Source organism: Hibiscus syriacus, unplaced genomic scaffold (genome assembly GCF_006381635.1).
Source record: "Hibiscus syriacus cultivar Baekdansim isolate YM2019G1 unplaced genomic scaffold, ASM638163v2 tig00111344_pilon, whole genome shotgun sequence".
Lineage (NCBI taxonomy): Eukaryota > Viridiplantae > Streptophyta > Magnoliopsida > Malvales > Malvaceae > Hibiscus > Hibiscus syriacus.
The window spans coordinates 1,073-73,161 of NW_024063067.1; the positions used below are offsets into that span (position 1 = coordinate 1,073).

At 35.2% G+C, this 72,089-nt stretch overlaps 2 protein-coding genes and 2 pseudogenes across 2 annotated transcripts; 3 read left to right on the forward strand and 1 right to left on the reverse strand.

Moving 5' to 3' along the window:
* The first annotated feature begins 18,229 nt into the window (after positions 1–18,229).
* Positions 18,230–20,818, forward strand: LOC120159255 (annotated as a pseudogene).
* A 67-nt stretch (positions 20,819–20,885) lies between these two features.
* Positions 20,886–22,927, reverse strand: LOC120159251 (annotated as a pseudogene).
* Positions 22,928–41,282: 18,355 nt separating this feature from the next.
* Positions 41,283–42,327, forward strand: LOC120159250 (glutathione S-transferase U7-like). The gene is made up of 2 exons (XM_039169887.1): positions 41,283–41,759; positions 41,886–42,327. Exons 1-2 carry the CDS (start codon positions 41,445–41,447, stop codon positions 42,243–42,245), a joined length of 675 nt encoding a protein of 224 aa, XP_039025818.1. The 5' UTR covers positions 41,283–41,444; the 3' UTR covers positions 42,246–42,327.
* Positions 42,328–45,737: 3,410 nt separating this feature from the next.
* On the forward strand, positions 45,738–47,057 carry LOC120159256 (glutathione S-transferase U7-like). Its single transcript, XM_039169891.1, has 2 exons — positions 45,738–46,057; positions 46,664–47,057. The coding sequence occupies exons 1-2, from the start codon at positions 45,747–45,749 to the stop codon at positions 47,052–47,054; spliced, it is 702 nt and encodes a 233-aa protein (XP_039025822.1). The 5' UTR covers positions 45,738–45,746; the 3' UTR covers positions 47,055–47,057.
* Positions 47,058–72,089: the final 25,032 nt, after the last annotated feature.

Consider the following 72,089-nt stretch of genomic DNA (forward strand, 5'->3'; position numbering starts at 1 on the left):
TTGCAAAATTGACAAATTTTATGTGCTGCTCAAATGGCTAAGGTTACTGACATTTCTTCCGGTAAAAGTGGAAGCCATTATGCAATGATCCCAATTACAAGAAAAGACGAAACTTGGGCTATGATTTTTGGGAAAGGAATAAGCAAAAGAAGCTTTAAAAGAAACTTCTTAATGAAGACGATCATGCAATTCATCTTTTAATTCCAATGATTGTTTTTGGGTTTTATATCAAACCAAATCAGAGAACTCAAAGAACACTTCCAGAAGATGCTATTGCACATTCCTCTTCCAAATCAATAACTGGTTCTGTGGTCATACCAAAACGATCAGAACTCAAAGAACACTTCCAAAGATGCTATGAGCACATTCCTCTTCCAAATTCATGATTGATTTACCAAATCAGATCAGATAACTCAAAGAACACTTCCAGAAGATGCTATGAGCACTTATTCTTCCAATTCAATGATTGATTTTACCAAACCAGATCAGATAACTCAAAGAACACTTCCAGAAGATGCTATGAGCACTTACTCTTCCAAATTCAATGATTGATTTACCAAACCAGATCAGATAACTCAAGAACACTTCCAGAAGATACTATGAGCACATGACATTTGTTCCAGTTAATGTTTGGATTGGGATATCACAGTACTTATTCGATGGTAAAGCCAGAATTTGTAGATTCGAAGCATTTTCATGCTACTACACTGAAAAGGCTATATTCATAATTCTGCCAATTAAGAACAGATTTTCTCTTTATTCTGCTTCCTCATGTGTGATGCTTTTCCATTGACAAAGAAATGATGGCCTTCTTGGAATCCAAGAACAAAGTTGAACTGTTTATAAACATGTACAGGAAGTGCCAAATTGATAGAAAGGATCTGTAAGGCTCTTGAAGCTTATGACAAAGAGCCACATTCGAGTGTCCAGAGTATGTTCTTGATGAGTGCTGAAAATGGAATCTAGTATGGGTTGGAAGGAATAAAGTTGCTTCACTTGAACCTGATGAGGTGGAAATGCTTCTAGGTTTCCTTAAAAAACCATACACAAGGATCTGTATAGAGACATGTTTCCAGTGATATCAATGTCTTTTTCTTTTTGCTGGAATCAGTGCTGCAGAGGTCGCCTTCTACTGTCTTAGTATATCTTTGAAAACAGATGTGCAAGAACTGAATGATGATCGGTTGGAGCATTGAGTAGATTGGCGATTCGACTTGTTGTCGGTAGCATCCCGTGTAACAATCTTGTGGAAGCAATAAACATCATCATGATGAACTAAGATTTTTTTTGGTGCATTTTCTTGCAATGACTGCTACGACACTGTCTCTTCTGCTGTTCCAATATATCCCATTCTTTTCAAATCATGGAACGATTTAGTTAACAGTAAAACTGGTCATCCTCAACTTTTAGAATCTGTAACAAATGTTACCCTATATATCCAGAGTGCAAATAATGACTTGTTCATGGATTTATGATGATGATGATTGGTTACTTTGTATTCCATGCATTTAAAAGTATTAACATAAAGTGATATTCAGAAATCTTTAACTTATTTCAAAATTATGTTAATTCATAGAAGAATAAATTGAATTTTCAAAATAAATTGAATCTCAAATAAATTGAACTTGAAATAGATAGAATTGTATTCAAAGTTATGACAAGCATAAGATTGATAAAAATTCAAATGTCTCAACAATTATTAGCATAAGTATTCTAAATTAATCAAATTGACACAATTAGAGTAATGATAAGCTTTTGTCTGGATCTCAAACATTGTCAAAATGCTTGTAGATGTGAAGTTTCTCCCAACTGTCAAAATCTTAAGAGGGTTCAATTGCCAGATGCCTAATATCAACATGCATTTGAGCTGCCCTTTCAGGTTTTCAACTCAAATCCTTCCTTTGGTTACAAGATGCCCTTTGTGGGTTTCACCTTGACCCCCTTTTTTTCCTTTTTCTTTCTTTTTTTTTTCTTTTCTTTTTTCTTTTTTTTCTTTTTTTTTTTCTTTTTCTCTTCAAGCATAATATTTCTTGACAGAATCGAGTTTATTGGATTTCTCAGAAATTTTTCCATCCATTTCTGCCAAGATCACGCTCCTCCGGAAAAAGCCTTTTTTACAACGTATGGCCCTTCCCAATTAGGCATCCATTTCCCACGGAAATCTTTATGTATAGGCAAGATCTTTTTAGTACTAGATCACCCTCTTGGAATTCTCTTGGATGTACTTTTTTGTCATGAGACTTCATCATCCGTTTCTGATACATCTGTCCATGGCAAATAGCTTTCAATCTTTTCTCCTCAAGATTCAATTGATCACTCTAGCTTGGATCCATTCAGATTCATCCAATTTTATTTCTCTCAATATTCGAAGCGATGGAATCTCAACTTCAATTGGTAAGACTGCTTCTATCCAGACTAAAGAAAAAGGTGTTGCCCCAGTATGTTCGAACAGTAGTTCGGTATGCATATAAGCAAAGGTAACTTCTCGTTCCAATCTTTGTAAGTTTCAGTGGTCTTTGTAATGATTCTCTTGATGTTCTTATTTGCTGCTTCAACTGCCCCATTTATCTTTGGACGATATGCCACTGAGTTTGCATGTTTGATCTTAAACTGTGCACAAAGTTCGGTCATCATTTTGTTGTTCAGGTTCAGAGCATTATCTGTAATGATCCTTTCTGGTAGGCCATACCGGCAAACTATCTCTTCTTTATGAATTTGCAGACTGTGGACCTCTTAATATTGGCATATGAAGCAGCTTCAACCCATTTGGTAAAATAATCAATTGCCACAAGGATGAAGCAATGTCCATTCGATGCTTTTGGTGTGATTGATCCAATGACATCTATTCCCCACATAGAAAATGGCCAGGGTGCTGTCATTACATGTAAAGGAGATGGGGGTACATGAATCTTGTCTGCATATATCTGGCATTTATGACATTTCCTTGCATAATCAATGCAATCTGTGTGCATGGTAGCCCAATAGTATCCATATCATCATTATTTTTCTGGCCATGGAAAGACCATTTGCATGTGTTCCACATATTCCACTGTGTACTTCTTCAATGATGCTTCTAGCTTCGCTGGTATTTAAACATCTCAATAGCATTTGATCATTGCTTCTTCTATACATAATCTCTCCATCAAGAAAATATCCAGCAACCATTCTTCTCAAGGTTCTTTATCAATTTCAGATGCATTTTGTGATAACTTTGATTTTTGATATATTGCAGGATATCATGATACCATGGTTTACCATCTACTCTTCTTCCACACTATAACAATGTGCAGGAATTTCATATACTTGCATTTTGATTGGCATCATATCAACTTTCTTAGTTGCTGAAACATAGCAGCTAATGTAGCCAAAGCATCTGCCATTTGATTTTCTTCTCGAGGGAGATAATTGAAGGTGACTCTTTCAAATTCTTTCACTAATTCGAGGGTAAAATTTCGGTATTCCAACAATTTGGGATCTTTTGTTTCCCATTCTCCTCGCAATTGATACACCACTAAAGATGAATCTCCATATATCTTGAGACGTTTGATTTTTCTTTCTATAGCTGCTTTAATCCCATGACACAAGCTTCGTATTCCGCCATGTTATTGCAAAAGAACTCCAGTCTACTTGTAAAGGGATAATAATATTTTCTGGAGAAATTAACTGCCCCCGATTCCTCGTCCCAAAGCATGGATGCTCCGTCAAAGTAAAGCTTCCAAGATGCAGATGCATCATTTGTTCTGACTTCTTTATTCATGGATATGCACAACAAATCTTCATCAGAAAATTGAAACTCAAGGTTGATAATCATTTGATACACGACTGGCCAGAAAATCAGCTATGACACTTCCTTTTATGCTTTTTGGTTGACATATACAATATCAAACTCAGATAATAACATTTGCCATCTAGCCATTCTGCCTGTCAAAGCTGGTGATTCCATTAAGAATTTCAAGGATCAAGTTTGGATATCAACCAAGTAGTATGGTATAAATATATTGTCTGAGTCTTCGAGTAGCCCACACCAAGGCACAAAATTTTTTGTATGGTGGATATCGAATTTCACAATCAGTAAATTCTTGCTCAGATAATAAATAGCTTTTTCTTTCTTCCAGATTCATCATGCTGTCCTAGTACACATCCCATCGAATTTTCGAAGACCGTCAAGTAGAGAATTAACGGTCTATCAGGCATTGGTGATACTAAAATGGGGGCATTGGATAAATATTTCTTAATAATATCCAAAGTTTCTTGACATTCTTCATTCCAGACTTCAGGATTGTTCTTTCGAAGTAATTTGAACACTGGATCACATTTGTCAGTTAATTGAGAATGAACCGAGATATATAATTTCTTCCCAAAAAGCCTCGAACTTCTTTTTTTGTATTGGGTGGTGGAAGATCTTGAATCGCTTTTACTTTATCTGGATCAATCTTGATTCCTTTTTTGCTGACCACAAATCCCAAAAGTTTCCCGGAAGTTACCCCAAAAGTGCATTTAGCGGGGTTGAGCTTTAATTGATACTTCCTCAATCTCTGGAAAAGCTTTCTCAGGTTTTGAATATGTTCTTCTTCAGTTCGGGATTTGGCAATCATGTCATCCATACTTCAATCTCTTTGTGCATCATGTCATGAAACAAAGTTACCATGGCTCTTTGATACGTTGCCCCTGCATTTTTCAATCCAAATGGCATCACTTTATAACAGAATGTGCCCCACATGGTTACAAATGTTGTTTTTTTCCATGTTTTCAGGATTCATTTTTATCTGATTATATCCTGAAAAGCCATCCATAAATGAAAACCATGCGTGCCCTGCAGTATTGTCCACCAAGGTGTCTATGTGGGGTAATGGAAAGCTATCTTTTGGACTAGCTTTGTTGAGATCTCTGTAATCCACACACATTCGAACTTTCCCATTTTTCTTGGTACGGGAACAATGTTGGCTACCCATTCTGGGTATTTATCTGCCTGTAGGAAACCTGCATTGATCTGTTTCATCACTTCCTCTTTGATCTGTAACAACATTTCTGGCCTCATTCGCCTGAGCTTTGTTGGACTGGTTTATATTCTGGATTGATTGGAAGCTTATGCATCACTATCTGTATTCAAACCAGGCATATCTTGATAAACCAGGCGAAGATATCTTTGAACTCTTGAAGAATTTATCAATTCTTGTTTTATCTGGATTGTCAGAGTATACCAATTTTCACCTCTTTATTTCTTCATCTGTTCCCAGATTCACAGTCTCAATCTCTTCTTTGTGGGTAGAATTTGTTTGTCTTCTTTTCTACCAATCTTAATAGTTCAGTAGGAACATCACATTCCAGTTCATCCTCACACCCATTGATTTCTTCCAGACATATAGGTTGCTGCTCTAAATTTATCTCTTGATTAAATTTAGAAACATGCTATTAACATGGTGACACCTGCAAATTTAAGTCGGACATATTTCTGAAAGAATATAGTAAATTTATGAAATAAATAAATGTAAAAATGTAAGAAATGTAAAGAATGATTGCCATCTGAAAATTTAAAGAAAATTTCTTATATTTAACCTAATTTCCTTTACAAGATAACAAAAAGTTTTCTACTTTTGAGCTAAACATAAGATTAGTTCTGAATATTACTCTGCGTTAATATTAAAACTATAGGAAGATCTTCAGTGGTCCAATTGTTGAGTGTTTCTCCAGGAAAACATGGGCGAATCCTATCCAAGTATTTGCCAGTCTTGTTGTCATTCATGATCATGTTGATAAATAATCCATTCATAGCTTCTTCAACTATGTTTTGATCTTTAGTCAACTTTTCTTCTTTAAAGGCTTCAACAAGCTGTTGTTCTACATTAATTGTTCCCCCTGATCTGAATGTGGTCTTCAACTGTGGGAAAAATATGTGTTCCCAAAGGATTTCTTTCCCTTTCAACCTTGCCTTTTTGTCTTCACATCTTCTTTTCATCTCTTTGTTCTTTGCTGAAAATTGGGCTTAAATCCAAGCCCAAAACGATCTTTCTTTCTTATATATTTACAGGAACCGAAATCCCCTTGAAGATTCTTTCCTAAACCTTTCCCAGCTTTAGCTCCGATGCCTAAAGTTTGTCGTACCGTCATCTTGGTACAATCAGATAATCTGGGATATGGAATTTTGCTTCCTTCTACGATAAAACAAATTCAAGAGCTCGGAAAGAGCATTCAAGAGCATCATCATTGGTTTCGATATATGGAACATCACTTGTTACAGACGAAATGATTTCTTCTTCAGCTCCGACGCATATTAGTTGTCCATCAACAACAAATTTCAATTTCTGATATGAAGAAGGAACGGCTCCTGCTGAATGAATCCATGGCCTCCCAATAAACAATTATATGTAGGGTGGATGTCCATCACCACAAAGTCAATATTGTACACGACTGGACCAATTAACAACGGTATTTCCATTTTCCCAAGAACCTCTTTTTGAGTACCATCAAAGGATCGTACTACATTCTGATAGCTCTTCATGTGTGATTTATCCACAGGCATTCTTTGAAGTGTGACTAGAGGCATCAAGTTTGAGAGTGGATCCATTGTCAATCAATACTCCTGGCAACACATGACCATGACAATGTGTCGTGATATTCAAAGCTTTTACTGACCCCATTCCGCCTTCAGGTATTTCATCATCCGTGAACGTTTGTAATTGTCAGCGGCTATATGTCCCAATTCTGTCAAGTTTATTGAGGGATATATCTTCAGGGATAAATGTTTGATTTGAGAATTTTCATCAAAGCATTTCATGTGCTTCTGAATTCATCAATAGATCAAGAAGATAATTCTCGCTTGTTGTTTGTGTAGTTGTTCAACCACACTATACTCACTATGTTTCAGGAATTTCAAAAATTCTTGAGCTTGTTTTCTGTCACAGGCTCATTGAATGCTGAGGGAATTCATCATCAAATACCTTCTGAGGTATTACCCATGGCTTTTCCTTTTGCTTTCACTTGTTCTGAGGCATTGGATGTTTCGGGAGAGTAACATCCCCACTTCTTGTAAAGAAACCGACTTCACTCACTGCTTCAGATGTCGATGTTGTACCCAAACTCTGTATTTTCTCTTCCGTTTTTTCTAGAGAAAAGATCCTCCTACCATTGAAACATTGGTAGTATAATTCCAAGGTACCCTACGGGTATCTTGTATGGAAATGGTAAAGGAGTTGTGATAACTACTTTCGACTTTGTTGGTGCAGGAATCACCGTAGATGATTTCACATTAATGATCACAGATCATTTGTTCTTTGACTAGGTTTAGAATCCTCTGATGAGCAAACATCATCTTCTTTTTTCCCTGGTTTTTTCAAAGAATTCTATCTCTCTGCTATTCATTAATTTTGCCCAAATCCCTAAACTCAAGACATAGTTGAATTTCATGCCCCTTCTCTTGATGATATTCACAATAATTCTTGCCTTCATTATGCTTTGGCCTGAATTGTTGTGGAATTATACCGGCTAAAGAGAGTTGTTGGAATACCCAAACAAAGGAGATTTAATTTCAGAAATGTCAGTTTTTTGCTTTCTTTCTGTTCTCTTCCTGAATTATTCACGTTTTTCTCATGATTTGGCAATGGATGATTTGATGTAGATGGAATTGAATTCCAACTTTCAGTGTTGATCAAATTTTGAACCACCCTTTTGAATGCCAAACAGTTTTCAATAGAATGACCCGTAATTCCTTCATGGTAAACACAGTGTGCCTTTGTATCATACCAAGGAGGAATGGTGGTTGCATGGGAACCAAAGATAGGGCCGTATGACATCTGCTTTTAATAGCAATCATAATCTCAGCATATGGTACTGGTAAAGGTGTAAAAGACAACCTTTCATTTTCCTTTCGAGATCCTCTGGACTCTGCTCGATTAGTGTTTGTTTCCTCTTTCTTAACCCTTGGCTGGGTTATTGTAACACTTTTCGATGAATCCTTGTTGTAAGAGTTTGCATTGTTAACTTCATTCTCTTTTTTCCGGTACATAGGTCTTTTGGAACTAGACCCCTCATTTGATTCAATTTTACCACTTTTCAAGACATTTTCAATGAGTTCTCCAGAAATGACCAAATCTGCAAAATTTCTGGTTGCATTCCCCATTAGATGATTTAAATAAGGAGATTTCAATGTATGGACAAATATTAATGTGGCCTCTTTTTCTGACAAAGGTGGTTGAACTTGGGCTGCTGTGTCACGCCATCTCTGGGCATACTGTCTGAATGTTTCATTATTCTTTTTCTCCAAATTTTGGAGAGTCCATCTATCAGGGACCATGTCTGTTACGTGGCGGTACTACTCTAATAATGCTTTAGCCAGATCTTTCCAGGATCTAATGTTGGCTTTGGTCAATTGAGTATACCATTTTAAAGCTGGTCCTGTCAAACTATCTTGAAAGCAGTGAATTAACAATTTCTAGTCTTTCACATATCCTGTCATTCTGCGACAAAACATAGTAATGTGGGATGAAGGGCATGTGGTACCGTCATATTTATCAAATTCGGGAGCTTTGAACTTGATGGGGAGGATTAAGTCTGGAACCAAACTCAACTCACTAGCGTCAAACCCATAGAATGATTCAGTTATTTCCACGGATTTCATTCGTTCTTCTAAGCTCTTGATCTGTCTGGTCAATTCTTCATTTACTTTTTCTTTCTCATTCAGCTCATTCAAATCTGGGATTAAATGCTCAGTATTAAAATCCCCTATTTTCACATCTGATATAAGTGGATTTTTGCTTGAAGATGCAGGATCCACTTGTTGATTTTCATGTGGTTTGGCTTCTTGAAATGCTGATGTGCGAGCATTGATTTGTATAGGTGTAGTACCAGTGATAATTGGTTCTGGTGGAAAACCTAGAGGATACATAGGTTCTTGGTCGAAAGATACAGGATTTTCATGCATTTTTCCAATGATAGCTTGCCTTTTAAACATGTCTTCTATTTTCTGCATCATGCTGTCTTGTGAATTTGCAATACTGGCTTCAATTTTCTCCAGCTTCATTCTCATTTCTGCTTGTTCTTTATTATGATGTTCCTCAATACGTTGTATTTTATCCTCCATAATTCTCTTAGTAGCTTGTCTAGTACCGTAGTGATGTTGTATTTCTCTTTTGGCCAGAATAACTGCGATTGAAAAATCTTTTGATATTATTTTTTTCCAAATTTTAATTAATGAATTTTATCTTAATAAATATCCATAAAGAAAATCATGAAATGAATAATGAATGTATGCAAAATGCATGTATGCAAAAAGGTATTGATCCCAAAAAATTAACTGTCATAGAACAACTTTCATCGGCATACAAAAGTTTCTTTATAATATTTCATAACTACAGATAAGGCGTAGCTTTCCTATTAAGCTCTATAATTTCTTTCATTAACTATGACACCTTCTTTCCAAACTTAGAAACTGGATCAACGTGATGCTCAATTATTTTAGCTTCAACAGCTAGTTCCCCAACATATCTAGCAACTTCGCTCATTTGTACCATGGCCTAGAACACCATATTACTTCTTTCTTCACTTCTTTCAACATAAAAATCATTTGAATTTTGCCATTGTTCATTAGTTCCTTCCAGAGTTTGCTCTAATTTAGTGATTCTGACTTGACAATTGTGCAGAATTTTTTCAAGATCTCTAATGCGTCTTCGCAGTGAAGCACTTTCCTCATTAATTTCTTTGAGATCATTAGGTCCTAGACGAACCTTTTCTTGAAATAATGACTCTTCAAGTTGCAAAATGTAAGCATTAAACTCTGAGTTTTTGTTTCTAGACTGATCCAGATCTTCTTCAAGTTTTGTTCGTGCTTCTTGCGTTCTTTGATTAATCTTCTGGATTTGAACATTCTTGTTTCTGTATCTTTGCATCCAATTGCTAGCCACTTCTTGCTCTACCTCAATTTTGGTGTTGAAATTCTTTCTTTCCAACTCCCATTTTTCTTTTTCAATATTGAACTCTTCAATCTTTTGGCCCCTGACTTCAAGTTCAGCAATCAGCTGGTTCATTTCAGATTCAAAACCCTTGAACATGATATTTTTCTCACCTTCAAATTTATCAAAGATGTCATTCTTCATCTCTTCTAAATCTTTGGCTCGATCCCTTTCTCTTTGCATTTCATTCATGATCTCACGGTGTTCAGCCTTGTGTTTTATAATTCGCTCTCTTCTGTCGACCTCAAAATCTTCCATTTTTTGCTTTCCTTTCTCAAGGCTTTTGAGTAGACGGCTATTCTTTCCTTTCAGATCTTCAACTCGACTTTTCTCGATGTTCAATTCTCTGGTCATCTGTACCGTTGATTGGCTTGGTCCTGATGCTTTCCGAGATTTATATAACTCTTGGTAATTTTTCTTTAATGCTCTAAATTCACCCTCAACTTTTTCTTTGTTTTCTCTCAACATTGCACATTGTGATGAATGAAAGTCAATATCAACATTCCAACATAGCTTTATCTCGTCTCATTTGCTCAAATTCTCTTGACCAGCCTTCTCTTTCTGCTTCAAACTCAGCTCTCAGGATTTCAATTTCTGATGGAACCACCTTAATGCGATCTTCCATAGAGATATCCTCATTTTGATCTGGTAGAGGAATATTTTCATTTTTCCTGACATATCTCCATTCCTCATAATCAGGAGTTAGCATTTCTTTTGCTGCTTTAGCTCGGATACAAAAAGTTGTTTTCCAAGCTATAACGGCTTCCATGATATTTCTTTTATAATTTTTATTGTGGAATGCGAACTCAGATGAATGTAATCCAGCGGTGACAGGTACAAATTGACGACCTTCATACTGTCTTATGACCAGAAGTGGTGCATATCCAATTCCTCCCCATAATCCGAGCAACATTATCCAATTGTAATCACCACATTTGTAAAAGAATTCCCATTGGATTTGCCATGGGGCTCGCCAAACAACTTCATTGCTTTGCAGATTTCGAAAGGCATTAATCCACATATCTTTCTTAATTTCTTTCGGCCATTCTTGCTCCAGAAATTCTTTTAATGGTGAGTAATCCGTATTAAAGCGTCGGTATGAAACCTTTTCTGTCCTCCAAAAATGACTACGGATCCAAACATATAACAACTGGGTACACCCTGAGAATCGTCCACCTCCTAGCTTTCTACAAGCATTTAACGATCTGAAGGTCTCTGCTAGAATTGCAGAAGCATGATTAATCTTTTTCGGTAGTTGTTCAAACAAATCTACCACTGCAGCTTCAACATATCCCAATACTTTTGGGAAGATGACCATACCATACATACTCAGAGCAAATAGATCGAATCGTACTTTAGTGTCTGGATGACTCTGAATAAGTTCTTTAATGTTGGTCCAAGCAATGCCTTCGCTTTCGCCTTTTTGTTTTGTACGGGATGCCACCCATTCTTCTCGTACTCCGGCAATCTTTGCTAATTTAACTCGAAAGGGTTGAGTTTTAATTGACTTTGAATAGATTCGATTCTCTAAAGCCCCTTCTATATGTAGCAAAGTTGTGTACTCTTCAATAGTAGGGACCAAGTCCTCCTTATTGAGAGTGAAGCAATTGTACCATGGATTCCAGAATTGAATTAGGGCTCGAAGTAAGTCATCATCAACTTCGACATAGAGCAAATATGGGATGTCTCCATAAGTCTGATAAAACTGCAACTTTTTGTTTGAGTCCCAACTTTCCCAAATGCTTCGCAAATCTTGCATGTCATTTCTTTTTAGCGAAACTGAAGCATAATTGGCCAAGTCCGATACATAATCATCTTGCAGACTGTCTCCTCCTTGTCTTTGTAAGTCCTCAGCCCACTGTCTTACTTCTGAGTTTAGAATTATTTGATTTGAACACTTTTTATCCATGGATGAAGGCTTTCCAATGAGACAATTAACACGAGGATCAATTCCTTTTATCCTGTATGATGCTATGCAAAATAAAAAAAAATAAAGAACACACAAAAAGAAATGAATTAGTTTACATAATATAGAATTTAACAATAATATCTACCTAACATGCTTTTTCATAATTTAAATAATTTAAATTTACATGTAATTTAATCAGTAAAGAAAATAAATAAATTAACAGGAAAGTTAGAATTCATTTCTCCTGTGTGTACACCTATTTTGGACAAAATTTCGGCATGACTTCAGATTGGAAGAGTTTTTAGGGTTTATTATATGCAAGGTTTCAGATCTAAGAATAAAGGTACCCGAATTGTCCTTGTTATTGCCCCCTTGGGTTGATAACCCTCAATCCTAGTCCATCACAGACTAAAGTGGATCGAGTTCAATTCGAGGGGATACATTTCTCTATGTCTGACACGGAGAATAAATTCTCACGAAGACATAGAGCATATGAACCCCGAAAGTTACTTGCTAGGTCTGACACGGAGAATAAATTCTCACGAAGACGTCGCTTTCACTCCCACTTAAAAGGGACAACTCAATTATAGAGCTTTATGTTATGTAATGCAAGTGTTGTGTGTGAGGAGAAATGTTCAAACCTCTGACAGAAAAATAAATAATGAAATAAAATACTTGTAAATAAAAAAATATTAATAGGAAAATATATACATACTATGAAAATAATAAATATATAAAAAATTTGAAAGAAAAAAATTATAAATTAAATATATAAATTTTAATTTATAGAGACAATTTATAATTGATTTTAAAAGTTTGACCGATCCCCAGCGGAGTCGCCAAGCTGTCGTAACCGGTTTTCGTCCGGGCACGAAATTTTATTTGGCGGCAAAATTGATGTGAATAAATGGTTTTGAAAATAATTGGGAGTCGCCATCGGCCTTTTGGGTCAGGTAGGTCGAATACCTAAAAATTATTTTTTAAAAGAGTTTTAAGAAAACATCAATTAAAAATGAACTGATCTGCGTTTATAACCAAAAATTCGTTCTTTTTAATAATAAAAGGGATTCGTGGTTGGTTACGTTTAGGGAAGGATTAGCACCCCTACAACGCCCAAAATTGGTACTTTTTAATTATAAATTGTCTCTATTATTAAATTTAAAAAATCAAAATATTTAATTTATAATCCTATTATTTCAAAATTATATAAAAATATTTATTTATTTAAAATATCAGAAAAGGACTTCTAGGTGCCTTAAGACAGCTCTTTTCTTTGATATTAATAAATATTAATTTAAATAAAATTAAATAATAATTTTTTATAATATTTAATTTTAAAATACCAGAATAGGACATCCAGTTGTATTAAGATGCCCTTTTCTTCGATATTGAAAAATAAATATTAAAATAATTTATTGAAAAAATATAAATTATTATTTATATATATATTTATGACTACATAATATAATAAAAATATTAAATATATAAACAAGTAAAATTAATAAAAATACAATTAGAACGATATATTTAAAAGCAGTAAAATAAATGAAAACATTTAAAATTAGTGACTAAATTATAGTAAAATTAAAAACCTAATTCATGATTAATCAAAATTATAGGGATTAAACATGCTATTTTCTTATTTTATTAATTTAGTGAAAATAAAACTTATCTAAAATTCGAATATCATATTAAAATAAATTAAAAATATAAACTCGGGATTAAAATATTAATTATTAAAATTAAGGGATTAAATATGATATTTACCCTATATATATTATTTTAATATAAAGGACTAAAATAAATAAAATTGAAATTAAAGAACCGAATTAAAAGGATTATAAACTCGATTTAGTGACTAAAATGGAATGTTACAAAATTAAGATGGTTGCGGAAAGGGTTTAGCCAAAAGGAAATTACGGATATACCCCTCCCCTAAACGGCGTCGTTTGGGAAGGGGTATATATCCCTTCAACTGGCTGGCCCAAAGGGCCAGCATCTTCACTTCGTTCCTTTCTCTTCTCTCTCTAACTGAGAGAGAAGAATTCTCTCGCCTCTCTCTAGCTTCCCTCATCGGAGGGAAGCCGGTCGTCGGCCGGCAGCCGTCTGCCGCCGTAATCCACACCGCCGGCCACCGCATCCGGTGGCCGGAAAATTTTTTTTACACCTAAACGTAGATCGGACCATCCTATTGATGGTTCCGATGACCGTTTCCCTTAAAACATTCCCTATTGGAGCAAATCTACAAAAATACCTTCGTTTTTCGAAGGTTTCCGATGACGCGTTAAGGTTCCGGTGATGCTGCAGCTTCCTCGGTAAGTATTTCTCCGTCTTCTCTTTGCTTATTTTGACGTTTGGAGTTGCTGGTTTGATCGCTCTTTTCTTTCCTTGTTGTTTCTTTTCTTTTTCTTTTTTTTCGTTTGTTGTCGTGGTCTCTTCTTTACAGGTTAGGTGATGGCTTTATAGCCATCACCGGCGCTCGTCTCGGACCGGTCCGAAGGGTGGAGTTCGGTGAGTCACCGGACTCCCAGTGGTGACTCACCGTTGGGATGACATGTGTGCGGCTGGAGTGGTGACGAGGCTGAAGCAGCGCTTCGTGGTCTTCTGGAATCTACGGCGGCGCTGGGACGTGTCCCTAGGGTATTGATACCCTAGGGTTTCCTCTGGCAAACTGTGGACCGTTGGATCAAACCAGATCCAACGACTGACATTGAGGATGGCGGCTGAGGAATAAGAAAACCCTAATCTGTTAGGGTTTGTTATGGGCTCATTGGTCTGGGCCACCAAGTTTGTAATTGGGCTTCCATTTGGGTTTTGTAATATTAATAAATAATATATAATAATAATAATAATAATAATTATTATAATAATAATAATAATTATAATAATAATAATAATTATAATAATAATAATATAAATAACATTTAAATGAAAAAAAAGGAATATCTTCACAAGTAAGAATTAATCGAGTGGAATCGCGAAATGTGGAGGCGTTCTGAGATATCACCATGGAAAATTGATTATAGGATATTACAAATTCATAGGTATTTGCACGATAGAAGAAGTTGAACTATAGGGAGTATACACAGGAATGCTAACTGAAGCTGGGATAAGGCAACTACAGGTGGAAACCGATAGTCTTGAAGCACTAAGACGTATTAAGAACAAACCTACAAATGGGGGCATTGCTTCTATTATCCATCACATCTGGGAGCTAGTAGGAAGGAACTGGAACATTCGTTTCCGACATGAAATCACGTAAAAGCTACCGAATAGCCGACTCTCCGGCCAAGACTGCTGTCACAACAGACTTTGAGATTCATCATCTCACGAACCCACGAATCCACCTGCTGATGTATTGATACTTCTCAAAAAATAAGAAGACATGCAACTCCTAGGGCTTAATGCCTTTACCCACACACAAAAAAAAATAAGAATAGGACAGGAAAAAAGTTAGCAAATTTATCCAATTAAATTTTGAAAGATGATAAAGTCCTTTGCACTCGAGAACGTCAAATTCTGTTTGATAATTTGCTCTTTTATATGTATTTGACCATTAAACTTACACGTGATCATAGTATTGTGATTTGTGATTACAAATATAAAATTCTTCTGTTTTCCTCATAGGGATCAATCAATAGTTTTTGTTTATAGATGAAAATATACTTCTAGGTTTTCATAGAATTGGTAAGACGTGTTATTAATTTTTATGGATCGACCAAACATATAAAGGTATATCAAAACAATAATGTATCGACAATTTTTCATAATTAATGAAATGAATGATGTTATGCATTCTTTTGTAATACATAATTTCCATTACCAAAATTTATAGCAATTTTAACATTCATTATTAAGGTGAGATTACTATCATATGGGAAAACATAAATTTCTATTACTATGGTTATATATATATCATTCATATCATCTTAAACACAAACATTAACCCCATAATGTGTTAATTGCGTCATATCCCCAAATTATAACCCTCATTTTAAATTAGTCCTTAAACTTTCAAAGATTCTAATTTCATCCTCAAACTATGACTCTCATTCTAAATTTGTCCTTAAATTTTTGAACATTCTAATTTTATCCCTAAGGCCTAAACAATGCTTATCTTTATAAATTGGTCCCCAAACTTTGGAATATTCCAATTTCATCCCCAAATTCATCCAAATATGTAATTAGTTTCAACCATAGTTTAACCTAATTTTTCCCCAAACATATAATAATATAATTTGGCCTAACAATTTTATTAAGAATGGATGTGATTAATATATATATATGTATAGTTTGGGATGAAATTGGAATGTTTAAAAAGTTTGGGAACCAATTTTGAATGAAGGTCATAGTTTGGGGATGAAATTAAACTGTTCAAAAGTTTGAAGACTAATTTAAAATGATAGTCATAATTTATATATTAAATTAAAATATTTAAAAATTAGAAATTAATTTAAAACGATAGTCATGTGATACAATTAAGTCACCCATAAATACTAACACATTTATCATAACATAGCAACCCCACCAATAATATAAGTTCGCAAATTTACCCTAGATGTTTCCAACATCAATCTACCATAAACATAATAATGAGAAGCAAAAGCTTAAAATCTCTCACTTTCCTTCTTTCTCTCTTCAAAACCACAAACCTTAAAGATCAACAATTACTATTCTTCATCAATCACTCATCAATGGATCATATCAGAAAAGAATTTGTAAATTCTACCCTTTTTTAATAGTTTTCACATCCCTAAATCTTCTATCATAATTATTATCAGTCTAACTCTTATAACCCTAGAACGAGCTCCACAAATCGCATCCAATTTATGAATCATTTTCTACGTCAACCTTCTATTGCTTCCTTTACTTCCTTCTTCTACCTTCTCTTCTCAACATGCTCCATGAACAACAATAGTGAAAAGTAAATTTGGATTTAAGATTCCTTTAAACAGTCATCAACTTTAGTAAATTATTTATTTTATCTTTTACTTGTGTGGCATAATGATGTGGGTATTTTTATTCCAGCATGGTAAAAAGTAATAAAAACCAATTAGTCTCATCGTTATTTTTCTAATAATATATAGCTTGATTGGAATTAAATTAAAAAAATTAATGACCTAATAGATACAAATTTTAATTTAATAGTAAGAATAGAAACACAACCATAATTTAGTGAGCTAAAAGGTAATTACCCTAAAACTTTTTGAAATGTGGTGCATAATAATTGAATATTTTATTAATATGGTGTAGGTACAATATAATATTTGTTCAAAGATAAGCTCTCAACCATTAGAATTGAACGCTCACATCTTTGACTTTCCTAATGCTCGAACTCGAGACCTCAAAGAATAACAATCTTTTACCACTAAGGTGTTCGATTCGTGTTAATATATGAAACTTTAACCATGAGTGATGGGGGAAACATGTTAATTGCATCATATATCCCCAAATTATAGCATTATTTATTTGGGTTCTTAAACTTTTTAATATTTTAAGTTCATCCTCAAATTTTCATCCTCAAATTATGGCTCTTCTAAATTAATCCTTAAATTTTGAACATTCTAATTTCATCCTTAAACTATGACTCTCTTCTAAATTGGTCCTCAAACTTTGAATATTCCAATTCTATCCCTAGATCATCTAATATGCAATTAGTTTCAACCATAATTTAACCAATTTTTTTTCAAACATGGCCTAACGATTTTATTAAAAGGGATGTGATTAGTGCATATGTATAGCTTGGGATGAAATTGGAATGTTCAGACAGTTTGGGGGATCAATTTATAATGAAGATATAGTTTAGGGATGACATTGAAAGGTTCAAAGTTTGAGAACTAATTTAAAATGATAGTCATAATTTAGGGATGAAATTAAAATATTTAAAGTTTAAGCACCAATTTAAAATGAGTCATAGTTGAAGACATTTGGTGCAATTAACTCATGATAACCATATAAATATCATTTTAAAAGGTAACAATTAGTAGTATGTGATGAATGATGTGTGAATTTTACTGTATTTAGAAGTAGTGTTAAAATTAGGTAAAATAAAAGTACGTGAATCAAATTTTAAACGTAATAAAGTAGAAGCACGAAAACCACAAATTTACCGATGTTTGAAATACTCCCAATTAGAATTCTTCGGAAAAGAACAGAGAAACTAAAAAACTAGGATTTTGTTTGTTTTTGTTATTTCAAAGAAGGGACAACAATTTGGCCGCAGAATCCATTTCAATCGCTTTTTGGCGCGTGTAATGTAAGCTTTCCTCCATTTCTTACGGAACTGAAAGTGAAAAAAAGTCTTCATAAATTCCAAATCTGCTGTCTTATGATAAGGAATATATATATATATTTTTGGAAACTCCTAATAAATGTTTGATGTCTGCATCATTGCTGATTCCCACATCAGAAATTTCCCTTTTTCTATAGATTTTGACCTAATCCCAATCTATACAGTAAGATTGTTTGAATAGTCTCCTTTCAGGATCGGGCCTCTTCTATTTTCTGGATCCTTCAGCTCTGGTTCTCTGGTAAATATATCGGTTTTTTATTTGCGTTTTTCTTGAGATATTATGGAATGGGTATTTGATTTTCTGTTTTCGAATTGTAGCTATAAATATAAGTTTAGATGGAATAGAAAAAAAGGGATTTTTTTATGCATTTTGGGTATATGAAATTTAGATTTCGTTTGTTATTATGTAATTGTGATAAAGAAATGCATACATCATATAATTTTTCAAATTCACAAAATTCTCATGGAATAGGGATCTCTAACAAATTTATGAACTTGATTAAAGTTGCACTTTTAAAATCAAAACCGTTTTCCCATGTCTCGAACCTTAAGTCCCTTTTCCCTCTTCCATGTACGGTTATTGGTTAATGCCTTAGCCAGTTACCTAGCTAGGGTTTGTGTGTCATATGCTGAAATTATGAACTTTGAATGAATCAATTCAGTACCTTCAATGTATCAATTTCATACTTGAGGTTTATGCATCGACTTGGAGGGATATGAAGTCGACGAACAAGATCCCAAAAAGAAAATAGAGAATTTTTCAGTATGATTGTTATTGAAAAGAATTACGTTCAGAGGTATTACCAGCTATCATGCAAGAGAAGAGAAGTAAATTTTGGTGCATATATATACCTTTAGTATTACATTTAATGCATCAATTCACCTTTGGAAATTAACTTTAGCCTGCCACGAGGGTAAAATATAAGTCCCCTTGTTCTATTATATTGAGTTGATCCTTCAAAAAAAAATATTATATTGAGTTGAGAAGCTATATGCATAGTTTTTTTGATCTGCCTGGCTGAGTCTGTGTCCTTGTAGGAGCTGGATATCAATATGCATTGGTTTAGTTTGTGAGCTATTGTGTGTAAACTGATTTGTCTTTTAATTTAGAAGAGACAGGGATGGTATATACTGTTAGTTCTTTGGTTGTTCAGTCCTGTTGATTCAAGAGCTTTTGGTTGTGCATGAAATTTGGAGAAACTTTCCATCAAGTTAAAATTGTGAAAGTGAACTCGAAAGGAATTGATCAATTGCTCCGAGCTTCTGTTGATGACCTTGATCTTTACAAGTTGTTTAATCACACATTGATTTGGCAGTTTGAATGAAACTGAAGTTTCTGTGTTAAGGGTTTTAACTTCCATCTTGTTTATTTGTTTGAATCAATATGGTCCTGTTGTGCAGGAAGATGGATCCTGAAAAGACCCCATTTGAGATTTAAGGATCAAATGAAAATCGAGTTTCCACTGGTCTCTGAAGAAAATACTGTCATTTAATTCCAGTCGAGTCGAAATGCTTCTCTGTTTCTACTTCCTTGCAAGAAAACATTTATTTGGAATCAAAGGAACGACGAAAGTCGGCATCCCAACTTTCTGGGCTTATTATTTTCTATCTTATGGTGATATTAGTAGAGATTATTGGTGGAGTGAAAGCCCATAGTCTTGCAGTTCTGACAGATGCCGCCCACTTGCTCACTGATGTTGCTGGATTCTCATATCTCTTTTCACGGTCTGGGCTTCAGCATGGAAGGCAACATCATACCATTCCTTTGGATTCAGTCGTCTTGAAGTCCTGGGTGCTCTTATATCTGTGCAGCTCATATGGCTCATATCTTTAATCTTAATTTATGAAGCGCTTGACAGGCTTCTCCACGATAGAAAGGAGATAAATGGGGCACTCATGTTTGCGGTTGCAGCATTTGGATTTGTTATCAACTCAATGTTAGTCCTTTGGCTGGGTCATGACCACAATCACCATGTTTTGGGGGACAATCATCACCACCATGAACATCACCATCACCAGCACCACCACGAACATCACCATCACCATTACAGCAGTAAACCTTGTGATTTAGACGAGGAAGATGAAACTAGTCTAGTGCTGAGTAGTACAAAGAAGAAGATATTGAACATAAATCTCCAAGGAGCGTACTTGCATGTTATGACTGACTTAATTCAGTCTGTCGGGGTGATGATTGCCGCAGCCGTTATTTGGCTAAAACCGAAGTGGTTGATCATTGATCTTCTCTGCACCTCGTCTTCTCTACGTTGGCCCTAAGTACCACTCTACCGATGCTTAGAGACGTTTTCGATATATTGATGGGAAGGACACCGAGAGACATTAATATCGAGATCCTGGAAAGTGGTATCAAGGGTATCAATGGAGTCGAAGACATTCATGACCTACACGTATGGGCAATAACTGTTGGGAAACTTGTATTGTCCTGCCATGTAGTTGCTAAGCCAGGAGTCGAGTCTAAGGAGATAATTAGCAAGATCAGGGATTTCTGTGAAAAAACATATAAAATTCATCACATAACTGTACAAATCGAGCAGTTATAGGCTTATAGCAGTTTGTAAACTTAAACACGGAGTCTGACTGGAAATATCAGATTTTCGAATCCTACTAGGTGTGTGTATGCCTATCAACTTCATAATAAATTACCACATTAGCACATCTTTCTTTTCTTTGTTGAGTTTGTTTTTCATTTGTACAAAGCCAATAAACCTACATACCTGCCAAATTGCCAGTTCTAATTCGAACCTTTCGATTCTCAAAACCATCAAAGTACAAATTATAAAAGTGGAGGCACTATTATTACAAGTTAGAGACTTGATCAAAATAATCAATTATGCTTCTCTCTTCCTAATAGCGACTTCCCACTTAACCTTCCAACTTCCACTTCTGAGGGGAACGCGTTGAGAAAAAATGACAAAGTATAAGCCGGCCTTATCATACTAATACCAAACAATATGGTTCTTTTAAAACAAAAGCCAAGTATTCTACATGTCTCTCTCTCAGCTAAAAAAAAGGAAAAAGAAAAAGGACAACTTGCTAACAACTTTTTTCACTTCCTCAAATATAACCTATCACCTTGTTAAGTAGAACAGCATCCTTTAGTGTTGCCTGATGTATCTGAGACATTAATGGTGGTTCCTTGGCTCGGAAGCGCAATACTAGCAGCTGCTTCCTGGGTTGCCAACGCTTTTTTCTTATGATATGGTAGATCTCATTCAATACGGTTTGGAATGCCTTCTCGATGTTTGTTGCTTCCAGTGCCGACATCTCGAGAAATGAAAGACCTTCCCTCTCAGCCAGAGCATGACCATCCTCCTCAGAAAACCGCTCTGAGATGATTCAAGTCGGATTGTTTCCGGCCATCATGATTACAATGTTAGAATCAGCATGGTCCCTCAACTCACGCAGCCACCTTTGAGCATTATCAAAGGTTTGACTCTTAGTTATGTCGTAGACAAGAAGAGCACCAACAGCTCCTCTGTAGTAAGCACTAGTGATAGCTCGATATCTCTCTTGGCCAGCCGTATCCCAAATCTGAGCCTTAACAGTCTTTCCCTCCACCTAAAGCATGAAAATTGATAGAAATTAGTTCAATAATACAAACAAAACCATCAGTTTACCAAATTGCATAACCATGAGCACTATCTAACAAAGATTAAAATATACTTTGGATTAAAGGGTTGAAAATATGGGATCATATTAAGGGGTCCTAACAACTCTACAAATGACAAACCAACAAATAACAATTTGGACTTTTTCAGAACCAAATCAATTATGTCATAGGTCCATAAGAAACAACAACATACTTCATATTATTAACATTAGAATTGAACATCATAAAAAGCTTGGATAAAAAATAATAACTTAATTTTCAATTCAGTATCAACTCTCCAACATTTCTTATATGTAGAAATTGTTACTAAAAATTAGACCGAATAATTCGTATATTCATATCATGTTTCTGAACTCAACTACAATGCTAAAGCATCTTCGACGATCATCACTATCCTGCCATCTTTTTTTCTTGCCTAACTACATCGTCTTCGAAAGGAACTTCAAAATTTAAAACCATAGAGCAAGAAAAGGCGATCGGATTCCTCATGTCACATTACTGAGATGACTTTTTTAGATACTAATTATGCAAATAAGTTGCATAAAGTTCACGGCCAACTTAATCATGCAAAGTTCCCCTGAAGTACTTTAGATCATAAGCATTTCTAACACACTAAAATATCAAGAAGATAATTTATCACTCAAAATTCAAGGAACTTCGAGAACAACTAATTTTCAGCGGGAAAAATTAAACATACACGAAGACGAATCAGAGATTGAGTTGATTGAAACTATGATAAAAACCTGGAGGGTTCTAGTAGCGAACTCGACGCCAATTGTTGATTTAGATTCCAAACAGAACTCGTTTCTGGTGAACCTAGATAGAATATTCGACTTTCCAACTCCAGAATCGCCGATCAACACGATCTTGAAGAGGTAATCGTACTCGTGATCTACTCTATGCGCCATTCCCCTTCTCTCTCAAACATGCAAGATCCAAAAAAAAATCAATCAATCCAAAAAGAGAAAATAAGATAATATAGATACGGAAGCTATTGAACTTACTCGGGGTGGATAGATCGAGAAGAGAAAATTCAAAAAGAATAAAATAAAAAGAAGATAGTTTAGGAGAAATTATACTGAAAAGAAAAACGGAATTAAGTAAGAGTTATGGGGTGAAAAGAAATGGAAAAACCGATGACCAATGGAAATTAAGTAAAGGGGGCCTTTGATTTTGATTTTGATTTTTTGAAACGGCCAAAAGATTTAATTTATAGATACGGTTTTTGGCTTTTTGGTGAGGGAACGAAGTATAACGGTGCCGTTTAAATGGAAGTTCGAAAATTGACAAATCGGAAATGTACAAATATGAATAGAATCAGGCTGGTATGGCAGCTGTTATGCTGCGACAGTTAGGGGTGTTCATTATTTTTGTTTTAATTGACTGAATTGAAATAGTTTGATTAATTTGATTTGTCACTGAATTAGTTCGATTGATGAATGATTAATAATTTTTTAGAATTCGGTTAACAGTTATTTCGGTTTGAAATCGGTTAATTAACCGAATTAAATTTTAAATGTTAAATATTATATATAACATATGAGCTGAGACCAAACTATTTAAAACTTAATTAATAATTTAGGATCTAATAACTTTTAAACTTAAATCAATATTAATTAATTAAAAAATCCATATAAAATTTTTATTTTATAATTATATATTATTTAAATTAATTGTACTTTTTTAATTAAAAAAATCAATTTTTATATAATTTAGAAAATTTTAAAAAATTTCGGTTAATTCGAAAATTAACCGAATTAACCGAAATTTATTCGGTTCGGTTAATATTTTCAAAAAAAAGTTTGTTCGATTAACGATTAAAGAAAAAAAAGTTCGTTTATTTCGATTAATGATAATTCAGTTCATTCAGTCACCGTTTTAACCGAATGAACACTCCTAGCGACAGAGGATGAATGAACCCTCAGAATGTAGCACACTGCAATTTTAGGGTAAACAACATCATTACTCCTTGCATTTTTATCTTGTTTCTTTATTGGTAACTGTAATATAAAAAGTTGCAATTGTAACATTGGGGAAATAGGAAGTTAATTTATGTCGGATAGTTACAGTTAATACAATGTGTTATATAGTATTACAAACTTTTGGAGCAGGCAACTTGTTTTCCTTAAAGCAATAGTGAAAAGGGTGGAGCAATTATGTATGTGATTCTTTTAGAAGGATTCAGATATGCCTACAGCAAGTGTAAAGGTGAGTTGGGAGCGTATTTGTTCTCTCAAAATCGAAGGAGGTCTTGGACTAAAAGACTTGTCATGTTGAAATAGGGCTTGTCACATTCAGCTATTGAGGAAGTTTCTTGCTAATGAGGGATCTTTGTGGGTGGCCTAGGTTAAGGCATATATTATTAAAGGGAGGGACATTTGGGAGTTTGAATCGCAGAGATGTGCTAGTTAGAGCTTGAGGAAAATGCTCTCCCTTCTTAGACTTTTGAAAGAGGTAACTGAGAATTCTGGTATTGATTGACAATAACTGGGAACAAAGAAGATATGGTATGAGATAAGATCAAAGAGAGACTGGGTTTCATGGCAGCGGGTGATATGATTTCCTATGCATGTTCCTCGCCATGCTATAATCTCTTGGATGGCTACCCTTGACTAGTTGTCAACTAAGGATAGACTATTACGAATGGTAATGACTGTTGATGGTGTGTGTGCGCTTTGTGAGGCTGAGGCGGAGTCTCGAAGTAATCTTTTCATTGGCCATGAAATACAGGATGCTGCTTGGGAGATGACCTTTGCTAGGTGTGGCATGCCACAAAGAGCGCAGTGCTGGAAAGATGAGCTGAAGTGGGTGGTTACCAAGTTTAAAGTAAGTCTTCTGTTGAAACATTTTGATATTTCGATATAACAAATTAAGTTAAATGGATTTTAAGATTTTCCAAATGATTTTCTAAGTATATTCGATATAACTATTCGAGTATCAAAACATTACTCCAAATATTTCAAAAATCATTTTTAATCCTTACTTAAGTGTAAAATTAAGTTTTAATCATAAAACAATTTCAAAATAATCTTACAAAGTATTTCGAACCAATTCAAAGCCAAAAATTACAGATTGCTCAGAGGGAACCGATTCCCCCCCATAGGAGGAACCGATTCCCCCTAAATGGTTTTGGCCCCGAGATTTCCAGAATGCTCGGAGGGAACCGATTCCCCCCATAGGAGGAACCGATTCCCCCCTAAACAGTTTTGCTCCGAGAATTCCAGTATGCTCGGAGGGAACCGATCCCCCCTAAGGGGGTACCGATTCCCCCCTTGTACAACGGTCGAAATATTTGAATTTTACACTTAGGAACCGATTCCCTTCAAGGGGGAACCGATTCCCCCCACGCTCCAAGCTGTTTTATTAAATGTTTTCACACTAAAACGGCTATAATATCTTCTCTAATCATCCCCAACGTTCAGAAGTGATCCAAGGTGTATTTAAGCAAGCTTAGAAGCCATTGATCAACAACAAGAAACATCAAGCAACTAGAATCAAGAGAGAATCAAAGAGAAAGCATCAAACCTCAAGTTTGAGTATTTCAAGCCTATTTTCATTCAATATTCATTTTGCTTTCAAGAACACTTTTTGTGCTCAATTGTATTCATCTTTGAGTGTTCTTTTCTTTGTTCTAGAATTGTGCAAACATCTTTGTGAGGTTTTCTTGTGTTGTGAGCTTGTAAGTTTGCAAATTGTAATCTTCTCTTTGGGAAAAAGAGTGTTCTCAAGAGTTGGGGTATACTCTTGAGGGAATTGTAAGGTTATCTCTTTGGCCTCAAAAGAAAGAACAAATTAGTGAATTTGTTGGAAAATCCTTAGTGTGGATAGCTAAGGTAGTGGACATAGACTTTATTTGAGAAAGTCGAACCACTGTAAATCGCTGTGCAATTACTTTCAATTTTCTGCAAAAGCTTCCACAAAATTTTAATTGCCAATTCACCCCCCTCTTGGCCGATTTCGTCAATCGATTAACTCAACAATTGGCATCAGAGCCTAACTCATTTGAAGGTTTTATCGCCTCTTGAGTCAATTCGGGAAGAGTTATATCGATTATTAAAGTCACCAATGGCCTCTGCTTCAAACTTCGACTCTAGTCTCGATTCGATGCCCGTCAACAAGCCTCCTTTCTTCAATGGAGCTAACTATGCCTATTGGAAGAATAGAATGATGTACTTCATTCAAGCAAGTGACATGGGAGCATGGAATGCTGTAGAAGAAGGATACATCAACCTCTCACTCATCCAAGGTTGTGGAGTGAAGGAGAGACAAGAATGTTCCAGCTCAACTCCAAAGCCATCCATATTATTTTTTGTGCTCTTGGACCAGATGAATACGGAAGAGTTTCATCGTGTACAACCGCCAAAGAAATATGGGACAAACTTCAAGTCACACATGAAGGTACAGATGAGGTAAAGAAATCAAAAATTAGTATTCTAACGCATAGCTATGAAAATTTCAGGATGAAACCAAATGAAGACATCAAAGCTATGACGGATAGATTTTCAACGATTGTCAATTGTCTCAAATAATATGGAGAGATCATCTCAAATGAAAAGCTTGTGAGGAAGTCAGTCTACTCCCTCCCAAAATCATGGCAATCAAAGAAGACGACAATCATCGAGTCTAAGGACCTATCGTCCTTAACTCTTGAAGAACTTATCGGTTCACTCCTCACTCATGAGATGATGCTCGAAGATGAGGTGGACCTTGATAAAGTTGAAGAGACACCAAAGGAAAAGGAGAAGAAGAAAATATTGGAGTGCTCTCAAATCCACAAAAGATGAGAGTGATTCTAATAATGATGATGATGACGAGGAAATGGCATTGTTTGCCAAACGGTTCAGAAAAATGATGAGACCTTACCAAGGAAGAAAATTCAAACGAAACGAAGGCCTCAAAAATGAACCAAAAGAGAAGGACCCATCATTTGCTATGAATGCAAAAAGCCGGGGCATGTCAAATATGATTGCCCATAATTGAAGAAAAAGGGTCAATCAAAGAATAAGCACAAGGCTCATGTGGCTACATGGAGCGATGAAGAAGGTTCCGATGAAGAGGAACAAGAAGTAGCAAACTTGTGCTTGATGGCATTCGGGGAAGATTCTAAGGTAACCTCTAACTCATCGATTTTGATGATTTATCTTATGATGAGTTATTTGAGGAATACAATGGGTTGGCTTCGGATTATGAGAAATTGTTTTTAAAATATAAAAATGATGTTTCAAAATTGAAAAATGAAAACAAACTCATATCCAAAACCAACAACGATCTTGAAAGTAAAATCAAAGATTTGCAAATCAAACTAGAAGAGTTTGAAAAGAAAAATTTAGATTTGCAAAATTTACTTTCAAAGATCAATGATGATCATCAAAAGAAAATTGATGATCTTAAAACTTCTTTGATAAAGTTGGAACAAATATTTTGAAAAAGGTGGAAATTCAAATCCAACTTTGTTAGAAAAGTTTAGAAACTACAATCATAGAGGTCCCCAAGAACCTCTAATGGAAAAATCATTAGAAGTATGTGGGTTCCTAAAGAACTCATTACTACTAAAGATAAAAATATCTTACACAAATGGATACCTAAGGGGACTAGGATTTTGGAAACTAATGAATATGGACCCAAAAGAATTTGGGTACCAAAAATCAAAATTAATCTATGTTTGTAGGGAAAGGAGCATTGCTACAAGGCACGGGAAAACAAATTCAAACTCATGGTACCTTGATAGTGGATGCTCAAGACATATGACCGGAGACAAAAGGGTTCATTGAGCTTAACGCCAAAAATGGAGGAGAAGTGACTTTTGGAGACAATTCAAAAGGTCACATTGAAGGTATTGGTATAATAGGTAATACCTCTTCCATACAATTAAGAATGTTTATATGTGAATGGATTAAAGCATAATCTCTTGAGTATTAGTCAATTATGCGATAAAGGATTCAATGTCTTATTTGAAATTAATGGTTGTAAGTTATGACATTGCATCTAATCGGATTATGCTTATTGGTCATAGAATAGGAAACATTTACATGGTGCATTTAGATTCTATTGATATGACTAATTTATGCCTAGTTGCTAAGGATGAGCATGATAGTTGGTTATGGCATAGGAGACTAGGTCATGCTAGTATGAGTGTTTTGCAACGGTTAATTCAAGGAGACTTAGTAAGAGGGTTGCCTAAGCTTAAATTTGATAATGATAAAATCTGTGATGCTTGTGCTAAAGGAAAACAAAAACGAGTTTCTTTTAAATTTATTAATGATGTATCAACTAGTAGAGTATTACAATTGATCCATTTAGATCTTTTTGGGCCAACTAGAACTACTAGCTTGGGAGGAAAACAATATTCTTTTGTCTTGGTAGATGACTATTCTAGATACACTTGGGTTCTATTCTTAAGTACTAAAGATGAAGCATTAGAAAATTTCATCACATTTTCAAAAATAATCCAAATGAAAAAGGTTACTCTATCACTAGTGTTAGAAGTGATCATGGAACTGAATTTGAAAATCTTGGATTCATTGAGTTTTGTAATTCTAATGGTATTAGCCATAATTTTTCAGCACCTAGAACCCCTCAACAAAATGGAGTTGTTGAGAGGAAAAATCGAACTTTAGAAGAAATGGCTAGAACCATGCTTTGTGAAAATAATTTGCCAAAATATTTTTGGGCGAAAGCCACAAATACCACTTGTTATGTTGTAAATCGAGTAATGATTAGGCCAATTTTAAAGAAAACTCCATATGAAATTCTCAAAAATAAAAAGCCTAACATTAGCTATTTTCATCCTTTTGGATGTAAATGTTTTGTTTTAAACAACGGTAAAGAAAATCTTGGCAAATTTGATGCTAAAAGTGATGAAGGAATTTTTCTGGGTTATTCCTTAAATTCTAAAGCTTATCGTGTATTTAATAAAAGAACTTTAGTTGTAGAAGAGTCTATACATGTTGTTTTCGATGATAATCCCCTTCCGAGGAAGGATTCTTCTGTTAATGATGATGTAGGTATTGTACAAGCAAATGAAATTAGACATGACGTTGGAGAATCATCATCAAAGGAAGAAACAAAAGATGAGGAAACTCATGATCCCTCGAGAATCCAACCATTGAAGAAAGGGAAGTATCTTTTCCAAGAGAGTACAACTATGTCAAGGATGGTGAAATTATAGGTGATCCATCAAAAGGGGTAACTACTCGATCTTCTCTTAGAAATATCTGTAATTATGTTGCATTTATTTCATGCATAGAGCCTATGAACATCAAAGAAGCATTAAAAGATGAACATTGGATTATGGCTATGCAAGAAGAATTAAATCAATTTGAGAGAAGTAAAGTATGGACATTAGTTGAAAGGCCTAGTAATAAATCTACTGTAGGTACTAGATGGGTTTTTAGAAATAAACTTGATGAAAGTGGTAATATAGTGAGGAATAAGGCTGGACTTGTTGCTCAAGGCTATACTCAAGAAGAAGGCATAGACTATGATGAAACATACGCTCCCGTAGCTAGGATGGAAGCAATTAGAATGTTATTGGCATTTGCATGTTTCAATGAATTTAAATTATATCAAATGGATGTTAAAAGTGCATTTTTAAATAGTTTTATAAAAGAAGAAGTGTACGTGGAACAACCTCCAGGTTTTGAAGATTCAAATTTTCCGGATCATGTTTTAAAATTGACAAAAGCTCTTTATGGTTTAAAACAAGCTCCTAGAGCTTGGTATGAAAGATTGTCAAATTTTTAATTGAAAAAGATTTTTTAAAAGGAAAGGTTGACACTACATGTTTTTAAAGAGAAAAGGTAAAGATTATTAGTAGTTCAAATTTATGTTGATATAATATTTGGTTCTACTAATGATGTTCTTTGCCAAGAATTTTCTAAGCTAATGCAAAGTGAGTTTGAGATGAGCATGATGGGGGAGCTCTCATTTTTCTTGGGACTCCAAATCAAGCAAAGAAAAGATGGCATCTTCATTAATCAAGCTAAGTACGTCAAAGATATGCTCAAGAAGTTTGGACTGGAAAATGGGAAACCTCATAACACTCCAATGATCTCTTCAACAAAGCTTGACTTAGATGAAGGAGGTAAATGTGTAGATGTTAAATTATATAGGTCAATGATTGGCTCTTTGCTTTATCTAACTGCAAGTAGACCGGACATTATGTTTAGTGTTTGCTTATGTGCTAGATTTCAATCATGTCCTAAGGAATCACATTTACTAGCTGTTAAGAGAATCTTTAGATACCTTAAGGACACTCCTAGTTTAGGACTTTGGTATCCTAGAGACTCTAGCTTTAGCTTGCATGCCTTTTCTGATGCGGATTATGGAGGATGCAAATTAGATAGGAAAATCACCTCCGGTACTTGTCAATTCCTTGGAAATATGTTGATTTCTTGGTTTTCAAAGAAACAAAATTGTGTTGCATTATCTACCACTGAAGCGGAATACATTTCAGCTGGTAGTTGCTGTGCACAAGTTTTATGGATGAAACAACAACTTTTTGATTATGGAATTGAAGTAGGTACCATTCCTATCAAGTGTGACAATACTAGTGCTATTTGTCTCACTAAAAATCCCATCCAACACTCTAGAACTAAGCACATTGAAATAAGACATCACTTCATTAGAGACCATGTCACTAAGGAAGATGTAGTTCTAGAATTTGTTGATACTTTGCACCAATTAGCGGATATCTTTACAAAACCCTTAGACAAGGAAAGATTTTGGACACTTAGGAGAGAATTAGGTTGACCAACCTATCTTCACTTAGTGTTTAAAATAATTTTAGCACTTTTAATAAATATTGAAAAATGCTTATAATAATAATTTTGATTGCATTCTTGCTATTAGTTAGGGGGAGTTTGTGATTCTTAGTGAAAATTAATTTTATGTTCAAAAATCGATTAAAGATTAATTTAATTGTTTGAACATAATTAATTTTTGATATATGAGTTGCCAATACCACTAGAAAAGATTAATTTAGCATTTTGTGCTTAAAAAATCAGATTTTAGCATTTTGGTGCAGAGGGAATCGATCCCCCCATGAGGGAACCGATTCCCCCTTTGAAGGGGAACCGATTCCCCCCACAGGGGAATCGATACCCCCCTGGGGTTCTGTTAAAATCGGGCAGAACACCCCAAAATTCCCAAAACCCTTATATTTTCTTCAAACCGTTTCTCACCCTCCTCAAACACTCAAATCTCCTTTCTTGCCTCAAATCATCGATATTAATCGGAATTCGCTTCAAATATTATTTTCTAAACCTGTTGGAATCATTAAAATCGTGCAAACAACATCTAAATCCCCTCAATCTTCATCTTTCAAGGTAAATTTTTCTAAACTCTCTATTTCATTGTTTTTGAACATAGGATTAGTTTCAATTAGTTCTAGGTTGAAATAGTGATCGGGCATTGATTATTTAGGGATTAGAAACTAGATGTTACAACTAATTTCATCAAAAACACAAGAATTTGTCAAAATTTTTTAAATTTTCGAAATAAAAAAAATGTTATTTTTCAAATTATTGTGTTTTGATTAAATTATGTTGTTGTTATGAAAAACTATACATATATTGTTTCTCAAAACCATATTTTCAAAAGTTTTCAAAACTTTGCCCATTAGGATGATTTAGAGAATCTGAAATATTGAGGACTCATTTGAGTTTTGGGATTAATTGAATTGCATACAATTGTTTTAAAATTGCAGGTTATTCTATCTATTCCGATTTCTTTCACCATGTCAAATCCTAAACGTCCTAGGTCTTCATCTAGTCGTTCTAGTCGTCAACCAAATCCTCCTCCTATTCCTCAAAATCCTATTCCAAATCTTGATCCTAACTTGACTATCCAAAATTCTTGTTTCAATCAACCGGGTCCTAAAGATTATCGTTATTGGTTTTACCAATATTTTGACTCGTATAAGATTAGGGAAGAACGTATCCCATCTCTTCAAACTATGGTTGATATTAACTTTAAATATCTACCTATCTTGCACGAATGGAAATTTGATAAACTTTTCGAACTTGAACCCATTGTCTATCATCAACTTGTTCGTATCTTCTACTGTAATGCCGTTTGTATCAAAAATCGTGACAAAACCAAAACCATAGGAGTGCGTTCCTACCTCCTAGGTCAATATTTCCATCTTGATCCGAATTACATAGCCAATGCCTTAGGCTTGGACAATGAAGGTTTATCAAACGAAAAACAAGTTTTAGGCTCACGATATAAACGGAATGATAGTGCAGGTGTTTTAGATCTCCATGAGCGTTTCCTTCATCTCATGATCACTTGGTGGTTTCGACCATCCGGGGGTCGATATTCAACTCTTAGAGCTTTAGATCTTTGGTGGTTTCACTGTTTTGAAAACAATATAAAAATAAACCTCTCCGAGATTATCTTTGCTGAAATTGTTGAAACCGTTAACCTAGTGCCAAATAAGAAACTCTGTTCTTCACTAGTTTACGGTTGTATCCTTAGTAATCTCTTTTCTAAAGCTGAACTCCGAGTTGGTCTAGATGCCTCATTTCCTCTTAAGAAACAAATCAATCTTCTTTCTTTAACAAGAGCGGGATGGGTCAAAAATAAGGAAACCGGTGCATGGGTTCGATCTTCTACTCCGGGAGCTAGTTCTTCACAAGCTCCACCCGAAGCTGACGAAGATCCCGAGTTTGAACAATTAATGAGGGATATTGATGAAGCTGAAGAAGAACCTGAACAACCCGAGGAGCACGCACAACAATCGACTCAAATGCCTCCATATTTTCAATCCTTTATGGAGACATTTGATTTCCGTTATGCTACAATGGATTCGCGCTTTTCCTCTATAGAGTCTCATTTATCCACAATGGGAGCTCAACAATTAGAGATTCTTCAGGAGATGCGTGCAAACAATGAAGCAACCAATGCTCGTATTAATGAACTAACTCATGAAATGGCTGCTATGCGAGCCCGTTTTCCTCCTACCGATCCGGATGCTTGATTTTGTGTTTAGCTTTACAACTTTGAACAAAATGAATATTGTTTCAACATTTTGAATTGTTTGATTTTGTGGATTGTTGGATTTTGGATTTATGAATAGTTTGAACTTATATGCTTTATTCATTTTTGCATCATCATTAGCAATATGACCAATTTTGCCATATCACATTATTTATGAATATTGATTTATGAAACTAATGGCTAACCTCTCTTTTGATTGTGATCTTAGCAGCTTAAGCTTATAATTAATAATCAATTGGCTAAATGATTTCAAAACCTTGTTTTACAATGTCTTTTGATTTAACAAAAAGGGGGAGAAGAATAGGTGTTAAATGTTTACATAATAATGAAGAAGTGTTAAAGTAAGGGGGAGTAATTTCAAAACTTGATTTCAAAAATCTTAAAATTACTAAAATGTTTTGTTATATCAAAAGGGGGAGATTGTTGAAACATTTTGATATTTCGATATAACAAATTAAGTTAAATGGATTTTAAGATTTTCCAAATGATTTTCTAAGTATATCCGATATAACTATTCGAATATCAAAACATTACTCCAAATATTTCAAAAATCATTTTTAATCCTTACTTAAGTGTAAAATTAAGTTTTAATCATAAAACAATTTCAAATAATCTTACAAAGTATTTCGAACCAATTCAAAGCCAAAAATTACAGATTGCTCAGAGGGAACCGATTCCCCCATAGGTGGAACCGATTCCCCCTAAATGGTTTTGGCCCCGAGATTTCCAGAATGCTCGGAGGGAACCGATTCCCCCATAGGAGGAACCGATTCCCCCCTAAACAGTTTTGCTCCGAGAATTCCAGTATGCTCGGAGGGAACCGATCCCCCCCAAGGGGGTACCGATTCCCCCTTGTACAACGGTCGAAATATTTGAATTTTACACTTAGGAACCGATTCCCTTCAAGGGGGAACCGATTCCCCCCACGCTCCAAGCTGTTTTATTAAATGTTTTCACACTAAAACAGCTATAATATCTTCTCTAATCATCCCCAACGTTCAGAAGTGATCCAAGGTGTATTTAAGCAAGCTTAGAAGCCATTGATCAACAACAAGAAACATCAAGCAACTAGAATCAAGAGAGAATCAAAGAGAAAGCATCAAACCTCAAGTTTGAGTATTTCAAGCCTATTTTCATTCAATATTCATTTTTCTTTCAAGAACACTTTTTGTGCTCAATTGTATTCATCTTTGAGTGTTCTTTTCTTTGTTCTAGAATTGTGCAAACATCTTACCTTGTGAGGTTTTCTTGTAAGTTTGCAAATTTGTAATATTCTCTTTGGGAAAAAGAGTGTTCTCAAGAGTTGGGGTATACTCTTGAGGGAATTGTAAGGTTATCTCTTTGGCCTCAAAAGAAAGAACAAATTAGTGAATTTGTTGGAAAATCCTTAGTGTGGATAGCTAAGGTAGTGGACATAGACTTTATTTGAGAAAGTCGAACCACTGTAAATCGCTGTGCAATTACTTTCAATTTTCTGCAAAAGCTTCCACAAAAATTTTAATTGCCAATTCACCCCCCTCTTGGCCGATTTCGTCAATCGATTAACTCAACAATTGGCATCAGAGCCTAACTCATTTGAAGGTTTTATCGCCTCTTGAGTCAATTCGGGAAGAGTTATATCGATTATTAAAGTCACCAATGGCCTCCGCTTCAAACTTCGACTCCGGTCTCGATTCGATGCTCGTCAACAAGCCTCCTTTCTTCAATGGAGCTAACTATGCCTATTGGAAGAATAGAATGATGTATTTCATTCAAGCAAGTGACATGGGAGCATGGAATGCTGTAGAAGAAGGATACATCAAACCTCTCACTCATCCAAGGTTGTGGAGTGAAGGAGAGACAAGAATGTTCCAGCTCAACTCCAAAGCCATCCATATTATTTTTTGTGCTCTTGGACCAGATGAATACGGAAGAGTTTCATCGTGTACAACCGCCAAAGAAATATGGGACAAACTTCAAGTCACATATGAAGGTACAGATGAGGTAAAGAAATCAAAAATTAGTATTCTAACGCATAGCTATGAAAATTTCAGGATGAAACCAAATGAAGACATCAAAGCTATGACGGATAGATTTTCAATGATTGTCAATGGTCTCAAATAATATGGAGAGATCATCTCAAATGAAAAGCTTGTGAGGAAGTCAGTCTACTCCCTCCCAAAATCATGGCAATCAAAGAAGACGGCAATCATCGAGTCTAAGGACCTATCGTCCTTAACTCTTGAAGAACTTATCGGTAGTGGACGTAGACTTTATTTGAGAAAGTCGAACCACTGTAAATCGCTGTGCAATTACTTTCAATTTTCTGCAAAAGCTTCCACAAAAATTTTATTGCCAATTCACCCCCCTCTTGGCCGATTTCGTCAATCGATTAACTCAACATCTTCACCCACTCTCCTCCTCAAATTAGTTTGGAATGCTTGCATCTGCTTCATATGGGAGGAACAAAATAGACAATGTTTTATTCGCCTAGCTTTCAGATCGAATGTTGAACTTTGTGGATATATTCGAGAGATTATGCAGGTAAAGTTTTCTAGAACTAATATAGGGAACCTTGATTCTCATATTTCTATAGCTCGGGGGATTGATGATTGATTGTGCAGTACATATGATGTTGATTGTAATAATTCTTTTATCTGTCTTGGGGTTGATCTTGTGTACATGAGCTGTTTTGGGTATAGTTAGGGGGTTGATTTTGTACACAATGATTCATTTGGAATTTGTAGATACTCATTTTGTCTGGAGTTTTTATTCAAGTTTCATTAGTGTCTATATATATATATCTTATTAGTTAGTTTAAATATTTATTAGGTTAACTATTTAATTACATATACGTAGGGTGCATATTATATTATATTATATTATATTATATTATATTTATTATTATATTATATTATATTATATTATATATTATATTATATTATATTATATATATTATATTATATTATATTATATTATATATATTATATTATATTATATTATTATAGTTATGTGAATATATGTGTGTTTAATTATATATGGGCTACCTATTAATAATTATTACTATTAATTATGGTTACATAATATTATTAGTTAGGCTTGTGGTTATAATATATATATATGTGTATATATATTATGGTGTATGTAATTATTATTATTATATACGTATAAATGTATTATATGTAATTAAATCAAATATATATTTATATATACATAAATATTAATGGAATTTAAAGAGCATTGATTTTATTAATTTCATTTTACATGCCAAAATTCGACTACATGAAACCCAAAGTAACTACAAGGAAAAGTGACCCAAACAGCAACTAAGGCACGAGCTAGCATCAGCCCAATAGTTGGCATATGAGGGAAACCCTAGAGGTCCCTTTGGCTCCCAACGCCTCTTAGCAGTAATTTTGGGTGAAAGATGATCCAAAGGTTCAAATGGAGGCTGACTTAGGGTTACCCTAATATCAGATCCACCGCCATCAACTCATCATAGCCGTTGGATCTAATAAATGATCCAATGGTCCAGCTTCAACCTGAGGACGCCAATCGTCAGATCTCGCACGTGAGATTCACGCACGTCGCTCAAGCACCCTTATACGCACGTGGATATGATCACCACCGTTATTGCTCTCCTCTGTTGTACTCGAACGCTCGTACAACCTAGCAATACCTCTACCATAACAGTGGCAGATGGCAGAGGCCGTTGTTGCCATAAAACTTCAAAGGGACAGACGAGTCATTCTCAACTCTTAGATCATCTATACAAACCGTAATCGAACGGGGAAGGCTATCCCCTTCATCTTCCTTGTATGCAAAAAAAGAACAGGGAAAATATAAAAAAAATGGGGGGTATATCAGCAGGGAACAAAACAACAAATGGGACTTTTTCTTTTTCTCCTCAGCAGAACAAAAATCAAAAGGAGAGGCTAGGGTTTTATGACCGAGCAACAAAAAAATCCAAGTAACAAGAAGACCATAAAGAAAAAGAACCTCGCCTTCCCCATCTGAGAAGGATCGTCGCCATCCCACGGGATTTAAACACTGTTGAGCCGTCTAGGGTAAGCTCTTCGTGTTCCCTAATCGCTGCTTGAATGTTTTTGGGGTTTTAGGGGATTCAATTCGAAGGGGTTAGACTTTGGGTATTTGGGGGTTTTGAGAAAAAGTTTGGTATAGGGTTGTTTAACCCCTCATCAAGGTTGTTCGGTGACAGTAGCCACGTCGGCTTCCTTGATCGGATAAAAAGACTGAAAAGAAAAAAAAGAGGGAGTGGGTAAGTTGAGAGAAAACAACGGGTTAGAGAATTTAAGGAAAAAGGAAGCTCACACAAATAAGGTTAGGGTTTACTTTTTACCCAAAATACCATATATATATATCGCTGCCAAAACGACAACGTTTAGGGGTTAAGGCAACACATCTCTTAGCGCGTGGGTTATTTGTTGTGGGGCTCCGCTCATTTTGTTTTAATGTATTTTAGTTCAATTTCGTGACTTATGAAGCTTCTGATTTCATCTCCTTGTTTTTGTGCTTTCTATTTTAGTCCTTAGGCTTAGTTTTTTTTTGTTTATGTGTGATTATACTTTTGGCATGTAATTTTTCTGGTTTTTATTTCAGTCCATACTAAATCTTTGCTTATATTTTACACCGTTTATGTTCCGACATGTCATTTCTTAAACTTTCATTTTAGTCCTCGTATGCTTATAGGTTTATTTAAATTTTGGTACCTGGAATATATGACTTTTGATGCTTTATGACCTATGATTGTTTAACTTATTGATTAAGTCCTTAAGCTTGCCTTTTTTTAAAAAAAATTGGTCACATGCTCATTAAACCTATTTAATTTTTGTTATTTTCATTTTTGTACCCAAACTATTATGATGTGACCACATATATTTTGTTTAGTCTAAATTAAAATATTACTAATCACTTTCGCATAATATGTATGATACACTCATAAAATTAACTCGACTCAATTCAAGTAATTGGACTAAGGGTAATACCCTTTCATTTTAAGGTCGTTGTGAAGTGGTTGTCTTAAGGTATAAGAAAGTTACTTCCAAAGATTTTAAAATGAAAGTGTATCCCATTAAGTGAAACCCTAAAAATTGACTACATGTAAAATTTGGGAACAAAGAAAAAGAAATGTTAGTATATTTAAATTTGTCGAGAAAAGATCATTAGAACTTATAAAAGGTCTGATCTCGATGTATTTAAATAATCAAACATCTTTCTTCTTTCTAAAATGATTGGTAATTCGTGTTTAATTCATCTTTATTTTTATCATTATTCATGCATTTGAAATTTGAATTATTAATGAACTTTCGAATCGAATAGTAATATTTTCTTATTTTGATTGGATTAAGAAATGGTTGCTTTAAGGTATGAGAGGTCTTTTCTTCTCGATTGGAAATAATTAAATATTGTCATTTTCCATCCTAAAATTCAAGTAATGTGTTTAAAAAGGGATCTTAAATTAAATTAAATTAAAACTTGTAAGATTCATTGCAAAGACAATTAATCGAATATGTACCGATTTAGGGCGTTGTGGGGGTGTTAATTCTTCCCCACACGTAATTGACTCTGGAACTCAATTTTTGGTACGCATACCTTAAAATGTTATTTTAATAATTTTAAATTAAATTTTATTAAAATGACAAAACATTTTGGGTGCCCATTCACACCCTAATCAAATATTGAGGGCGACTTCTCGAATCATATTTTATATTGATTTTTTAAAAGAAAACACCAAATTAATCAAGACGAGATTTTTAAATCAAACTTAATTAAAAAATTAAATTTTTTTAAGAAATTGTTTCGACATAATTATTTTGATGTTCTACTTTTGGATAATAATATATACATTTTATCAAAAAATAAAAATAAAAATTATGATTCAATAACTTCCGAAAATAAAATGACATCTCAATTAAGTCTTTATATAGATAATAACGTTACATAAATGGCATAACAAATTTTCATTGATATATGAATATATTGACATAATAATATCTTATTGTCTGAAATTTATTTTCTTTTACAAATTATTTTATAAATTATTAAAAATAAGAAGAAGAAAAAATTAAGAATATAAAAAAAAATTTAACTTATAAAAAATTTAAAATAAAAAATTATAGCAATTCTAAACGAATCTTAAAAAATATGTAAGAAATTCTAAAAAAGATAAAACATAAGTATTATTACCCTAATGTTAATTAGTTGTAATATTTTTTTTATAATTGTTGGTATCTAATCAATTGAATGATTAATTTAAATAGGGTATTATGAAGGTTTATTATAAGGATGATTCTCTAATTCACCATGTTCTATTGTTAATATTAGAATTTAAACTCTAAACGTTGTTTAAAAGATCTAATGTCTCATTTTGTATGATAATTTGAAGAAAAAAAAAAGTCTAACGTAATGAAACGCCGCTAAAGAATAATTTTGTTGTTGTGGAGATGTGCATGGAACATTCTCCACATTATGAGTTTCTACACCATGCGATCCAAATTAGTCATCCTTTATATCAAATACAAATGTTTATTAAAAAAACGTTACAACTAATTAACATTATATACCTTGAATATGGAACCAGCATTACTAAGCTGATTAACTGGACTTTTGGTATTTGCAGTGAACGACTGCATCCCAATTTCCCTAGCGGCCTTGCCTTTCTACTCCAATAACACTCTACCATCATTCCACACTCAATACAAAGTCGTTTTCGATGAATCCACACTTTGTTGGAATGTGTTGTTTTCCATGAATATTTGCTTCAAAGTTCCTCATCAACCCAGTCTATAATTATATGGACTCGTTCTTCAGGGATCATGTAAATCCTCTTTAGGACATCTGCAGCATGATCACTCGTAGCCACATGGTGAGAAAATCTTGGGAAAAACCTTAACTCTTCGATGACTTTCGCAGTTGTTTAGGTCGTCGTAGAAGTCCGTTGTACTTCCGGTGTCCGGATAAGCTCTTGGATGATATCAGAAATGAATGGTTTCATATGCAATTCCATGCCAAGTAACAGCTAGATCAGGCAAATTTTTCACTCAAGTATGCAACAGGCCAACGCTCTCGGTGTGGATGACATCAAACGTTCTTCCGGTCAAGGTGTAGAGTGTCAAGACATGCTTTTCGAGCCTCCTGCATGAGACCTATGAGGCCATTTCTTAACAAAAAGAGCAATTTTAAGGATCTGAGGAGGAGGAGCAGTAGAGAAAGATGATTCCAAGAATAAGGGGATCGTAAGTAAAATCAACATCCTTTTGCTTCTGCATCATTATAAGGTTTATGGAATAGCAACTGCTGGAAAAATGACACCAAAAGAAGATTGAAATGAATGAAAATGCAGAAAGGATTGCAATTATGAAGTAGAAATCATGGAACCTGAACATGGTACTAATAATCACATCCTTTTCCATGAAAAGTTCCTACAAAAGATATTGCCTATCAACACTTATAGAATGAAGATGAAAAGTTTCACAAAGATATTGGTCTAAGTTTCAGATTCAAGGAACGAGCTCATGGAATAAGAAAAAGAGCAGAATCCATGAAATCAACCACTCACCACCACTGAATTTAATGCTAAAGGTATATGCGAAAGAAGAAAAAATTATTTAACGCCGTTGCCGGGGATCGAACCCGGGTCACCCGCGTGACACTACAACGACATCCTTAAAATTAAAGTTATGCTTAATATTTAAAATTAGTTTCACAAACCAATATTATGAAAAGCAAACAGTTGGTTACCACTATACTACAACATTGTTAAATACCATAATAAAAAAAAAAATCTTACATATAAGTAATTTTCTGCAAACCACTATGAGAAGCATTATGGGCTCATTTAAGTTAGGCTAAATTACGCATTTAGCACCTAAATTATCCATTTAGTCCACTTTATTATTTAAACTTTCATTTTTTTCAAAATCAAACATAAAGTTTAGTTTTTATTTCATTTTAGTACTCCGTTCAAAATTTAACGTTAAGTTTTGTAAAAAATTAAAAGTTTAGGTACTAAAAACGGATCAAAATTGATCGTTTAGTACTAAACGCGTTAAGTTTTTAACGATGAGTACTAAAATGAAACAAAAACTAAACATTAGGTATGATTTTGAAAAATTGAAAGTTTAGGTATTAAAATGGAACAAAAGATTAATTACTAAATGAGTAGTTTAACCTTTTAGTTATTACCTACAACTATATATATGCATATTCACCGCAATGACAAGTGACAAAATAATACTTCAAGTAATATAATAATAATAATAATAATAATAATAATAATAATAATAGGTTAACTATTTTAGGTCATAATTTGTGGCCTACGGACAAAACAAATGGACTATATAGTGTAGGGATAATATATATATATATCATGGGAAGCAATTAGCCACGGCCACCATCGTTATTTTGTGCTCCCAATCATGGAATTGTAGACTGACATAATACACAGAAATTGGCTGAAAATCTCGACCAAATCCAAAACTTAGACTCTAACTTTCAATTTTGTTTTTCAATGTCATCCACTTAGACTGCATTGTGCAATTCAAAAGGCTGAGATTCCAGTGCCTTTTTTTCCACGGCCAAGATTCATGCAAAGATCTCTTCGTGTTACAGCAATGGTGGGAGCTTCATCAGCTATAAGAGAGGCGGATAAAGCAATGGGAGTGGTGAACCATGGCCGATGAAGTGAAGCTATTTGGCATGTGGGCTAGCCCTTATAGCCGAAGGGTTGAACTGGCCTTGAAACTTAAGGGAATAACATATGACTACATTGAAGAAGATTTGTCCAATAAGAGTTCTTTGCTTCTTAAGTATAATCCAGTTCATCAAAAGATCCCAGTCCTTGTTCATAATGGGAAGTCAATATCGGAATCATTAGTAATTCTCGAGTATATCGACGAAACATGGAGAAACAATCCGGTTCTTTTGCCTCGGGATCCTTACGAGAGATCCATGGCTCGGTTCTGGGCTAAGTTCATAGACGAAAAGGTATAATCAGCCTGACTTAAAACCTTTTGTTATGTCAGATTCGATTATGCATGTAAACCATTCGACTTTGTCGGTCTGATTTTCGAGTCAGTCCACTTCGGGTTTGAGTCATTTTCTTGTTTGCAGATTTTGATCACCACAAGGAAGATTAGTTTTACAACAGGGAAGGAACAAGAACAGGCCATGGAAGAGCTATCTGAGCAGCTTAAGTTGCTAGAGAATGAACTCAAAGGGAAGCCTTATTTTGCAGGCGAGGCTATAGGATACCTTGATATTGTTGTTGCCAATTTCCTGGTGTTCTGGTTTAGAAACCTGCAAGAAGCTTTGGGAATCAATATGTTCACAAAAGAGAGATTTCCAATCATATTTGAATGGATCGAAAAGGTGACTACGATGGATGTTGTCGAAGTATGCCGGATCCCGAAAGAGAGACATCTTGTTTATATCCGGACTCGACTCGAAGCCATAAAGTCTGCTTCCAGGTAAAGCCTATAGAACGAAACTATATGCTTTCTATTATGGTATGTGTTCTGCTTGTTGAAGAGAATAAGAGTTTTCTTTTGTTGAAGTGCGAACTGCGAAGGTATGTACCTTAGGCCGTTGCAACTGCAGATGAGCAATAAAAAAAGTGATGCAAAAACTATTTGCCGACGAACATATTTAACAGAGATTTGATTAGTTTGACACAATTGGAAAATTAAAATTAAATTGTACGTAATTGAAGAACACAGGATTTTATCAAGGAAGAGAGATTTAGATGACGTGGGGACTATAGAACGACCAATATGAGATATTAAAAGTGACTTATCATTGCTCAATCAAACTTCATCAAGACAAGCAAGACCATTATAAGAAGAGAAATTTTAAAGTGATATAGTGTTTATCATAATACAATGAGATGCACCACTCTCAAATATCCAGGGGTTTTGATCGGACGATGGACAGGCACCAACAATTTTGTTGCCTAGGATAGCCACGTTGTGTGTACGAACTATACCCACCAACTGATTCATAATTATCAAAACAACCACATTTATCTCGAAATTCATGAGTGATTCGATCAATGACCACGAATGAGAGTAACTTGTTACATTGCATTTATTGTCGTCAGATGAGAGAAGATATTGATCTCATGAAGAAGACGTTCATGATCAGTTAAGATCTCAGATAACTCAAACATTATCGTTGATGTATTATGAACACGCAGAATAATAACTATGAATCGATAGTCATCGCCTAATTGATCAATAATAAAGATCAACAAGTGTGCATCTAAAATAGAACAACTGGCTAACTTAAGATTTGATGCAATATCTTGCATGTCTTTCATGTATTTGGATATAAATCTAAAATCACTCAAATTGTGAGTCAAGTTTGATTTGAGAGTAAGGATACGACCAAAAGATGCACTAACATAATTTGTGACTAGCACATTCCAAGCAGATTTCGTGGTGACGACGAACGAAATAAGCAGTTGAATCACATCATCACAATTGTCTAGAAGAGCACATATGAGAATTTGGTCTTGACGATATCATAGAAGATATTTAAGATTAGTCGTCTTGGTCGCAGGATAAAAAATTAGGACGGAACATGATGCGATCCATCGATATAGTTTATCAAGCTGAAATCAATGAGTGTGGTCTCCATCTGTCGGCTCCATACATGAAAGCTGATAGACATAAGTTTAATTGGATAGTTTGTTAATGCATTAAAAAGCATAATGTCACTAGTGACAGGCGACGAAATCATTATAAATATATGATAAAGAAAGAAGAAAACAAAACTTGTGTAGAATAATTCTACGAAGATCTGATTACCATATAAAGTATTTGTATACCGATAAACATCATTGTTATAATATATTAATATATGATTATGTAGAGATCTAACTATACACAAGTCATAAAATCTCAGTTAATTAAGATATACCTAAATTATTAATTAATAAAAATTGTAAGTGTTTATCTTTAATATTAAATAAGAGTCTATATCATTATTTACCCAAGAAGCAACATAATTGTTGCTACAGAAAAACAATTACAAACCATCACCCTAAGAGAGAACTCTCAACTCTCCAAGCGTTACATAGCATCAGATTTACAGGATCATTTCTAGCAGCTCTCCTGCACATTTTTACACTAACCACCTCCCTAATACAATCAACAATCTCATCTACACCTTTAACAGGTCTCCTATAGTTCCTCTCCTCCTATATGTAATACATGTAAGCGCACAAAGCAACCTTGAGAATAAAAATGATCAAGGATCTACCCTTCAGACCTTCACAGCCCACTCAATCTCATCCTCTCACTTCCTCACCTCCCGTCTTACCCTGCACAGCCTAAGAATGACACACCACACTTCCCTCGTAAAAGTGCACTCAAAAATAATATGGATCCTGGTCTCCATCAAGCACCCACAGTTCCTACAACGATCTTCCACAGGGATACCCATCTTCAGAAGCATGTCAACAGTAGGGAGCCTATCAAGGAGCGTCATCCAACCAATTAGATAATTCTTTGGAATATTCAAATAAAACCACAACAATTTATGCCATCATACTTTCTCCCTTCTAACCCTTATCTCAATCCAAAACCATCCAATTTGCATCATCGACCAGTTCCCCTCGCAAACAGCCCTTGTGACTCACTCCATAGCTTCAGAATTTTCCTCAAAACCCAACTGATATTGGTCACTTTCCCCACTTGCCAAGTAGCATCACCCCTTAAGACATACTCTCGAACCCAAGCCACCCATAAAGACTCTTCTCCAGCAAGTAACTTCCTTAAAAAAGTCAACAAACAAGCCTTGTTCTAGCACTTTAAACTCTTAATGCCTAGACCCCTCAAATTAGAGGTACATACAATATACCAGCTCACCCTAGCCCCTTCGTAGAGACATCCTTTCCCTTCCAAAGAAACCTAGCACAAAGTTGTTCCACCCTACCAATCAAAACAGCAGGTAAACCAAGTTGTCTACACCAAAAGTTTGCCACATTAAACAACACATCTCTAATAAGCTACAACCTGCCAACATAGCTAAGGAATCTATTTGACCACAACCCCAACTTTACTTTTACCTTCTCCACAAGGTTTTCACAATCCTTAACAAACAACTTCCTAAGGGTAAAACACACCCCTAAATACCTCACAGGTAATTTTCCCAACTTAAACCCAATCACAACCTGAATAATTCTCAATTGATCATTAGGAACACCTGCAGTAAATAATTCAGACTTGGCAGCATTTAGCCTTAATCTTGAAAACTCATAAAATTTCCCAAGCACATAGTGAACCCCCACAATGGACTCAATGTTGCCCTTACAAAAGATTACAAGATCATTTGACTATAGAGAGTTAATTTGTTGAGTCAATTGACTATTAAAAGTTACAAATGGTTACCTAACTATTCACTATGTTTCATACTCGTCCTTTTCCGTTAAAAATGGACGATATTATGAGCTTAATGTTAACATGTTGAGTGCGATATGATAAAATCTAATACCAGAATCTCATACGACTATCATATCACAATCATCATATTAATGTCCAACTTAAACAACCGTTAATTTTTTAAAGGAAAAAGATGACTTTGGAACATAATGAATAGTCGTGTGACTATTTTATAATTTTTAATAGCCGATGGACTTAACAAAGCAACACTCTATAGTCGGAGGATCATTTTACAACTTTTAATAACGAGGGACTTAATAAAATAGTACCCTATAGTCGGGGACTATCTGTTTACTTTACCCTATAGTTTAAATAAGTGAACCATAGTATGTGATCATTTTTGGTGTCATCCGGAATTCTTCGATGATTGTAAGGCAATGCAGTCCTAGAAGATAAAAAAAGTCCAAATGTTTGGATTATTCGTATTGGAATCATTAAGAAATCGGCTTTATGCAACAAGAAAACTGGCTTACAAAAGGGTAAATAATCGATCTCATAGCCAATCCACATACCTTGAAGACTGCAACCAACAATGGCCAAAGAAGTGAAGCTCTTCGGAATATGGGCGAGCCCTTTCATCCGCAGAGTGGAATTATCACTCAAACTCAAAGGAATACCCTACGAGTACATCGAAGAAGACTTATCAAACAAGAGCCCTTTACTTTTAAATTACAACCTCACCCATAAGAAAGTCCCTCTTTTAGTGCACAACGAAGAGCCGATGGCCGAATCATTAGTCATCTTCGAGTACCTCGATGAGGCCTGGGAAAACAATCCTCTTTTGCCTCATGATCCTTATCAACGAACAATGGCTCATTTCTATGCTAAATTCATCGAGGAAAAGGTAAAACAAAATTCAACGTTTTTTTCTTCGTATTCTTTATTGGTATAATTGTGGTATTAGTTCTTCTATTGTGCTAAAATTCAATACTTAATATATTGGTTATATATTGACTCAATTTCTAATTAAAAAGTAAATTCGGTTTTATTATATTCTACTTATTGAATATTAGTTAGTGATTAAATTTATTAGTTAATAATTCTTATAAAATAAAGATTCTGAGTGATTAAGTATTTGACTCTATATAGAGAGTATGTTTTAGTCTTCAAAATTAATGCAACATAATTATTTTTTAGAGATGTAATTCTTTTGTATTTTCTAACACTTTTGAGGTTTGCAATATATAGATGAGTTTTGTAGGAATATCGAGAGTATTTTTTGAGATGTTTTGGGTTTTGTTTAGATATTATATTTTAGTATAAATGAGATATCATGTATTTATAACTTTCTAATTTCTATGTTTATAGTTGATTATTCCTATTCTCATATGTAGAGATAAGTAATATTGAATCACGTTAAATCTCGTATGTAATATGTGTTTTATTTCGTATTGATTTCACTTTTATTATTTTTCGCTAACGAATTCCTAATACTAATGACTGTTTTCGGCTTCTGCCAACAATGGCCAAGCTTAGTCGTGGCATAAGGAAGGAAAAAGAGCAGGCCATGGAAGAAGTTCAACAGCTAAAAATTCTTGAAGATGAGCTTAAAGGGAAACAGTTCTTCTCAGGGCAGAGAATTGGGTACGTGGACATTGCTGCAAATGTATTATTATGGTTTCATATGATGGGAGAAATTACTGGGGAGAAAACCCTAACCACTGACAAGTTTCCAATTATTAATGGATGGATTGAGAAGCCCTTGAAAATGGATGTTGTAAATGAATGCTTGATCCCAAAAGAGAAACGTCAGGATTGGATTGAACTCAGCCGAAAAGTTGCTGGATGTGCTTCAAATGATATAAATCTCAGGGACCATGGCGAAAATTATTTGTTTTGAACTTCTGTTTTTGCTATGAATTCCATGAACGTAGATTGAAAATAACACGCATAAATAAAAGTTTATTTGGGGTCTAATTATGATTATAGTCCCCATACTATGATGAAATTTGGGACGTAATTTGATGCCAAAGATGACTTCTAAAACCATTGCTTGATGTTGCATTGATTTCATTCATGGTGCTAGTGTACTTGACTTTTATTCCAAGGTGCAGGTGATTTGAAAAAGCTGCTTAAGGTGTGGCAACCTTCTATTGTATTCTATGCAGTGGTGGACGTAGGTGTTGTCCAGGGTGGGTACTGAAATTCGTATATTTTATGTTGATTGTGTATTTTATTGATGGTGTTCATGTAAAAATTTTATATATGTATATTTTCTCCTTGTAAGATCGAGAGAAGTTGTAATTACTATTTTCTCATAGTGAAATTCTTCTACCGTTGCATGTGGTTTTTACCCTATTTTATTTAGGGGTTTTCCACATAAAATTTGTGTCTTCTTTACCTTCATCTTTATTTTCTCAAATTATCAGTTGCGATTTTACTCTATCCGATAACCGTATTCCGCAACAATTGATATTAAGATCCAGATTTGAGTGTGTAATATCTACTTATTGTCTTCGTGGTTGCCACCAAAAAGTGGATCCTCCAACATAAGAAAGTAAGAAGTTATTACTCATTCTTTAAAGGTTCTAGAGAACTATTCACTATAGTGAAATAGTGGGAGCTATCCATAATAGAAGTTATGGCAATGAAATTTGATATTAAAAAGTTCTATGGGAGAAATTTCTCATTGTGGAAATTTAAGATGAAGGTCATCTTGAGGAAAGAATATTGTCCAGCAGCTATCAGTGAAAGGCCGGTAGATTTCACAGGTGATAACAAATGGAACGAAATGGACGGGAATGCTATGGAAAACTTTTATCAAGCATTGAGGAGAAGAAGACAGCTAAGGAGATATGAGATCATCTCACCAAACTGTACAAGGCCACATCGTTGCACAATAAAATTTTCCTTAAAAGGAAATTGTACACTCTCCGGATGCCAGAATCTACTTTAGTGACGGAGCACTTAAACACACTGAACACTTTATTTTCTCAGCTTACATCCTTAAGATGTACAATAGGAGAACAAGAACGTGTTAAACTTCTACTTCAAAGTCTAACTGATTCGTATGATCAACCCATCATCAACTTGACAAACAATAATGTCATCAGTCTAGTCTTCGATGACATTGCAGATGTTGTTCTACAATAAGAAAATTGGCGTAAGATCAAGGAAGAAAGACAAGTAAATCTGCAACAAGCAGAAGCGTTGACAACGATAAGAGGGAGATCAACAGAACGTGACCAAAGCAACAACCATAAATATAGTAGATCAAAGTCGAGAAACAAGAAGAATTTAAAGTGCTACAACTGTGGAAAGAATGGTCACTTGAAGAAGGGTTGTTGGATTCTAGGTAAAAACTCCAATCCACAATGCAATACCGCAAACACTTTAGATGATGGAGATGCTCTATGTTGTGAAGCGTCAACCACCGTGGAAGGTAAAAAGAAATTTACAGATATATGGCTCATTGATTCAGAAGCAACATATCACATGACCTCAAGAAGAGAATGGTTCCATCATTATGAACCTGTCTCAGGAGGATCTGTGTATAGTTATAATGATCATGCCTTAGAGATCGTTGACGTTGGAACCATCAAATTAAAGATGTATGATGAAATAATTAAAGTTGTTCGAGATGTACGACACGTGAAAGGCATGAAGAAAAATTTATTATCCTATGGATTTTTTGCATAATAATGCAAGCAAGCTTGAAATACGGAAAGGAATCATGAAGGTGTTTTGTGGAGCGCTTGTGGTGATGAAAGGCGAAAAAATAGCAGCAAACTTGTACATGCTGAAGGGAGAAACTTTGCTAGAAGCATAAGCCTGTGTTGCCTCATGTAGTTTAGATTCTGCAATGCTATGGCATCAGAAACTTGGACACATGTCAGAACAAGGAATGAAAGTCCTTGTGGATCAAAAGCTACTTCCAGGCTTAACAAAATGTATCACTTACTTTGTGTGAGCATTGTATAACAAGTAAGCAGCGCTGGTTAAAATTCAACACGTCAAATTCTAGAGGCAAAAGTGTTTTAGAATTGATTCATTCTGATTTATGGCAAGCACCAGTTACATCCCTAGACGAAGCAAAATACTTTGTCTCATTTATTGATGTCTACTCCAGGAGATGTTGGGTGTACCCTATTAAGAAGAAGTCAGATGTGTTTTCAACTTTCAAAAATTTCAAAGTGCGGGTGGAACTTAATTCTGGAAATAAGATCAAGTGTTTTAGAATAGATAATGGAGGAGAATACATAAGTGAAGAATTTGATGACTTTTGCAAGAAAGAATGCATCAAAAGACAGTTCACAATGGCGAACACTCCTCAACAAAATGGAGTGGTTGAGCGAATGAACAAAACCTTGTTAGAAAGAACAAGAACAATATTGAGGGCTGCAGACCTAGGAAAATCATTTTGGGCAGAAGCAGTTAATATCGTATGTTATTTGGTGAATCGAGCTCCATCAATTGCAATAGAGCTGAAGACACCAATGGAGATGTGGATTGGTAAATCAGTTGATTGTTCAAACCTCCATGTATTTGGAAGTATTATGTACGTGATGTATAGCTCCCAAGAAATTTCAAAGTTGGATCCAAAATCCAAGAAATGCAAATTCTTGGGATATGATAATGGAGAAAAGGGGTATCGCTTGTGGGATCCCACTGCCAGCAAAGTGATCAGCAGCAGGGATGTTATCTTTATAGAAGATAAACTACAAAGAAAAGATGACGATGATAGCGATGAAAAGTCAAAGACTAAACAGATACATGTGGAAAAAGAGTTTGAACAAGGAGATTCTTTTGAAGCAGAACCAGCACATGATGAACAAGAACCAGAGAGTTCTGAAGCTCCAACAACTCCTCAATCAGATCGTGTGAGAAGACATCCCAATTGGCACTCAGATTATGTTATAGAAGGAAATATTGCATACTGCCTTTTAACATTGGACGGTGAGCTATCAACATACTAGGAGGCAATAAACAACTTAGATGTTTCACTATGGATGATGACAATACAAGAAGAAATTAAAGCCCTTCATAAAAATAATACATGGGACCTTGTGCCAGTACCATAAGGAAGGAAGTTAATTGGTAATAAATGGGTCTTTAAAATCAAGCAAAATGATAACGATCAAGTGGAGAAGTATCGTGCAAGACTGGTGGTCAAAGGATATGCTCAAAAAGAAGGTATTGATTTCAATGAAATATTTTCTCATGTGGTTCGACTAACAACAATTTGAGTAGTCTTGGCAATGTGTGCTACATTGAATTTACATCTAGAGCAGCTAGATGTTAAAACAGTTTTTCTTCATGGAAATCTTGAAGAAGAGATTTATATGCTCCAGCTTGAAGGTTTTGAAGAAGAAGAAAAGAAGAAATTGGTTTGTAGATTGAACAAATCTCTGTATGGTCTAAAGAAGGTGTCAAGATGTTGGTATAAGAGATTTTATTCATTCATTATGTGCCTTGGATACAACAAAATTAATGCAGACCCTTATGTTTATTTCAAGAGGTTTGGTGATAACGATTTTGTTATACTGTTGTTGTAAGTGGACGACATGTTGGTTGTAGGACCAAACAAAGATCATATTGAAAAATTGAAGGCACAACTGGCTAGAGAATTTGAATGAAGGACTTGGGATCAGTAAACAATATTCTAGGGATGCAAATTCACCGAGATAGAAGTAATAGGAAGATTTGACTTTCATAAAAGAATTACTTGAAGAAGATCTTGTCAAGATTCAACAAGCAAGATTGTAATCCAAATTCTACCCCTCTTCCTATTAACTTCAAATTATCCTCCAGTATGAGTCCTAGTAGTGAACAAAAGAGGATGGAGATGTCTCGAGTACCGTATACATCGGCAGTGAGAAGTTTAATGTTCGCTATAATATGCACAAGGCCATACATTGCACAAGCAGTGGGTATGGTTAGTCGGTACATGGTGAATCCAGGAAAAGAGCATTGGAATACAGTAAAGAGAATCCTGAGATGCATCAAAGGGACCTCAAATGTTGCATTATGTTACGAAAAATCAAGTTTACTTATCAATGGGTATGTTAATTCTGACTATGCAGGGGATTTGGATAAAAGCAAATCTACTACAGGATATGTGTTCAAAGTTACTGGTGGAGCTGTAAACTATGTTTCAAAATTGTAGTCAATTATGTAGCAGCTACACAAGCCAGTAAAGAAGCAATTTGGTTGAAGAAGCTATTGGAGAAGCTTGGGCACAATCAATAGTATGTCTCTCTATTTTGTGACAGTCAAAGCGCTTTGCATCTAGCAAGGAATCTAGCACTTCATTCAAGGACAAAACACATACGAGTTCAGTACCATTTCATTCGTGAAAAGGTAGAAGAAGAGATGGTAGATATGCAAAAAATCCATACCAAAGACAACATAACATATTTCATGACGAAGGTAATCAATGCTGATAAATTTACTTGGTGTCGATCCTCTTGTGGCATGTCAAAAACATAAGCAACATGATGGTACAAGGTAGAAATAATGATATGAAGATATGATTGTTTCAATCAAATCTTCAAGTGGGAGATTTTTGAAAGTTAAAAAAAGGATGGCAACAAATGGGGCGAATGATTTGGTCCAAGTTGGTAGCATATTTTTGTTGAAATTTTGGTAAGGGGAAATTACCAAATTTAGTCCATGTACTTTAGGGTATTTACAAGATTAGTTCTTCAACTTCAACTATAAATACCCTAACTCATTTAGCTTTAAAACATCCCATATCATTCTAGCTTTCTCTCAATACTAGATAATTTAGAGAGTTTTCTTGAGAGTTATTTTCTTCTCAAGAGAGAATTGTTATTGTTTTATCCTTGTTAGATCGAGAGAAGTTGTAATTCCTATTTTCTCATAGTGAAATTTGAAGACACCAGATTTTGTCCTACCAACCGAGGAGTCTTCATGTAACCAACAAAGAAGAGTTGGATTAGGACTCAAATACTAGTCTATAATAGAGTTGGATTAGGACTCAAATACTAGTCTAAAATAGGGTTTTTTTAGTACTATAAATAAGCCTTGTAATTACCACACCAGAGACACATGAGTTACACAAAAGGAATGCAGAAAAATATGAGCAAAGAAAAAGTGATTTCGAGGTTGTTGTAAATGATTCGAAGTAATAAAGGTGAAAGTTTTTTTTACCTTTCGTTTGTTTCTCTTTACTCTTCACTTGCATACGTTGTTAATCGCGTTTTCTTTGCTTGAGAACCCCAAAGACAAATGCTTTAGCTGATGACCCGGATGGAGTTTTTCGAAACTTTGATTTCAGATCTACGTTCCCCAGAGGCTATTTCGCAAAAACAAATTATATTTTTGGAGTGAGAGTGCGAAAATCTATAAAAAAAATGAAAACTTTTTTATTTTTGCCGGTTTTAATCTTCAATGTTCTTTGACATTTGCCCACTGATTTAGCTTTTATTTCAATTTAATCTCTTACTAATATAATATATGTTTACTTATATTTCCATTATTATTATTTTTTATTTCATTTATACTTTATTATATATATATATATATATATTACTTTGATTTTCATACTCTTTATAATTTCTTTTATTTCTTTTTTTATTTATTACTATTATTTTTTTATTTTAATACTTATTATTACTATTATTTTTTTATACCTTGTTTATAAGTTGTTTTATATATATATATATTCATATAACTAGTATTATTACTATTTATTTTTACTATTAACGTATATATTTATATTTTTATAATTATCATTATAATTGATATTACTATTTTACTTTTAACTTACATTTTTTTATTTATTTTATGTGATTGTTTTTTCTTTTCATTTATTTTCTATTTTCTTTGTATTTTTCCTCATTATTTTTATTATTGTTTTTTTATTGTTTTTTTTATTATTAGATTCTTTACTTCATTCTTTTTTCTTGTTTATTTTACTTTTACTTCTTTTATTTTCTTATTTTTTTTTATCTCATTTTGTTTATTCTTGTTATTTATGTGTTTTCTTTGTTTTATTTATTTACTTTCATTGTCTTTTTCCTCTAACATGTTTCTCGCCTTTTTTTAAAAGGGATATTTTCAAATCGAATTAGGGTAAGTAATTTTGGATCTTAATTTTACCTTTTGAGTTAAACTTTCAATTTTCTTACTTGATGACAACTGGAAATTATGTAGTACCGAAAGGGCAGTTCAAGGGTGCTAACCCTTCCTTGACTGTAACCTACTCCCGAATCTGACATATCTCTGGTAAAATATAGATCAGATAAGAAATAAGGTATCCGATCAACCCGATTTTCGTAAAGTAAATGATCGGTGGCGACTCCAATCTATATTTTTCAAGTCGAAGCCCAATTTCGGGGCCCAACCGAAAGACAGTTACGACAGCTTGGCAACTCCGCTGGGGACACAGGTAAGTGAGTCAGGCTAAGGTAATTTCCAGTTGTCTTTTTAATGAAAAGGGTAAGTTTAAATTTTAAGATAACATTTTAATCCTTATTGATTACTTTTGATTATATTTTTCGAGTAAATAGTTGCACTATCCGTTTTCTAATGATTTCAGGCCCTAAAGATTTTTCATCTAAGGCTCTAAACCTGAGCTCCAAACCCATTTTATGTAGGGGTGAAAGCGACACCTTTGTGTGAATTTATTCACCGTATGGGCCTAGCAAGTAGCCTTCGGGATTCATATACCTTATGCCTTCGTGTGAATTTATTCTCCGTATAGGCATAAGGGAACGTATCCTCCTGAGTTTAACTTAGTCCACACAAGCCTGTGATGGGTTTAGGACTAAGGGTCTGGCAGGCCCAAGGGGGCACCAGCAAGGAGAATTTGGGTACCGTTTTTTTTAGAACATAACTCGGGAGACTATGGAGAAATTAAGCCTACCCCGAAACCACATTCCGAAACCTATGACATTTTTCTTCTAACCATGTTGTTTTTGTCCATATGTTTTATCCTTTACCATTTATTTATTTATTTTTATTTATTTCTATCTTACTAACCATTTTTTGCCTTTGTGTTTGTTTTTTTAGCATTTGCATCATAACGAGAGGTCATTGATCCCTAAAAACGTGTTTATTAAAACTCAAATAATCTTAATCCATGGAAAAAGGTGTTGTAATACAAGAGATTAAAAACCTCGAGGTACGATTATGGTCCGAGAAGACTCAGAAAGAAAAGGGAGACAGTCTTCAAGGAAGCTATGTGTCAGAGCTGGTTAGCTACGTATCTATCAACCTAAAACAGAACAATGTATAGGAGCTTCGAGACATTTGGGAGAGCTAGAAGGATGATCGAAAACAGAAGTTCAACCAACGGTACGGTGACATTGCACTTTTGTTTCATGTTAAGACTGATGAGCCCTTGATCATAGCCATGGTTCAATTCTGGAACCCGGGATACAATTGCTTCACTTTTAACCGGGAGGACATGGTGCCCACCATCGAAGAATACACTACCCTGCTGCACTATGAAAACATCAAACTAGAGCGAGTCTACGTTAAACACATCAAAAGTCAGCCTTTCAAGAATACACTGGCCAGAGTTGCAGGAGTGGACGAGAAATGGGTAATTGATCGGACTCAGCGCAGAGGCAGCGGGGAAGGAATTGAATGGATCAACATAAAGCAACTAATGGAGAGCCACCCTGATGAGTGGAAGACTATAGACCTTTTTGCACTGGGTCTGTACGGTTTGATTATTTTTTCGAAGGCTCTAGGGTGCATTGACGCAGCCGTGGTAGAACTATTTGAACAAATTCCGAGACAAGTCAACCCAACACCAGCCATTTTAGCCGAAACATTTCATTCTCTTAATCATTGCAGAAGAACTGGTGGAGGAAGATTCATTGGGTGGGTTCAGCTCCTTCAAGTATGGATTCACAGCCATTTCTGGAAGACCAATGGGGTTGCCTACCGCCGATTTAGCACTACCTATTCACCCTTGGGAGAGTTCATCACCATGAAATGGCATGAAGACGCTTAAAAAGAAAAGTTGATGAAAGTCTTTACTCATCTTCAGGACCGAGATATTGCCTGGAGAGCCCCCTGGTTGTTCCTCAGTGATGTTCTTTTCAGGTGTGAGGATTCTGACACCATGACCTTACTTGGACTTTGGGGTGCAGTTGGGTATGCTCCATTGTTAGCACTGAGACAGTATGGGGCACGTCAGTTTGTCCCGACAACATATGGACTATCTAGGTCAGAGTTTGGGTATCACGGTAACAGTTATAAGAAGATGATCAAGGAAGCAGCCGATTCATGGAATAAAGTATTCCGGATGGATGTTGTAGCTGCCAAGAACATGCTTACCCCGGATTATGTGGAATGGTGAAGATTGAGAAAAATGACAATATTCCGGTGCCAGACTGTGAGGACACCCGAACTATGAAGGAACATCTCAGACCCGTCCCTTCTGAACTTGAGATAGCCAAAACAGAGTTTAAAGCTTTGAATAATGAGCTGAGGCAGAGGATAAAGGAACTTGAGGCTGAGCGCTATCAGTGGAAGCTAGATGCCGACTCTCAGAAAGATCAAGCAGTCCGTTTTGAGCTCGAAGACTTAAGAAAGGAGTATCAAGATGCTGTCAAGGATAACTCCAAGTTAAAAGTTTCCTCTGAGTACTGGAAAGATGAAGCTCATAGATTGAAAAGAAAGTTCGAGGGGCCTGATGAGAGAGCCTGGAAAGAACAGATGAAGACTGCCCAGATGCGCTTAGCGGACAGTCAACATCAAAATCAACACTTGAGAATCCAGATGGCTGATCTGGAGAAACAACAAGAGAGAGATGGAAAAACAATAGCTGAGTTAGAAGCTATTGTAGATGGATTCAAAAAGAAAGCGAACGAGCTTCAGATAGTGTCCTTTGACGGAGGTTTACAGTGGCACTTCCGTTGGGAGCAAGCACAACAAAGGGTGAAGGCCAGAGATACAGTCATCCGAGATTTCCTGGATCAAGTACAGAAGGCAGCCCGTCATTTCCACGGCCTGGAAAGGGAAGCTGGAGTGGTTCGACAAGGCATTCAACTAGTGACAGATGAAGATAGAAGACTTGTCAATCTACTAGAAGCTGTTCGGGGTTTAGAGGATTTAGTCCAAGTGTACCTTTGATTGTTTTTATGTCCCTTACAAGATAAAACATTTTTGTCTAAATAAAGATTATTTATAATAATAGACATTTTTTTTGGATCAGTGCCTTTAAGTTACATACATCATGCATTACATACTTTGCATTCTATAGTTCATGTTTATTTTTATATTTTCCATGTTTTTACATTCGTATTAACAAACAGAACATGTCTTAGAAAGAGAAAACACCAAGTCTACCACCACAAGCATTAAATACGCATCATCCACATAATACTCGAGCAAAGAAGAGACAAATGGAGGCCAGAATGGAAAAAATCGAGGAGAACATGACAAGACTGCAAAAAGAACTGGAAGATAAGATGGCTCAAAATAGTCAAAGCACCCTGGAGTCTATCAAGAAAAACCAGGAATCCTTGGTCGACCAAATCGTGGCCAAGTTATCAGGTTTACAGCAAGCTAGCGCAGTAGAGGGAAGTCCCTCCGAAGGGGTGACCATATCACCAACCCCATATGTGGTTATTTCACCCGGGAACTTACCAAAACCTCAAGAAAACTCTTCTGCTGTCAAAGGAAAAGCACCATCTGCTATAAAGGTGCAAACTTCTACGATTGATCCTGATAATCGTCCAGATGATTACAGTATCCCGGATTTCAATGAAGATGACAAAGCAATAAAGATGGAAGAGAAGATCATGATGTTAAAAGATCGAATGAAGATGGTCCAAGGGGACCATGATTATTATGGAGTGGATGCAAGAGAGCTGAGCCTGGTCCTAGATTTGGTACTTCCACCAAAGTTTAAAGTTCTTGAGTTTGAGAAGTTCGATGGGAACAGCTGCCTATCAGCCCATATCACTATGTTCTGTCGGAAGATGACAAGATATGGAGGGAATGACCAACTCCTAATCCACTGCTTTCAGGAGAGCTTGTCCGGTTCAGCTATTCGGTGGTACAACCAGTTCATCCAAACTCATATCAAGACATGGAAAGACTTAGCTAAGTCTTTCATGGAGCAATACAAGTATATCAATGATATGAGACCAGACCGGGTTATGCTACAAGGCCTGGAGAAGAAACACAACGAGAGTTTCCGATAATATGCACATCGTTTGAGGGATTTGTCTGTGCAGGTTCATCCACCCTTGGATGAAAAGGAGACTAGGAAGTTGTTTGTACAGACTCTGAAGACCCTTTATTTCGGGCACCTGGTGGCGATTACATCAGGAGGTTTTTCAGATATAGTCATGGCTGGCGAAATGATTGAGTTAGCCATTAAACAAGGAAAAATCGAGGGAGAAGATTCTAGTAAAAAGCCTCCCTTGAAGAACAAAGACCGAGAGATCAACAATGTCAACACTTATAACGTCGATAAAGGTGTTACGGTCTCAAGCTCAAAAACCACTACAGCCGTACCATTTGGTACTTCTAACCAAGCTCAAAGAGAACCAAGGAAAGAAAGGGAAAGGGAGTAATTCGATCCCATTCCCATGACGTACAAAGAGTTATACCAACAACTCTTCGATACTCACGCGGTGTCGCCCTACCCAATAGACCCAATAAAGCCCCTTATCTGAGGTGGTATGACGAGAATGCTCAATGAGAATATCATGGTGGTGTGCAAGGGCATTCGATTGAATGTTGTCTCGCATTCAAGAGGCTTGTACAGCGAATGCGAAACAAAAATTAGATCACTTTCGACTCTGAAACACCAAACGTCACCCATAATCCCTTACCTAATCATCCGGAGACCAGAATTAATGTAATCACCACTGAAAAAGGCAGGAGAATCAAAACCAATGTTTTAGAAGTCAAAGTTCCTTTGGCTTGGGTATGGTGCCAAATGGTAAAAGTAGGGTTTCTTGCACCGCAGTTATGTGTAGCAAAGAGTGAAGGTGGTAACTACTGTTGTTATCACAACAAAGAGGGGCATAAGATGCAAGAGTGCTCCAAATTTCGGACATTATTCCAGCTCATGATAGACCAGAAGAAGCTGGAATTTTACGAAGAAGTTCAGGATTCCCCAGAAGCAGAAATTTACGTTACCGGAGAATCATCAGACAGAAGACTCGGTAGGGGTAGTCCTTTGATCATTACCCTTAAGACAAAGATGATGGTTGCAACTCCGCAAACAAAGCTGGTGATCACAGCACCTCGACCTTTTCAATACAAGGATAGTCGGCAAGTTCCTTGGAAGTACGAATGCCAGGTGAGTACTTCCAAAGGATCTGACAGCAATGTGGGGCAAAGACAACTAGAGCCCTTCAAGGAAGATGTGCTGGCTATCAATGAACCTCTAAAGGAGGAAGAAGCTAAAGAATTCCTCAAGTTTTTAAAGCATAGTGAGTACAATATTATAGAACAGCTCCACAGCTTGCCAACATGCACTTCAATTTTGACACTTTTGTTAAACTCAGAAGCACATCGGGAGGCACTATTGAAAGTTCTGAATCAAACATTCGTTCCACAAGACATACCAGTCAGCAAGATGGATCGACTGGTAAATAATATTCAAGCTGATAATCTCCTCTCATTTTCAGATGATGAGATTCCATCCAGAGAAAGAGGCTGAACGAAGGCATTACACATCACTACCTACTGCAAGGGGCATGCTCTGCCAAGTGTATTGATTGACAACGGCTCAGCTCTGAACGTAATGCCTTTAGTCACTTTGAAAAGGCTGCCAATAGATGCCTCTCATATGAGAGCCTGCCAGAACGTGGTCCGAGCATTTGACAGAACCAAGAGAGAGGTAATTGGCAAAATCGAGGTACCGTTGACCATCGGACCAGCCACCTACAACATTGAGTTTCTAGTGATGGATATTATGCCTTCTTACAACTGTCTTTTGGGAAGGCCATGGATTCATCAAGCGGGTGCAGTACCATCCACACTGCACCAAAAGGTTAAATTTGTTATTGACGGGGCCTTAGTAATTATCAATGCTGAGGAAGATATTGTGGCAAGTGTGACCACGGAGGCCCCATACATTGAGGTGAATGAGGAAGCGGTAGAGTGTTCATTCCGCTCCTTAGAATTTGTGAATGCCACCTTTGTGGCAGAAGGAAGAATGATTCCTGGACCCCGGCTTTCCAAGTGTACCTGAATGGAGATCATGCAAACATTGAGACGATGTGCCAAGACTGGAAAAAGGTTTGGGAAGTTTCTGCAAGGGAGGATTGATCCTGTCCTTTCTATTTTAAAGCCAGACCAGTTTGGGCTCGGCTTTCAGCCCAGTTACCATCAAAAGAGAAAAGAAGTTTAGAAGAACCTAGAGAGAAGACTAGCCAGGTTGACTGGAAGTGAACTTCAATGGGAACCCATGACATTCCCGCCTCTTTGCCACACATTCAAGTCATGTGGTTATGTATTTGAGACCACCTTGTCAGATTTAGAAGCGGCTTTGGAAGATTTGAGCATCAATGTTGTAACCACTGGAAATGCTGACAACGAAGATAGATCTGGGATATGCCCTCTGCTGCATGGGTTCATGCCTAGCTGTTGGTCGGTCGAAGAACTACCAGAACTACCTGTCGTTTACAAGAGTCTTTCAGAGTAATATTCGAACTATCCCTATTTGCCTATACCCGGGGCAATAGGTGATCTTTTGTAAGGGTGAATAAACATTTGGTTTAAGTTCAATAAAAGATGCATTTTTCTTTTCTCATGGCAAACAAATTTTCCTTTATTTCCTTTTGAATTGATTATCTATCTTCTTTATTCCGATACTTCATTTCCACTTTCTCTCGAATTTAATTCTTGACTATTTCGTGTGGGATATTTTCCTCTCACACATGCACATTTTCCCTTCTTTCAGATTCCCAGACAACAATAATATAGGCACTAATGATCCTGATCCGGAGGTGGATTTTGAATCGGCCATTTGCTTCGGGGAATTGATGAGTGCGACAATAAAGAGGAGTGCAACTTGCCAACCGAATTGTTGAGAATGATAGAAAGAGAAGATAAACAAATACTACCTCATAAAGAGACAATCGAAATCTTGAATCTGGACATTGAGGAAGATCGAAAGGAAGTTAAAATCGGCTCAACTCTTTCGATGGAAGCAAGACACAACCTGATAGTTTTACTTCAAGAGTACAGAGAGGTGTTCGCCTGGTCGTATCAAGACATGCCTGGGTTAGACACAGATATGATAGTCCACAAACTACCAATTAAACCAGAATGCAAACCAGTGCAGCAGAAACTGAGAAGGATGCGACCATAAATGCTCCTTAAGATCAAGGAAGAAGTCAAGAAGCAATTTGATTCCAGTTTTCTTCAAGTGGCCAAATATCCGAAGTGGGTGGCCAACATACTGCATGTGCCAAAAAAAGACGAGAAAGTATGTATGTGTGTCGATTACCGGGACCTTAACAAGGCAAGTCCCAAAGACAACTTTCCTCTGCCACACATAGACACTCTGGTGGACAATACAGCCGAGAACAACTACTTCTCATTTATGGATGGATTTTTGGGGTACAATCAGATCAAGATGCACCCTGAGGACATGGAGAAGACCACTTTTGTCACAATGTGGGGAACTTTCTGTTACAAAGTGATGCCTTTCGGATTAAAGAATATTGGGGCAACATATCAGAGAGCCATGGTAACCCTGTTCTATGACATGATGCACAAAGAAATTGAGGTTTATATCAACGATATGATTGTCAAGACACAGACCGAAAATGAACATGTCGAGTATTTGAGAAAGCTCTTCCAGAGATTGAGGAGGTTTCAGCTTCTTCTAAACCCTAGTAAGTGTACTTTTGGGGTAATATCTGGAAAACTGTTAGGCTTCGTGGTCAGCAGAAAAGGCATTGAGGTTGATCACGGCTATCCAAAATCTACCTCCACATCGAACACAAAAAGAGGTTCGAGGTTTTCTAGGCAGATTGAATTACATAGCTCGGTTTATATCTCAGTTAACTGATAAGTGTGATCCAATCTTCCACATTCTCCGAAAGAACAGCCCTAGGGCATGGGATAAAAACTGTCAGATTGCATTCGAGAAGGTGAAAGAGTACTTGTCTCATACTCCTATCTTAATGTCCCCCATCCCAGGCAAACCTCTGTTCTTGTACCTATTCATATTTGAGAACTCAATGGGATGTGTTCTGGGTCAACATGACGAATCTGGAAGAAAGGAAAAAGCCATCTACTATCTGAGTAAGAAGTTCATCGATTGCGAGGTCAGATATTCCCCTATTGCGAAGGTTTGTTGTGCTTTAGTTTGGGCTACAAAAAGACTGAGACAATACATGTTGTATCACACCACTTGGTTGATTTCCAAGTTAGATCCTTTAAAAGACATGATGGGTGTACCTGCTTTATCTGGAAGGTTAGCCCGATGACAGATGCTCTTGTCTGAATTCGACATCGAGTATATGAACCAGAAAGCAATCAAAGGAAGTGCCATATTGGATTTCTTAGCAAGCAGAACCGATGAAAATTATGAGCCATTAGACTTTGATTTCCTATACGAAGACTTAATGGCTTTATCCTTAAAAGAAACAAGTACTTTAACAGATGGTTCCTGGAGAATGTATTTCGATGGGGCATCAAATGCATTAGGACATGGTATCGGGCCAATACTGATTTCTCCAGAAGGGAGTCACTACCCATTTACTAGCAGACTGAACTTCGACTGCACCAACAACATGGCAGAATACGAAGCTTGTGTCTTGGGAATTCGAGCTGCACTGGGGCAAAATATAAAGACCTTGCAGGTATACGGAGATTCAACATTAGTAATCTATCAGCTCCGTGGAGAATGGGAAACAAAAGATACAAAACTGATGGAATACCGTAAGCTAATACTGGATCTGCTCGAAGAATTCGATGAAGTCACCATCCACTATGTGCCAAGAGAAGAAAATCAAATGGCTGATGCTTTGGCTACCTTGGCAGCCGCATTCAAACTTTGCGGGGAATCTGAAATGATGCTAATTGACATGCATTTGTATGAGTACCCGGCTCATTGCTACCAAATTAAAGAAGTAAATGACGCTAAGCCGATGTTTTACAGTATATCAAGCATCGGAGTTATCCAGAGGAAGCCACTGAAACCGATAAAAGAACTATTAGAAGGATGTCAGCTGGATACGTCCTTGACAGGGAGGTCTTATACAAGAAAAGCCATAATCAAGTTCTGTTAAGGTGCGTCGATGCTGAAGAGGCAAAAATGATAATAGAAGAAGTACATGATGGAGTTTGTGGAGCACATGTAAATGGACATATGATGTCGAGACAAATAATGAGATGCAGATATTTCTGGTCCACACTGAAAAGTGATTGCATTAATTATGCCAGAAAATGCCATAAATGTATGATTTACGGAGATAAAATAAATGTTCCACCTCATCCGCTTCATGTCATGACATCACCATGGCCTTTCTCCATGTGGGGCATGGATGTAATTGGGCAAATCCATCTGAAAGCTTCGAATGGTCATCGTTTCATCCTTGTAGCTATCGATTATTTCACTAAGTGGGTAGAGGCTACTTCCTATGTCAATGTCACTCAATCTTTTATATGTAAGTTTTTGAGTAAAGAGATCATATGTCGGTTTGGTTTACCTGAAAGGATCATTACCGATAATGCTACAAACTTGAACAATAAAATGATGAAAGCTACTTGTGAGCAATTCAACATAAAGCATCACAATTCTACTACCTACAGGCCAAAGATGAATGGTGCAGTAGAAGCAACAAACAAAAACATTAAAAAAATAATGGAGAAGACGACCGAGACCTACAAAGACTGGCATGAGAAGTTGCCATTTGCCTTGTTTGCTTACCGAACCTCTGTACGAACTTCGACTAGGGTGACTCCATTTTCACTAGCTTATGGAATGGAAGCAGTGCTGCCCATTGAAGTAAAAATTCCGTCACTACGGGTCCTGATAGAAGTCAAACTGGATGATGTAGAATGGGCCCAATCCAGATACGATCAGCTTAATCTGATAGATGAAAAAAGACTGAAAGCTATTCTCCATGGTCAAATCTATCAGAAACGAATGATTCAAGCACATGACAAGAAGGTACGACCGAGAATATTCCGTGAAGGAGATCTGGTGCTAAATAGAATTTTGCCAGTTCAGAAAATATTTCCGAGGAAAATGGACGCCAAATTAGAAAGGACCATATGTCGTGAAAAGGCATTTTCCGGAGGGGCCCTTGTCCTGGCCAAAATGGACGGACCTGACCTGCCACATCCCATCAATTCGGATGTAGTCAAGAAATACTTCGCTTAAGATAAAAACCCGAAAGTGCGTCCTAAGTCGGAAAGGATAATTCAAGAAATCCAGACAGTTGAAACTCCCCGGCATCTGAATTTTCCACAAACTCAACAAGTCTGAGAAAAGTTACACTCTCTTAAATGTTGTCGCATTCTCAAAGATCCTTTGGAAAAGGTTGTATTCAAGGTCACCTAATGGCTTTTCAGCTCAGAAGTGCCCATATTATTGAAATCTAAGACATTCATTTACACCTCATCATGTCTCCATCTTCCAGAATGTTTGTCATGTATTATTTGTTCTTTTTCCCTTATGTATTAATGTACAAAGGTTCATTGAAAAGTACAGGTACTCGAAAGCTGATCAAGGCTCATGCATATAATTGAGATGGTCGAGAAGCATTTCCCAGATCAAGGATAAAAAAAGAACATAAGATTGGAACATTTGAAGAATTCAAGATCAGGGATCGAAACTTCACGATTCCACAATCAAGAATTCCAGACAGACCTAGGCTAGAGTCAATATCAACTTCGCAGCGAAGGATATTGAACTCGAAGTGACACAATTTGATCAAGAGTACATTTTAACTTCGCAACGAAGAATATCTAGCTCGAAGACAAACTTCACAATAAAGGGGTCATCCACGGTTTCAACTTCACGGCGAAGGGAATCATGTCCACCCGCAACATACAATACTTGGATCTCAACTTCGCAGCGAATGATATTCAAGTTAAGGCTCAACTTCACGACGAAGGGGCTATCCGCGATTTCAACCCCACGACGGAGGATATCGTGCTACCCGAGACAAAACAAGTTCAACTTCACAACGAAGGGACGGCTGGTTGTCGAAGAACAACTTCCCAATTTCAGAGCCGATTTCAACTCCACGACGGAGGATATCGTGCTACCCGAGACAACACAAGTTCAACTTCACAACGAAGGGACGGCTAGTTGTCAACAAACAACTTCCCAATTTCAGAGTCGATTTCAATTCCACGACGGAGGATATCGTGCTACCCGAGACAACACAAGTTCAACTTCACAACGAAGGGACGGCTGGTTGTCAACAAACAACTTCCCAATTTCAGAGCTGATTTCAACTCCACGACGGAGGATATCGTGCTACCCGAGACAACACAAGTTCAACTTCACAACGAAGGGACGGTTGGTTATCAACAAACAACTTCCCAATTTCAGAGTCGATTTCAACTTGTATTGGATTTCAACTTCACAACGAAGGATATCCGATTATCAGGCTCAACTTCACGATGAAGGAGCCATATACAATTCCAACTTCACAAACAGATTGACCCAACTTCACGACGAAGGAGTCATCTGTAACATCACAACACCAAAGTCTTCAGGTCAAGTTCCACCTTCACGACGAAGTATCTTGAGCCAGAAGACGATTCAGAGGCCACTTGTCAAAAGCTTTGAGCTCATTTTCAACTTCACGACAAAGGATTTCTTGCTCAGAATTTTCCAAGTTTGACTCAACCTCACAATGATTTCAACTCTACGACAGAGGATATTCGATATGGACAAAATTTGTGTCTTGTAATCTTTGCTCTATTTTTGTTACACGATAATGAGCAAAGAGGGGCAGCTGAAGACACCAGATTTTGTCCTACCAACTGAGGAGTCTTCATGTAACCAACAAAGAAGAGTTGGATTAGGACTCAAATACTAGTCTATAATAGAGTTGGATTAGGACTCAAATACTAGTCTAAAATAGGGTTTTTTTAGTACTATAAATAAGCCTTGTAATTACCACACCAGAGACACAGGAGTTACATAAAAGGAATACTAGAAAAATACGAGAAAAGAAAAAGTGATTTCTAGGTTGTTGTAAACGATTCGAAGTAATAAAGGTGAAAGTTTTTTTTACCTTTCGTTTGTTTCTCTTTACTCTTCACTTGCATACGTTGTTAATCGCGTTTTCTTTGCTTGAGAACCCCAAAGACAAATGCTTTAGCCGATAACCCGGAGGGAGTTTTTTGAAACTTTGATTTCAGATCTACGTTTCCCAGAGGCTATTTCGCAAAAACAAAATTACATTTTTGGAGTGAGAGTGCGAAAATCTATAAAAAAAAATGAAAACTTTTTTATTTTTGCCGGTTTTAATCTTCAATGTTCTTTGACATTTGCACACTGATTTAGCTTTTATTTCAATTTAATCTCTTACTAATATCATATATGCTTACTTTTATTTCCATTATTATTATTATTTATTTCATTTATACTTTATTTTATATATATATATATATATATATATATATATTTTACTTTGATTTTCATATTCTTTATAATTCTTTTATTTCTTTTTTTTATTTATTACTATTATTTTTTATTTTAATACTTATTATACTATTTTTTATACCTTGTTTATAATGTTATATATATATATATATTCATATAACTAGATTATTACTATTTATTTTTGCTATTAACGTATATATTTATATTTTATAATTATTTATAATTGATATATTATTTTACTTTTAACTTACATTTTTTTTATTTTATGTGATTGTTTTTTCTTTTCATTTTTTTCTATTTTCTTTGTATTTTCCTCATTATTTTATTGTTATTTTTATTATTAGATTCGTTACTTCATTCTTTTTCTTGTTTATTTTTACTTTTACTTCTTTTATTTTTTTATTTTTTTATCTCATTTTGTTTATTCGTGTTATTTATGTGTTTTCTTTGTTTTATTTATTTACTTTCATTGTCTTTTTCCTCTAACCTGTTTCTCGTCTTTTTTTAAAAGGGATTTTCAAATCGAATTAGGGTAAGTAATTTTGGATCGTAATTTTACCTTTTGAGTTAAACTTTCAATTTTCTTACTTGATGACAACTGGAATTTACGTAGTACCGAAAGGGCAGTTCAAGGGTGCTAACCCTTCCTTGACTGTAACCGACTCCCGAATCCGACATATATCTGGTAAGACGCAGATCATATAAGAAATAAGGTATCCGATCAACCCGCTTTTCGTAAAGTAAATGATCGATGGCGACTCCAATCCACATTTTTCAAGTCAAAGCCCAATTTCGGGGCCCAACCGAAAGATGGTTACGACAAAATTCTTCTACCGTTTCCCGTAGTTTTTACCCTATATTATTTAGGGGTTTTCCACGTAAAATTTGTGTCTTCTTTACATTCATCATTATTTTCTCAAATTATCAGTTACGATTTACTCTATCCGATAGCTATATTCCGCAACACGTCGTTTTGAACTCATCGTCCCGTAAATATATATAACATTATAGTCTTGCAACCCGCAATAATGAACAAAAATGTGGACGCTTAATACAACTTTACCAAAAAAAGGAATCCAAATCATCACAATAAACTTAAAAAACAAAAGATTAATTGAAATAAGGAGCTAGAGACAGTATTAACATACATCGGATGATGTTGCCGTGACGAGGGACATTGATGACATAAGGCAAAATGTTGGTAATGAGGACGTTGCGTTTCCCTGGGGCAGGTAGCTCCGGAGCCTTCTGGTTTAGGTCTACTATTGGCTTTGATTGCTCTTTCTTTTATCGTTGACACGTTCGTCCACTGGAAAATATTTTGAGACAGGAAAGTATTGTAGCGCAAAATGGGTGAAGTGAGAAATGATCTTCAAAATGACTGTCTATTCGTTAAACTAACGCATTACATCAATATTATATTATATTATCTTCAAAATAAATAAGATCTTCTTATTATAATTAAAACGTTAATATTCATATCATTTTTAACGACATATTGATCTATTTGTAATAATCGATTCATAGATTGATTTATTTATGATTTTAAAAATAAACATATTTATAATTGATTTATAATATAGTGACATGGGATGTAATTTACCCAAATCTACCCTAAGGCACTTCTAAACGGACCCAATTTTATTTCTGCATATTTGCGTTTGAATATTTGGGCTGAAGCCTTCAATTTCAGCCCAAAAATAAACTTTAAGGCTTTTAATTAAGAGAAATTCTCAATCAATAGAAATTAATTATTTCATTACTATTTTTATTTTATTAATTCATTTAAACGATGCATTTTAAAAATATTTTTTTAAAAACTACATGTAAAAATAAAAGTGAATAATTATCGGGTTAAAAATGACATTAAAAAAGTGAAATAGATAGATTTTCTTATATAAAAAATAAAATAAATGTGCATAATTAAAATTATTAATTGGATAATTAGTAAATGGAAAACATAATTTCATTTTAACTTTTTACTCATATTTTATTAAATATAAATAATTTTCTAATTATATTTCAATGCAAAATTCGTAAGTCTCAACAAATTCACTTAAAATACTTTGTATAAGTGTTATTGGTATGATTGTATGATGATGAAACAATGTTTAATATGCTACATGTATGACATAAAAGTATGTTATATGACATCTTTAGTGATAGTTGATATGCATATGAAATTAAAAATATACTTACTTTATTAATTCAACTATATAAATAGGATTAATTAATTTTCATGTTTATATGAGCGTACCACGATAGGTCCGGAGGCATCCGTACGCATTTCTTACACTGTAGTCTGTAGGTAAATTTGAGGCATCTTTGATATGACATTACCGGGCAAAGGTATCCAGGTAAAGAGGACTACTCAATCTGCGATAGTGTATTGCAGTGAGAGTGGACGTATCTTTACACATAATCAAACGTTACACCTTTTTGTAGGTAAAGATATCTCGACTCCTCAAATTATTTTATGGTCATAACTCATAAACCTAAATAAAGGTAACTCAACACCGTTTGATCTTAAAAATCTTAAGTTCAAGTCTCATTATTTATAATAATGCTTAGATTATCAATTTAAATTTTTTATTTATTTAAGTACTACAATGTTACCGAAGGTGGTCTTATCCAAATTTATTTTGATCTAAGTTTAAATATAGGGTAAGTATAGTAATGGTCACTAACTTTTTGAATCTTGCATTTAGGTCCCCCAACTTTTAAAACTTTAATAAGTCCTCCAACATTTAGTCATTTTGCAATATGTCCCTGACGTAACGCTGTTTGATGTCGTTACACTGCCATTAGAAGAAGATGATGTGCCAGTCCTCCAACATTTAGTCCGTTTGCAATATGGTCACTGAATATTTTCATGCGCTTGTATTTAGGTCCCCCAACTTTTAAAACTTGCAACATAGTCCTCAATTTCATTCTAAACCCCAAATTCCAAAATAATTCAATTACATTTTAAACCCCAAATTCTAAAATACTTTAATTTAAGATTTAAAAAGTAATTAAAGTATTTTGAAATTTGGGGTTTAGAATGTAATTGAAGTGTTTGAATTTTGAACATGAATATGCTATTTGACAGTGTTTACTTCAATATAAATTTGAGGTTTGTTGCATGCACATCCAATGGCTGCCGCACTTTGAACATGAAAAGTGCACCTATCACGTTTATTGCATAAATTGTTAAAGTAAAAGTAACAAGGCCAATTTGTCTTGTTCGTAGCTATCGCACTTTGGTATAGAATCCAATAGGTTTGGATGGAACTTGAGCATGCACATCCAACGGCTACGAAAATAGTAAGGAGTTTTAGTTCATAGGACTACAATATATCCAAGCAACAACTAAAATAAACCAAGAATATCAATTAATAACTCATTCAAAAGGAGGACTTAATAAATAAAGGGAAAGGGGTATGGTCATAGTCACTCCAAAAGCTAAGGCGTCAAATGGGTTGTTTAAGATAGATATTAGATGCCAAATACACATTATCAGTTGCAAATGCATTAAGGCCTACCCTTTTAACATATAATTACTTCTAATGCTCCATGTTTAATGTTCCTCAATTGTCACACATGATGAGAATCTAAAGCAGATAGTGGATGTAACATCCTCAATACCGGGTTAGTGACTAAATTATAAAACTTTAGAATTTTGTGACTAAAGTATAATAATTGAATAGTTCAAGGACTTATATGAGAAATGTTGTGTAGGATTAAATTATAAAGAAAGATGAATAAAAGGACACAAGGGTCATTTGATAGCAAGATAAATTATTTGGTAGAGCTTATATTAAACTCACGTGGAAATTAGAGGAGAAACAAATAAGTTTTCAGAGTTCTCTTCTCCTTCTTCCTTCTTCATGTGTGATTGCCCAAGGCAAAGGTGATTTTTTCTGTTAGTGGATTATTAATTGAAATTTAAGTTTGGTTTTGATCATTAGGTGACACTTAAGCTTAAGGAAAGCTTAAGTTGTCCTAAAACAATAAGATGAAGGGGATAGGAAGGATTAAATATGAAGGGTTCTTAAATGAAATTTTGGTATAAAGATAGTAATTAGATTCCAAGACCAAATTTGACTTGTCATCAACCTAATTAAGAAGTATGAAGTGTTAGAATTTAATTTAGAACAAGTAGAAAATTTGGTATGATTCTTGAATTTCATATGGATGATGAGAGTTTGAGGATAAAGATGTGTTAAAGGTTTAGGAATGTGTTTGAGTATGTATACTTGAGTTAAGTGGGTGAAAGGGGTTCAAACATGAGGTGTTTGAGTTGAAATGAAGTAATATTTGGGCTTAAAAAGTGATTTTTGGGCTAGGGGTATCGATACATATTCATCAGGTATCGATACTTCAAGAGTAAATTAAGGAAGGAATTCAATGGGTATCGATACCTAAAGAACAATATTGATACCAAGGGTACCGATACCTTAAAGAAGGTATCGGTACCATCTTTGAACGAAAAATTACAGAATGCAATATGGGTATCGATACCTAGGCATGGCACCGATACCTCAGTTAAGGGATGTATCTATACCCTAGAGGGGGTACCGATACTAGTTTAAATAGAAAATGAAATTTCTCCTTTCCTTTAGTTTAAGAAATGAAATATTAGAGTATGTCATTTGAAATACTGATATGTATCAATGTATGATAATGTAGATATAGAACGTAATCCCGTTCCGGAACAATCGAAGAATTAGAAACGGTTGAGAGAGAGATAAAGTTCTAGAATCGATTCAAATCAAGCAAGACTAAGGTTAGTGCATATCATGGTTAGTATAGATATTGTTTTATGAAAATAAGACTTGTGATAAATCTATTTCCTCTATTTAAGTTCATGATTTCCTTTTTTTATATACATGTATATGTTATGATTATAATGAGTATTTGCATAATTCTTAAATGCTTTCATCTGATATAATGTGTAATAGAAGCAATCATAAGAGAATAAATAAAGTATGTGATATGATATGAGATAGATGTTTACACATACATGTGGTATGTGACAGAATGAAAAAATATGTGATTATAAGAGAAATGATAAAATTATATGAATATATGCAATATAACAATAGTGCTCATATATGTGACATGAGAGCTATAGGTATAGTTGGCATGCCAAGAGTTGAGGGTTACCTATGTCCTTCGGGATATATGGACAGTTACCTATGTTCTTCGGAGCATATGGATAGGTCCTTCGAGACATAGATTTCATATGCCACTTAGTGGATTTTATACGAGTTGTGGTGACAGCATATGTGTGCACAATCTCATAGTACTCGTAAACCTTAAGTTCTCGGAAATGTATATGGGCTTATAAAAGATGTAAAGAGTATGTGTATGTATATGTATGCATGTTAATATGTTATTATTGTTTATATTATTTCATATATGACATTGTGGATTTATGATAAGTGTAATTGTCATTAGATAATTAATTGCATGATCACATTTATAGAATTTTTTATTATATGTTATGCCTCACTAAGTCTATGACTTAGCGTGTAAGTGGTTTACACGTAGGTACAGGAAACCAAGAAGACAAGTCTTAAGAGCAGCAGAGCAGCATATCTCCGCTTGAAGATCAGATCAGAAGTACTTTGCATAATATGTTTGTTCATGTAATAAATGTGTTGGCATGTAAATAGAGTTGTAAAGTACACATGTTCTGATCAATTTTATAATGTTTTGAACTTATTTATGTAAATATCTTTTGTGTTAATAAATTTTAAATTTACTATAGTTTTTATGAATGTACATGCTTTGAAAAGTCAATGTGACACCTCGGATTAGTATTCGGGTCGGGTACTGGTTGGGGGTGTTACAGCGGAACTAAAATCATAGGACCCCATAATTCTTGTAAATTCATGGCATGTCAACAATAAAAGACATTGTAAAACATAGAGGACACTGCAACAAACATATATATATATATCAGAAATGAAGGTGCAAATGTGCAATGACCGGGCAATATATCAAGTAGCTGCTCCAAATATACTACCCTGTCATGATGCCTTTTGAGTTGTGTGCATGCAGAATTGTCTTCTAAAGCTATAATTCAATACATATTCAACTGTAAAATTTATAGAACATGTAAAAAATACAATTCATTCACGGTATATCAGTCTCATAATCAACATGAACTTATTAAAAAGAATACGAGCACAAGATGTCCGTAACCACAGGTCGGATCAATACAATTCCCAGTAAACTAGTACCAGTAGTCTCTCGAATTGAGCCTGGTGATTTCACTATGTCGATACTCACAACCATTCCTTGATTTAAAGAAAAACTAACCAAGAAGATCAAAAAAATTAGCCTAGGACCCTCTTTCACTTC

What these genes read in the sequence shown, in the direction of transcription:
- LOC120159256 (XM_039169891.1), top strand. Translation starts at nt 45,747, where the DNA reads ATGGCCAAAGAAGTGAAGCTCTTCGGAATATGGGCGAGCCCTTTCATC. An exon ending in GCTAAATTCATCGAGGAAAA is followed by an intron (nt 46,058 to 46,663) that starts GGTAAAACAAAA and finishes TGACTGTTTTCG; the next exon opens with GCTTCTGCCAACAATGGCCA.
- LOC120159250 (XM_039169887.1), top strand. Translation starts at nt 41,445, where the DNA reads ATGGCCGATGAAGTGAAGCTATTTGGCATGTGGGCTAGCCCTTATAGC. An exon ending in CTAAGTTCATAGACGAAAAG is followed by an intron (nt 41,760 to 41,885) that starts GTATAATCAGCC and finishes TCTTGTTTGCAG; the next exon opens with ATTTTGATCACCACAAGGAA.